The sequence below is a fragment of the Sturnira hondurensis genome, unplaced genomic scaffold (assembly GCF_014824575.4).
Source record: "Sturnira hondurensis isolate 20B ecotype Veracruz unplaced genomic scaffold, ASM1482457v3 Scaffold0018399, whole genome shotgun sequence".
In the NCBI taxonomy this organism is placed as follows: domain Eukaryota; kingdom Metazoa; phylum Chordata; class Mammalia; order Chiroptera; family Phyllostomidae; genus Sturnira; species Sturnira hondurensis.
The window spans coordinates 1,487,268-1,555,702 of record NW_028091030.1 but is presented as its reverse complement, the minus strand read 5'-3'; the positions used below and the strand labels follow the sequence as shown (position 1 = coordinate 1,555,702).

The 68,435-nt window shown below is 57.4% G+C and overlaps 2 protein-coding genes across 5 annotated transcripts; one reads left to right on the top strand and one right to left on the bottom strand.

Annotated features, from left to right (window-relative positions):
• Positions 1–21,088: 21,088 nt before the first annotated feature.
• On the top strand, positions 21,089–38,243 carry TP53I11 (tumor protein p53 inducible protein 11). Of its 4 annotated transcripts, XM_037069065.1 has the most exons (9): positions 21,089–21,280; positions 21,884–22,031; positions 31,528–31,607; positions 32,391–32,562; positions 33,144–33,202; positions 33,427–33,475; positions 33,835–33,931; positions 35,341–35,442; positions 35,872–38,243. In XM_037069065.1, the coding sequence occupies exons 4-9, from the start codon at positions 32,434–32,436 to the stop codon at positions 36,003–36,005; spliced, it is 570 nt and encodes a 189-aa protein (XP_036924960.1). In that variant the 5' UTR covers positions 21,089–21,280; positions 21,884–22,031; positions 31,528–31,607; positions 32,391–32,433; the 3' UTR covers positions 36,006–38,243. The 4 variants fall into 4 exon arrangements, with proteins under 4 accessions (XP_036924960.1, XP_036924958.1, XP_036924962.1 ...); XM_037069063.1 differs by lacking the exon at positions 21,884–22,031; XM_037069067.1 differs by lacking the exons at positions 21,089–21,280; positions 21,884–22,031 and adding an exon at positions 29,763–29,781.
• Positions 38,244–39,001: 758 nt separating this feature from the next.
• TSPAN18 (tetraspanin 18) lies at positions 39,002–62,615 on the bottom strand. The gene is made up of 8 exons (XM_037069062.1): positions 62,536–62,615; positions 58,346–58,418; positions 55,689–55,883; positions 48,807–48,881; positions 47,598–47,696; positions 46,853–47,035; positions 42,965–43,048; positions 39,002–41,114 (listed from the first exon to the last, which is right to left on the bottom strand). The coding sequence occupies exons 1-8, from the start codon at positions 62,553–62,555 to the stop codon at positions 41,067–41,069; spliced, it is 777 nt and encodes a 258-aa protein (XP_036924957.1). The 5' UTR covers positions 62,556–62,615; the 3' UTR covers positions 39,002–41,066.
• Positions 62,616–68,435: the final 5,820 nt, after the last annotated feature.

Below are 68,435 nucleotides of genomic sequence, written 5' to 3'. Positions count from 1 at the left end.
AGGAACAGGAGGAAAGGGGTCAGGACTGACAAGACAGGTGCATTCGCTGAGGCGGCAAAAGTAAAGTGTAGAAAAACCACCGCCTTGGGGGGCCCAGGTGAAGCAACAGGTGATGCAACAGGTGTGCTGAGCACAGGTAAGGGGCCTCCGAGACCAGAGGTGGCATACGGGGGCCCAGCAGGGGAAGAAGGGTGTGAATAATAGCGGGGCCATTTGATCCTCACAGCAACCCTGAGCAAACAAGAGTCTCAGGGAGAGGGCATGCCGGGACCATACTGCTGGAGAGGGGTGGCGGCGGCTCTGCCTCCACAACAGCTTGTGGCTTCTCTCCCCCCTTCCCAGACCACCCATCAGCCCAAGGAAGGGTCCCGGCTCTGCGGTCAAGGTGAAGAGTGTTTCCTTAGATGGTCTAGCAGAGAATGGCGAGAAGCCTGCCCAAAGAGTCTTCCCCTAATAATCAGATGCTCCAGCCAGCACCTGAACAAGAGAAGGGCCTGGCCGAGGGCGAGGCAGGCAGGCAGCTGGCGAACCAGCAGCAGGGGCTCAAGAGAGGGTCCCCTTGGGGCCCAGAGAAGTCCAGAGGGGCCCCCTGCCTCTGTCCGTCTCTCCAGAAGACATTCCCCATGCCCAGGGTCAGACCCTCGGGACCTATGCCCAGCAGGTGACAGAGCCAATCTGCTGTTTTCAGAGGCAAGAAAGCTACTTCCTGTGGCTCCAATTGTGCCCAGTGGAAAACCAAGCCTCGGGCCACGGCCCTCTCCTTTCAGCCAGAGGAGGCCTGGGAGGGACTCAGCCGGGGCCCTCACCCTAAGAGGGCAGATCTGCTTTTCTCCCGGAGAGATTCCTCACAGCTTTTCCATTCCTCCTGTTGGTGATGACAGCCCAGCCTGAAGCCAGTCGCCCCAGACTGAGGTCACCCAGTGAGGCCTGACCTCAGTGTTGCTATGGAGACGCTCAGAATGCCACTGCCACCTGTGAGCAGCACCGCCCTCCCGGAGGGAGTGGAAGGGCAGCATGGCTGATGTCAACTATGGCCACCCTGCTCCTGGCTGACCAGGTTGTTTGTCCCCAAACATGTGTTGCCGGATCTCAGCCCAGCAGGGTGGGCCAGGGGACTGTGTGGGATGTGCGTGTGTGGCTGGCAGCTCCATTGTGTGGGACCGTGTTTGGGGTCCAGGGAGAGGTGTTTATGAGACCTCCCAGGGTGCCTCATTTCCTCTCGCCCTGGGCCCAGCTGGGATGCTAATCACTGCGCTCCTCATGGACCCAGGCTGACAGTCACGGCAACCTGGTCTCCATAGCAACTAGTTGTGACATCATGAGGAAGCTCCGGACTCCTTAGCAGGAGCAAGAAAGCATGGACACATGTTCAGGGGAAGAAAGAGCTTCTGCTTCTCTTCCTGGGGCCCCTCGTGTGAGAGGGAAAGTGGGCGCAGAAACGTGGAGAGGGTGAGGGACTCAGGCTGGAAATACCAGCTCTTTCTGCTAGTTGCAAACCGATGTTTTCCTGGAGGTTTGAGCTGATTCTGAATGAAGCCACTCCCTCCCTCTTCCTCCTCCCTCTCTCTATCCCTTAGAAATTACATCTCAATTTCCTCAACCGTAAAATGGGGGTATTAGAAGTCACTCTTATGAAAGGTTTATATAGTTCCAGGCAATGTGGATTTTCTCATTTAGCTCCTAACAACCCAATCAAGTATTTTCCTCTTACTAATCTCCCTATTATAGGGGAGGAAAATGAAGCATAGCAGAGGATTTGAACCCAGACTGCCTGACTCGAGAGTCGGTATTCACAGCCTCCGGGGCGCTCAGGGGCCCCTCTGTTTCCAGCCATGCTGTGACAAGCAGTTCCACGCGGGCCCCATCTTGCTTCACACTGACAGCCTCTCGCTTCATGTGACCACGAGGCGTGTTTCCTTTTCTGCCTTGGGGCTTGTGCTCAGCACGAAGACGTGTGGGAGAAAGCTGGCTTCCCCCGAGCCAGCCTCAACCCGTGGGGCATGGGAGCTGATGGTGGAATGTGCCTGCCAGCCTGCCATCTGCTGACACGCCGGAGGGTCCTTCCATACACGGCTCAGAAGGTCCCAGCAGCACTGGGACTCAGTCACCCACAGCAGTGCCCTGATGATGCACTGTTAGATTTTCTGCTTTGTAAAATTCGTATTTGTCCCTTGTTTCTGCTCGCTAGAATCACCTCTGAAATAAACTCCCTGCACCCACGTTCTTGCAACGGGTTCCACTTTGAGGGGACCCTGGGCTAAGAGGGTCGGCATGAGAATGGCCAAGAGAGCAGCCTCGCAGGGTGGCAGGTGGGGCTGGGTCACGGGGTGAGATGCGGTGGAGACTCTGTTGTAGTGGCGGGAAGGGGGCAAATGGTGACCTCTGGCACACTGAGCATCAGTTATTGAGACTGTCACCTGTGGGGCACTGGGATGAGATGCGGGTAGAAGGTGGAGCCTGAGGTTATATGGCAGCTCTGGCAATTGAAGGGCAGGGGGCAAAGATCACGCTAAGAGCCATGGGGTTGGCTGGCCTCCATTGGCTGGCCTCCAGCCTCCGGTCTGGAGGCTTCAAAGAAAGAAAGTTTCAGGCTCAGGTTACTCAAGCATCAATTCTGGACATGCTGAGAAGCCCCAAATCCTCCCTGGTTCTCTTGCAGCCACAGGGTACCTGTGCTGAAAATCAGACTCAGGATGGAGGGGCAGTGGGGCTGCAAAGGAGCGTGAGTGCATGATGCCCTGAGCAAAGTCAGAGCCCTGCCGGGGACAGACTGGAACCCTGAGTTGGAGACACTTTGGTAGATGATTCTGAGAACCTGATATTTCGAGCATCGAACCCCTGGAACTCAGCCAGACATTCACTGACCAGTTAGGGAAGGGACTAAGTCTGGGCTCGTGGCCCCCACCCGTCCTCTGCTCAGGCTCAGGCTAGTGTGTGTCCCTGAGCAGAGCCCCAGGTCCCTCAGCTGGCTTTGTGTCAGATGAGCGTGGCATGACTAGAGTCTTAAGCAGAAACACAACATGGCAAAAGTGGGGACTCAGCCTGGGCTTGGGCTTAGCTGGACCTGGTTCTAATCAAAGTACCAGTAGCAAAGCTGCTCACTGAGATCTCACTAGATGCTGGGCTCTGTACTGAGCTCTTCGGGTCCACAGTATCACAAGACTACACGTGGAGATGCGCAGTCAGGAATACCGGCCTGGGATTTGAACCTACCTCCCCGCCCTCTGAAATACGTGCTCTGCCGTCGTCTGTGGCCTGATTGTTCTGAGAGCCGACAGCCTCAGCAGATGTCCCAGGTTCCGAGGAGACCAATTTGGCCTGGTGGGAAGATCCAGGTAAGCTAGCTTCCCAGAGGAGTGACCAGGGAATCTACACCATGTTAAAAGAGCCACATAAACGTGGAGCAGGGTTAGGTTAATATTAAGCATCTGTAGTGAGGGCTCTTCCTTGCATTGTAGTTTTCAGAAATGGCTCAGGACCACACAGATCAGAGCAAGTGTGAGCTCTGGGTGTCACTCCCTGCTCAGACAGAGGACAGCCCCTGACTTCAGCAGGTCCCCGACTACAGAATGCAGACACTGCTGTCTCCCCTGCTCTCCTCTGAGGTACAAACCCTGCAGGGGGTAGGGACAGGGCATGGGGGTGCCCAACACAGGTGTTTCTGGCCCGGCTGGAAGTGAGGCTGTATTGGCTGAGCTCCCAGGTTTTGAGTCACAGACGCCCACTCAAGCTGGGCTCAGTGAAAAGGGAGGACTTCATCAGGAGGCTCGGACGGTGTCTTCCATATTGTTCACCCCGAACTGACAGGAAGGGCCAGGCCCGAGGAGATTAGGGCAGCCAGAGAGCCGTCAGGTTTGTCTCTCTCTCTCTCTCTCCTCATCTTGGCTCCTCTCAGCCAGCTGGCTTCCTTCCTCTGTCTCTTTGCCAAACACAGCCTTCCATTCCTCAGAGGCCATGGCTACCCTGAGTGACTATGTCCTCTCTTCTGGCTTCAGCCCAGCCATGTGGAGAGACCAACTGGCTGTGTCCTTCCCCCGCCTTTCTTCAAATCCAAATATTGGGGGGAGAGAACTGATTGGCCCAGACTGGGTCACCTGTCCAGCCCGAGTCTGATCACCCACAGTTAGGGTGTGCTGTGCAGAACCGTCCTGCCCCTCCCTGCCTCCCATGGGGACGGGGAGGGAGGAGTTGCTGCAGACCGAAGGGTCTTTGGCTCCTAGGCTGTGCCAACCTCCCCAACAGCAGCCGTAGCCAGGGACCTACCACTGTGTCTGCCTCCATCTTCTCTTCTCAGCCCCACTGTAGCCAAATGCCCACGGGGAACATTTTTAAAAAATGTGTAACTGGCTCTAGGCCTCAAGCAATGGGCCAGTCATCAGCTAAAGCTTTCTCCCATCAGTGGAGTTTATAATATTCTCATCCTTATCGTTATCATTATCTATCTCTTATTGAGAGCTTCCTATAGTCTAGGTCCAGGGCACAGCCTTTACAACATATGCTTTTTCCTTTAATCTTTACAAAAACACTAGGAAGCAGATAGCATTATTATCCTTCTCATACAGAATGAGCAACTGAGGCACAGAAAAGTGAAGCCCCCTGCCAACACCAGCCTGGAGCGGCAAAGCTGGTACTGGGCGTGCTCAACTCTATGCAGGAGGCTGCTCTGGGGCTTCTGGTTGGTGAACTCAGGCCCCGCCCCCCATACCACATCCCAGGCAAGAAACTCAGGGCCAGGACCAGCTGAGCATGAGGGTCACCAGAGAAGGGGGGTCCTGAACAGGTCAGCTGAAAAGACAAAAGATGACATGCCCCGGTCCTGCTCCCAGTGCCTGGCTTAACACACACATTCCTTCCTTCCCCGCTGAAGTTCTCCCTCATGTCAAATGTGTTCTTCTGACATAAATGACGCCCTGGTCTAAGAAAAGCACCACTTGTGAACTTGAATGCACAGGCGTGAGCTGAGAGAGCATGAAGCATTTCCCCCCTCCCACTGGTGAGAGAGCTCCACCGGCTTCAGGGTGAAGCGGTCAGGGGCTGAGTGGGTGTGCCTGGGGGGATTGTGCTGGGTCCCGCTTCTGAGATTCTCCTCGGGGCCGGAGCAGGCCACGGGGCAGAGGCAGCCAGCTCTGGCTACAGTTCTGGACAGTGGGGCACTTCAGCAAGGAAATCCTTTGGTCGGGTGGGCCAGGGAGAGGGCGGAATGTTCTGGATGACAGGGCAGAGACAATATTCCCCTCCCGAAGACTGAGCCACAGACCTGAGCTCCACCCCCACCGTTTTTTTTTCTTTTAGACAAACCACCAATAAACGAGTAGTTATGCGCCAGGCACCGTGCCAAGCAGGTTATTACACGGATCCCGGCTGCTACCATTTGTACAGCCTTGGGGAAAACTTTTCAACACTCTGAGCTTCGGTCTCCTCATCTCTGAAATGGGTTTAATAACATGCCTATCTCACAGGGGTTTGTGAGGATTAAATGAGTTAACACAGCAACAGTCTTAGTGATTTTGGTGTTATTTATATATGTTCATCAATTTAATCTGCACAGTGACCCTGAATGGAAGGACCAGTTGTCCTCCTCCAGGATGGCCCAAGGAGGCGTTTGCAGTGAGTGCAGCAGCCTGGGTTATTTAGGACGGGGGAGCTGGGTTAGGTGATTTGGCAAAGGCCCCACAGCCAGTAGAGGGCAGAGGCAGGATCTGAATGTTGAGGTGGGAACCTAAACACCAGCACTATTAGCACAAAAGTTATGTCGGGTGTGTACTGACCCGCTCTCTCCAGGGGTTCTGGCCGGGCCCTCCGTCCAGGGCGCAGCACGGCAGGGCTCTCCCGAGAGAGGTGCTCCCAGCAGCTGTGTGCGAGCTACTCCACCTCCGTCACGTCTTCCTTTCCCAAAAGCCACCCTGAGCCGAGACAGCAGCCCCTGTGGATTCTGAATGGCCCCTGCCATGGGCAGGGACCTATTCCCACAGACTTCCTCTCCAGGGCACTTGTGTGCGTACGGAGAGCCTCTGGCAAACGTCAGGAGCTGCCAAAGCCTGTGGTTACTTTGCTCATTTTATTAATAAATAGGCAGTGATGTGAACTCATGGAAACTGCTGCCTGGGAACAGGAGTGGGAACATGCTCTGGGGAGTTTCGGGCAGGATCTTGGTGACAGGGGTCCTCGGGGAGAAGGGCGGCAGGCAGCCAGAGGGTTCAGTTTGGGGCATCTGGGGGCATTGAGGAAGCTGGGTTTGTAAAGATCTTTTCGGGAAAAGGAGAGTGGGGAGCGACTGGATGAGCAAAGCCTGTAGCTCTGTGCATCCAGCCGCAGGATTTGAGCGGCTTGGGGTTGAAGGCCTGGCCTAGCTTAGCGGCAGGCACCGACATGTCTCCCCCCCTGGGGTGGCTGGACCCTGGGTGTACATGTGCGGCATGGACAGTACGGCGCCTGCAGAGGCTCCATGGTGGGGAGCCATCGTCACACACGTGAAGCAGAGGTCCGGAGCCTGGCACGTAGCAGACCCTCAGCGCACACAGCTAGCATTACCGCACCTTTCCAGACTGCTGTGCAGAGAGACACCCAGAAATGCCGTGCCCAGTAAGCACAGGCCCGAGAAGTGGGTCTTTGTGCAGAAGCAGCCAGTGGGAAACCTGGCACGGGGCAGGCCCCAGGCCTCCAGGGCTTCGTGTGCAGGCACAGAAGTGCCCCCTCCAGCCAGGACGTGTATTCTCTTCTATTACTGGCCAGTGAATAAATAATCGGGAAGACTTGCCAGGATCTGCCGTTTACCCTTTAAGGGAATGAACTTCTGGTTCACTTGGGGAGTTAAAAAAAAAACCTGGCAGACCAGAGCCTGGGCTGGGGGAAGTGTTCCTGCTAGTCACTGTCATGGACGGAGCTAGGTAGGTGGTGTGGTGCTGATGGAACCTGAGGACACCCAGGAGAGGGTCCCTGCCCCACCCCAGTAGGCCTGGTGGAATGTTCTGGGGGCCTTGGCACCAGCTGGACAGCCGCCTCCTGCAGGAAGCCAGCACAGCTCAGCGGCCCAACCCTGGACTCCTCACATTGCGCAGCCCAGGGCACTCCATGAAGTTTGCTCGTGCCCTTTAACCCAGCAAAAAAATATGTGGTCACACATACTCAATGTATTTACTCATTTATAAGCAATAATCAGCCCTGGCTGGTGTGACTGAGTGGATTGAGGGCTGGCCTGTGAACCAGAGGGTCACTGGTTCAATTCCCAGTCAGGGCACATGCCTGGGCTGTGGGCCAGGTCCCCAGTTGGGGGCATGTGCAAGAGGCAACCTGTCGATGTCTCTCTTGCACATCAGTGTTTCTCTCCCTCTCTTCCTCCCTCCTTTCCCTTCTCTCTAGAAATAAGTAAAATCTTCAAGAAAACAACAATCATGCACCACTGCACTAATATATCACGAATGTCATTGAACATGCAGAGAAATAAATGAAAAATTAAGTTAGATTAAAATAAAAGTATTTTTAAATGTCTTAATAATTGTGAATGGTTTTATGCTATTGTTAGCTAAAATCTCAAAGCAAAAATCTATGCTTATGGTTAGGCTCGTTAGCATTAATCGTGGATATAAACTCTTACTGCAAATTGCTTTCACACATGTGTTTGACATTCAGGGGCCATGCTCTCATTCGACCCAGTTCCGGGGCCACTGTCTTTTCCTCGCCTGTGGCTGTCTCGGCGACACCAGGAGGAGGAGGGGCCCACACTACCCCCGGCTCTGGGCTCCAGGGTTTGTGTTAATGTTCACTGTTTTTCACTTTTTTTCTCGTTTCTTTTCAAGTCCTTTGTCCACTTGATGAAAAACCAGTTGAAGGGTTTATCTATAAATTTGTTGAACTATTCTCACATGAAAAGAAAAATTCTCCAAAATGCTTCAAAGAAGGCAAAGGACCCTGCCCAGCTCCCCCATGTGGTGGGAGGCCCGCTCTTCCCGGAGCAGAGGTGGACATAAAGTGTCCATCCAGAAATGCTCACATGAGTTCACTCTTTATCTTTATTGAAGAGGACCAAACAGACACAGAAATAAGCCCCCTTAGGAGACCCCCATGTCAGGCTCCTCACTGTCCCCTCACTTGCTAACCAATCACTACTTTGCCAACAGTAGCCAGAGAAGCTGGTGAAAATACGGAAGACATGGATTCCATCGGGTCATTGCCCCACCCTTGCGTCCCAAGGGTCTGGCTGGTTCTGGAACCCCCTCTGTGTGCTGCCACACGCCCCCACGCCTGCCCCACACTGCATCAGCCATGGAGGCCTCTTGGAGCCCCTTGGCCCCCGTCTCCCACCTCCACCCAATAGGACATGGGGCAGCTCCCTCTCATCCTTCAGGCTCTGCTTTCAATGTCACCTCGCAGAGGGGCCGGGTTCCGCCTCTCCACAGCCCCCACGCCCAACCACCCCCGCCTACCCGCCCATTATTCTCTCTGTCTCAGGGCTCCTGCGTGACCCTTAAGGCATCAATCACATTTGGTTGCTGCATAAATCTGCCACTGTCTCGGCCACTAGAAGATTAGCTTGGGGACCACCCGAGAGCAGGCCCGTCTGCTCCTTCCACTGCTGTGTGCCCAGAACTCAGGGTGTTCCCGGTTTAGTACAGGTTCTTGGTGCATAAATGAACAACGGGAGGAAGGAATCGGGTCTTAGAGTACCTACAAATGTTCTCCTGGACTGGGCTTGTCTCTGTCACTGCTGGAAGCTCCTGGGCATCGGGACCTGGCCTCCTCACTCCCTGGCCTTGGACCTCTCCGGCCCTCCTTACATGAGACAGGCCCTGGCCCACGTGTTCAGAGGAAGCCTGGAGTGGTGTCCCAGGGGCAGAAGAGGGTGCAAAGAACAGGTGTCCTTTGAGGGCTGGGAACCTGGACCGTAAGAGAGCGGTAGGGCTGTCCCTAAAGACCCACAGCCAGGCCAGGCCAGAGAGTCCAGCCAGGATCACAGGTGAAGGGGCAAAGCAGGGTTCCCTTGGCTGAGGGAGCTGAGGGGCCCGGGGAGTGTGTGGTTGTTGGGGACAGGAGTGCTGTTGCCTGGGCTGGGCCTCTGTGAGGGCCAAGGGCTGAGGCCTGACTTCACCCTCCCTGGATACCGAAGTTTGTGCTCACCCAGCCTTCCTGGGGACCCTCCTGGGATGTCCCCATGGGCTGGTCAAAGAGGCCCAGATGAGGCTCAGAGATTGCTCTAAGTTCACACTTGGTGCCTGGATTCATACTTGGTTGCTAAGGGACCACCTCCCCTGTCCCTCCCATTCCCCACACCTGTCCCTCAGGCCCGTTCTGATCAGGCCCAACAGCAGTGTCGAAGCCATTTGCAGACCTGGCTCACCCTGTGGCAAGCTGGCAGGCAGCAGAGGACACCAGCATCACCCAGTTGTCAACGGGTGTGGCTCCTCCCCTGGTATCACCGCCTCCTCCTGTTCCCCAGCCCTAGCCTTCTGCTCACTGCCTGCCTCTGAAAAGAAATGAAATCTGACCTCTAGGGCACCTTTGAGAGAAAGCGGGAGAAAATACTCCTTTTCAAGAAAGGGACCCAGGGGGACACAGAAGGACCCTCGTTTTACCAGATTCCTTGAAAGTCTCTTTTTCATGAAGCTCTTTAAAATATCATTTTAAAGAAAACTGAAGCACAGAAGAAAGGTGGGGTAGGAGGTGCTGGGGACCATTTCTAAATGCCCTTCCCTGTTTGGGTCTCAGCTGTAACGAAAGGATTGGCCGTGACAACCCAAAGCCAACAGCGGACGGACCTCCCATTCTGGCCAAGGGCTCCAAGGAGGAGCTGAAAGGTTCTTAATAGGTGGGGACTTGCTCTGGGCCTTGAAGGACTTGCAGGAGGTGGGGCAGGAGCAAAGTCACAGCAGAGTAGGCAGGGCCATCCCCAGAAGCCTGGGCCTCCTTGCAGGGGAGGGAGGAGGCTGTTAGAAGGAAGCAGGTGTAGGGGAAAGAGCCTCAAACCAGGAGTCAGGACGCCAGGGCTCCAGTCCCAGCTCCGTCAGTGACACGCAGTGAGACCTCTGCCCCTTCCCAGGCCACAGTTTCCCTGTCGGCAAAACTGGTGGGACAGGTGAACCAAGTGAATTCTGAGCTCCCCTGGGTCTCGTGGGGCCTGAGAGCCCCTCCCTGCCCCGCCGGGCCACCTCCTTCTTGCTCCAGCTGAGGTGGAAGCTGTCGGGCCACTTCTCAGGCCACTGGCAGCTTGCTGTTGGGCCTGCTAGCACCCCTTGAACCTGCTTCTTCCTGGCTGCTGTTGCAGAGTGGGCCTCCTCTCCAGGGAAGAGAGGACTCTGTGCCTTGGCAGGGGAAGGAGGCAGGCCTGGCCTCTGTCTGCCACAGCCCCCGCCAGCGGCCCCCAGGCCATCTGCTCTTCCTCCTAGGCTCCGACAAAGAGGCCATTCAGCACCGTGCCTGGTCTACCCCCCTTCCCAGGCCCAGGCCTGAGCAGATGGCCCACCCGCCAGCCCTCCACAGAGCTCAGGAGCCTTGAGGCCCAGCTGAGCTTGGGGGCGACGGGGTCTGCTCTTCTTTTATAGGAGTGGTCAGCACCAATTCCAGGCCCTGGGCCCCTACTTCCCTGGGCCTCTGCTGCCAGGCCTGAGGCCCTCTCTGCCTCCCACTGCCCAGCCAGCCCTGCCCCTGACAATCCAGGGAGGCACCTTGAGGGCCACAACCTCAGGTGCCACCAGGCCAGGCCCCTGGGTCCACACAGCTCCTCAGAGGATCAGCCAGACTGGACCCTGAGTCCCTGGCTTCTGAGGTGAGTTCGTGCCTCCCAGCTGTGATCCCAGACTGAATGGGACTGGCAGGTTGGGGCAGGGCGGGTTAGGAATGCAGATCCCTGAGTGCCGCCCCCCTCACAGATTCTGATCCTGGAGGTCTGGAGAGGGCCCTGTCAATCTGCACTCCGGGTGAACTTTGCAGATGATTTCCAGAAGGCCTCACGGGCACTGCCATCTGCTTGCAGTCTCTGTTTATTTCTAGCCTGAATGGCAGTTCAACATCTGTGACACAGGCAGGGCAGGACCAACCATCCCCATTTGAAGGGTGAAGGCACCGAAGCCCCCAAATGTACACAGTTGCACCAGGTAAATTTCACAGTGAAGTCTGGCCAAAGCCAGGCCTGGTACTGAATACTTCGGGCTTTGTCATTAATGGCTTTTGGGCAACAGCTCCCTGCTAGGTCCCCAGGGGGGAGCAGGGTGGCCTAAAGAAGGCCACCACTCTGCCACCCTCCCGGTTATTACACTCCAAGGCCCCGTGCCCTGGAGAGAAGATGGTCTCTGCACTCGCCCAGTGTCACCCTGCATCACAACAGCGTTAGAACAGCTTCACGGAAATCCCAGGATGACAATAGTGCTTCGATGAGGTCTTTTTGCACTAAACTCTTTAGAACCAACTTCCCTCATTTTTTTGGTGGCCCTTCTAATATGGTGCTTGAGCAATATCCCCACTTCTCAGAGTTCAGGCGCCCCAGCAAATGTGGGTTCCGGGTGAGGGACTGGCTGGCCCCCAGAGCCACCCTCTCCTCTCTGGGCCTGCTCCCTCCCCGTCTCCCTCATTTCCACCCAATTTCCCCCCCAGAAGCTGGAGTGCACTCACCAGGGGTGCCTGCATCTCAGAGGGCCCTGGTGAAGCTGGCTTCTTATTGATGGGGACTTGAAGCGGATGCTTCTTGTCTCCTTGACCCTCTGCTTCCCCTCCTGGGCCAGCTTGGAGGGAAGGAAAGGCCAGGCTCCCTCCCCCGTGCTCCCTGACTTCCTTAGAGAGGAGAGAGATGGCAGAGAGGGGCAGTAAAGCCCAGAACCACTTTTGGGACTACTGGTGTTAGATGGTGCTGGAGACGGAAGCCAGGAGGGACTTCAGGGGCTAAGAAAGCTGTGCTGTGTGCCCTTGAACCAGCCCTTTAACCTCCCTGACCCTCATCTAGGTAAAACAGGGCCAATATTCTAGTCCTGCCTAACAGGATTGTGTAGAGATGAAAAGAAATAGCATGTGTGCACGCGCACACACACACAGCATTTAACACGGGGCCTGGCTGCTGGTGAGCTTTCAACACACTGTCCTCATGTCGCTAGGAACTAGTGTGACATTGACGGAAAGGGCACTGGAACAGAAGTCAAGACACCTGCATCCCCATTTGGGCTCTGCCACTAACGGGCGGGTGGCTCTGGGCAGCTTGCCCCAGCCCTTCTAGTCTCCGCTTCCCCACCTGTGAGTCAGGAATGTGGGACCAGATGACGTTTCTAGCTCCAGCCACGGCTGACTTCCCACCACTCCATCACTTTCCACGACCCCCATTCATCCTCCCCTGCTGAGTTAAGGGCTCTAGGCAGCCTTTCCCAAGCCCCCCAAGCTGTGAGCCCCTCTGGAGAAGCCCACACTCCCATTCACTTCCATTCCTCTTACTGGCTCCCTTGCTGGAAAAGCAGGTCCTAGGCTGTGCGTGCTACCTAAACCTTCTATTGCAGCCCCAGGGGGAATCATGAGGTTTAGGTGACACTTTGTCAGCTCCCTTGGGCTGGTATTATTCCCCCACTTAAGAGATGGAGATGCCAAGGTCCTGGGCGTGCAACAACCCCCGCAACACAACTCGGGGAGCCTGGGAGCCCCAGAGCCTCAGCCTGATTTTCTGCAGTGACTCAGGGCTTCGACAATCCTTACAGCAGTGATTACTCCTTAAATTGATTAGTTTTTACTCTTGACTCTGCTGTGTGGGCCTTTTTCCCCCCTTTTCTTTTCAGTTTGCATTCACCAGGCTGGAGGAGGGGATGGAGTACGAAACAAAGCAGAAGGAAAAGAAAGACAGAGCGGTGGGAGGGCTGGGCAAGGAGAGAGGCCAAAATGGCTGGGGTTTCTCACTGTCTCCCAGGCTGCCCTGGAGCTTGGTGGAGGCTGGGAAAGTAGAAGTGAGGACAGAGGCCACAGCATATGAGTGGGGGGGGGGGGGCGTAGTTCAGAGCGTAGATGTACCCACAGGAGGCTCTTACCAGGCTTCTTGGGCCTCAGGGATTAATGCCTGGGCTGGGGAGCTGCGTGCATGTAGGAGGGGGCAGCTGAGGCCACTTCTGCTCTGAGTCTCCTCCCACCCCCACACTTTTCCCTCACTTTTCAGACACCTACCAGGTGCCAGCACTGTGCTGGGCACAAAGATACAGCAGGGAACCGGCCCAGTTCCACCTGGAAGTGGTTCTCAGCCGGCCTGGAGCACTCAGAACCCAGCTGTCAAATCCACTACTGAGCTGCTGGGGTCTGTGGGGTCCAACTCTGGTTTAGGGTCCGAGGGGTGCAGGTGGGGGGTTTGAAAAGTTTCCTAAAGTGAATGAGCTGAGATCAGAGAAGCATGAGCAAGCACTGATGGCTGAAGACTGTGGCATGGTGGTGGAAGGAAGTCTCAGCAGAGGAGGGCACAGCACGCAGGACAGGGCCGGACACGGGACAGAGGGGTGCACAAGGCGGATGTCTGCTCGGACGTTTTCTCCTCCACCGGATCGCAAGCTTCTCTGATGCAGCAATGGGTTCCACTTGTCACTCATTTCCTGTGTGTACACACATATGTATGTACGCAGGCTTCCCTCCTTCTCTCGGTGTGCAGTGGAGCAATGGAAAAGCCGCGCTGAATGATGGAGGAGCTGTGGTGGCCTTTCCCCCTGGGCTGCTGCCATTGCCGCACAGTCCAGGCCCTTCTGTGACTCAGTAAGGCCCGGGCTCTGCTCTCCACTTAGTTATTATTCTCGCTCTCATTCTCTCTCTCACACACACTGTTTATGTAATCTGAATAGAGTCAGGTGCTGGGGATACAAAGGAAGGTGAGTGAGAAAAACAAAGTTGTATCCTCAAGAAGGGTATATTCCAGAAGAAGCAGATAACATAAACAAGCTAAATTTAAAAGCTGAAACGAGGACCTGGCTGGCTAGCTCAGTTGCTTGGAGCATTGTCCCGATGCACCAAGGCTGTGGGTTCGAACCCCTGTCAATGCGCAGAGAAGAAACAATGAGTGCCTAAATAAGTGAGACAGCAAAGCGATGTTTCTTTCTCTCTCCCCCCCGCTCCCTTCCTTTCTTTCTAAAATCAATAAATGAAAAAATTTTTTTCATGTTGCTTTTTCTTTTAAATTTATTTAATTATTTTTCAAGTATAGTGTTCTGTCTATTACTCCCATTCCAACCCGTCCCCCCCCCCCGTGCTCCCCCCTCCCTCCCATTTCCACCCTTCTTAGTTGTTGTCCATGTATCCTTTATATTTGTTCCTCTAAATCCCTCCCCTATTTCACCTGAAATTCCCTCCCCTCTCCCCTCTGGTCGCTGTCCCCCTGTTCTCTATTTCAGTGTCTTTGGTTGTTTTAATTTAAAGGAAATCTTAGACACTGACCTGCTATAAGGGCGATGAGGCAGGCTAAAGCAGGTAAGTAACAGGGTCTAAGGTGATTTTGTGTGGTCTGGGAAGGCTCTCCAAGGTGACCTTTCAGCTGACACCAGTGCTGAGGAAGAGGCAGTGAAGGCCTGAGGGGAAGAGCATTCCAGGGAGAGGGAACAGACTGTGCTAAGGGCCCAAGGTGGGAACGAGTCCCGTGGACAGAATGAGGAAGGTAGATGTGATGTGGCTGAACAAAGGGGACTAAGGGGAGGGGACCAGGGAAGGCAGGCCCGTGCTGGCTGCGGCGGCTTTTCCTTCCGGATTTTATTCTAAGCAACAGGGAAACGCATGTTTCATAGCCTCTGATCAGCTTTCTCAAAGCTCCCTTGGCCTGCTGTGTGGAGAGGTACCTGGAGGAGGCAAAGGTAAGAGCCGGGGCCCAGTTAAGACGAAGGCAGCAGCCCCTCGGAGAGAGGAGAGTGGCTGGGTGGGGGGCGAGGCGTATGTGGGGTAGATGGAGGCCACTGAGTTGAAGAGGCACAGAAGGGACAAGACGGGAGTGGGCGCACTCACTGTTCTGCTGTTGATGACTACAGCCACAGCAGTCAGGAGCACAAAGCACTTTTCTCCCCAGTGACATTGACAGGGCACTGCTGATAGGCCCATTTTCAGCTGTGTGATCTGAGGCTGAGAGAGATGAAGGGTCCGTGGAAGTTCTCAGGGCCCAGGGGAGACGCACAGGAACCGGCTCCCTGCCTTGGCACTCCCGATGACCACTCCCGCTGACACTTACTCTTTCCATGGGCCTGGTTGGGATCAACGTCCTTCCCAGCGTCAGGACTGCGGGAGCAGCCGGGCAGAGTCCTGCTTTGGGCTGAAAACACACTTGAACAACTGGCAACATGCAGGGAGCTGCAGCTCCACATGGTTGGATTGGCAAATGCACGCTATGCCCCTGCCTTGGTATAAGAATATGAAACAATTCTTTATACTCAGGAACCAGAACACTTCCTGCAACCCCCTCCTTCAGCCCCCCCCTCCACAGAAGGGCTCCCAGAATGCCCTGGGGTCATGGGGCTGCGGGAAAGGCTGAAGGTAAAAGGAAAGCTGCCCTGGGAGCCTTACAGTGGGGGCGGGGCATTACTGAGCCTGCACTCTATGGTGGTCCTGAACTACTTCTCTTCTGGTTGTCAGATAACCCTGGGAAAGGGCGATTGGAGACCAGGGAGATCAGGGCTTGCATCCAGGCTCTGGCCCTTATCAGCTGGTGATTTAGGAATGTGACTAATCTACAAAATGGAGACAATAACAGTGGCTACCTCGCCAGGGCTGACCTGCAGAGTACAGCGTATAGTTAGTGCTCAATAAACACTGGCTGGCATCACTAGACAGGGTTTGCTAACCCCTGCTTAATAACGGGGAAACAGAGGCCCGGGAGGCTACAGAAATGGCCACAGCCACAGAGCTAGGAGTGGGCAGAGCCCCTGGCAGGTCTGTGGAATTCCGAAGCCACAATCTGAAGGCTATCACCAAGCCTTAAATCCATCCGAGGGCGTCAGCCTTCACCTCAATTTTTCCCAGTGCTGGAAGAGGCCCACTGTGTGCCAGACCCTGTGCTAAGGGGCAGGGCAGCTCTGCAGAGCAGAGTCAGATGCTGGCACAGGGCCTCACAGAGGCAGGTGGAGGACAATAGCTCCCCTAATGCGGTGTGTCAGGTGCTGTCACCAGGTGCTCCCAGAGCAGGAGAAGACAGACTTGAAGGCTTCCTGGTGCGTGTGCGGGGGTGGGAGGAGGGAACGCTGGGAAGATTTCTCAGAGATGAGAATGCCTGCTGGCTGGGAGAAGGGCATTTCCAACCCAGGGCCCACCTGGGCAAAGGCCAGGAGCCCCGGACACTGAAGCCTCGGAGTCTGGGCATCGGGCGGGGTGTGGGGGTGGGCCTGGTGTACTGACCTCCCCACCCCAACACAAACAGCCAGGGGTGTGTCTTTGACCCCATCTGCTCCGGTGACACCAGTGTCCCTAATGCAGAGATGCACACAGTGCTTTCCATCCTGCCACCCCGACCCCCACTGGGGGAACGACCCAACCAAGGGTCTATTAAGACCCTTGTGGAGTATGATGTAAAAAACATGGGCTGTGGAGGACTGAACTTCTTAGCGTCTGACCCCAGCCTTTTCTGGGCCTCAGATTCACAAGCCACTTTTGTCACCCCCCCATCCGGAAGTTGCCCAAAGTGTTGTTTTTATTCTCTCACTGCCCCCCAAATCAGAGTGAGGGTGGGGCAAGGAGGGAAGGTGGCGGAAACCCTCGCTGGGCCTCTGGTGGCCTCTTTGCTTCTGGGCGTTGGAGGAGAGCGCAGGGTTCTGAAGGTGAGGATTCCTGGGCAGGGGTTCCTTTCACCCGCTGCCGCCGCCGTCCCGCGCCCGGAGGCCCAGCGCCCAGAAAGGCAGCTTCCCAGCCTCCGGAGCCTGCCGGGAGCGCGCGGCCAAGTGCGCTCAGGACCTCTGGCGCCCGGGCCCTCCTATCCTCCTCGGAGCAATTACATAATGATGCCTCGGTGCGCGGCGGCGGAGCCGCCTTTGTTATTGCAATCCGCCTCGGCAGCAGCCCGCGAGTATTAATAAACCGATCACTCAAAGGTGCCGGGCTGGGCTTTACTTATGTAGATTCGGGCTGGGGCACATCTGAGGGAATAATAAACAAACACGCCAGCCCCTCTCCGCCTGCGGCCCCTCGGCTCAGAGCCCTCCCTTTCCCACCTGAGTCAGCAGTCTGGTCTCCCGCTCACAAACGAAATTACGCCAGGACCAGGGGCTGTGGGTCCTGGACCCACTGCTTCCACTTCCGTGATGCTGTTGGGCAAAGCGACCCTCATTACTCTTAACTGTAGAATGGGCTGAATACTACCTACGTGTCCGTTTACAACTAGGAATCAGATTTGCAAACTCTAAAGCAAGGGTTCTCAGACTTCAACTCCCATCACAGTCTCCTGGAGGGCTTGGGGGAATGCAAACGCTGCTCCAGCTCCCTGCTCCCTCCCTCCAGTTTCCCATCCCCCCGGCTGAAGTGGGACCGAGACTTGGCGTTTCTAACACGCGTCCTGTAAGCACACTTGGAGAACCACTGCTCCACGGTGGTTTTATGAATTAGAATCTGTTGGCACAGGCGACGCTCAGCACTTTGAATCTAGACCCAGTCCGAGGCGCTTGTTTGGCTCGCACAAGTGTCACCTGTGCCCACAGGAACCACCCATACTCCAGTCTGTCTGAGTTTTGGAAGCTGCGGGGCTCCCTTCACGCCAGCAGAGCCATGGGTGTCTTGGACCTAGGTGACAAAGTCCTCAGACAGGCCCCCCGCCCCCAGCTGGTGGGGGATGGTTGTCCTGCAGATAGCCACACGCACACCCTCGATCCCCACCCACTATGGTTTCCACAGGTTCATTCACTGAGTCAATCAATGAACAGTCATTGAGCCCTTACTGTGAGCCAGGCCCTGGGCTCAGGACTTCCATGCAGAGTCTCGCTTTATCTTCACAGTACCCAATTTCCTTCTTTCCACTTGACAGATGAAGAAACTGAGGCTCTGAGAGGCTAAGAAACTTACCTAAAGTCAGAGAGCTAGTTAGGGAGGACTAGTGTTTTGACCCTGAACCCTGGGTGGTCTAACTCCCAAGACCTGCTCTTACCTGCTCCCTTGACCTTGGCCCCGCTGGATGCAGAACAAGGCTCACTGTGGTCCTCTGGAGCCATCACATCCTTCCTCCCGGAGAGGCTGAACCTCACGGTCCTCCTCGCCCCCATCCACCCTGACTTCTCTGCCCTAGGTGAGGAGCTGGTCGATGTTCCCTGGCCCTGGAGTAGCAGCAGTAACTGTTCACAGAAGGGGGAGTGGCCTGGGGGGATGGAGTGGAGGGAAGGAGGCTGCCTCAGAGTTCCTGAACTCCCTGCTGCTTCTCCCAGTCCCCACGGCTTTGCTCAGCCTGGGACCACCAGGTGGAGAGGAAAGCCCCAGTGGTCTGACCACGCAGGCTCCAGGGAAGGAAGCTCTAGAGGACGTGAGGGGAGGCAGGAAGGGGAACCGGCAGGAGTGATGAAAGCCCAGCCCCTCTGCCTCACTCCCTGGGACAGTGGCCCCTTTGTCCTGGACCAAAATGCTGCTCCTGGTGGCCTCTTCAGCCACCCTGGCATGACAACCCACAGCTACCTTTCACAGTTTACAAAGCACGAATGCTTCCTGAGGCCCTCTCCCTCCCTCCTTCTGGCTGCCTGTTAATATCAGCAACAATAATTCACTTTGTGCCTGTGGCTTGATTTGCATGCACCCATTCGGTTAAACTCCCAAAGAGCTCTAGGAGTTAGGCCCTCCTAACATCCCCATTTTACACACCAGGGAACCGAGGCTCTGAGAAACAAAAGCACTGGCCCTGTGGTCCTATAACTAGGATATGAACCCAAGTCCATCAGCTCGGACCACAAGGGCCTCTGGCAACATCCTCTTCCTGTATGTGCCCCCCATCCCCATAGAGGGGACCACTGCTGAGACCTATCCCCAGGCCCTAGCCCTAAGACCAGACTCGGCCCCCTCCCCCAGCCTCTTTCCTCCATCTCCCAGGGGCCAAAACTAGGCCCGCTGCCAGCACCTTATAAGTCCTATGGCATTTGTATTTTTCTAGAGGGGGGGACTCACAATCCACAAGTAATTTCTGGCCCCAGACACTGGCATTCCTTGTGCTTGTGCCATGTTCCAGCACCCACCTGCACCGGCACACACACACAGTCAGGCACACTCAGGACCAGTGCAAGGGTGTGGCCACCCCTGCAGAACACCTGCTGCCTGCTCTTGTGGGGACTGGAGGGGAGTGACCCTCCCCCAGCTGGCCTTTCTGCTCCATCCCCCTTCCCTGCCCCTTTGAAGGAAACATTTCACAGTCATGAGACTCACAATAATAATGATCATAAAGGGAACCGGCCTTTCCAGTGCACAAACCTTTTTCATCTAATGGGCCTCACTTGACTCTCCCAAGATCTGAGAGGCAGGCGCTTCTATATGTTCTGTTGCAGGTGCAGGGGAGGGTCACATAGCTGGTTAGGAGCAGGGCCAGGGTCCTAACCCGCTTCTCACACCCTCTGGGTTCATGCCCCTGCTCCAGCATCATAAATAATGGCAACAGCTCATTGTCGCCGTGCACCGAGAACCTGTTCTTGCTTAGAGCTGGGGTGTACTTTATGACTGTCAGTTTTCATTCACACGATAGCCCAGCGAGGTGTACTTTTTAACACTCAATGTAAAGGTGAAATAACGCAGAAAAGTTAAGGGCAGAGTGGCCGGCAGTCTAAGTTATGTTCCTGAACTAGACACGCATCACTTTAGGAAAGTGTAGGAAGGAAGAGAACAAGAACTTCTAATGGGCACTTTTAGGGAAACCGGACGCTGGGGTGAGGGTGGGGTTGGTCGTGAATTTCCCTTCCTTCTACTCTGGCCCCCCAAGCCCTCTGCCTGTCATCGTGAGCTGTGTCGTCTGGTGCTATCTCTGTGTGTGCTTAAGGCCACACCATCACCAAGTGGCTGGGCCTGGATTTGAACCTAGCATTCTATTCCAGAGCCTGCCTGATTCATCTTTAAGAAACTAGTGCAGAGAGAACTCAGACCCGGAGTCAAAGTGTCCACCCAGCCAGATGCCTGGGACACCACTCACCTCTCTCCGACCCGTTTACTTGCCTTGTGACATGGAGTGGCTCAGCAACTCTGCCTTCCTCTTCCCTCCACCTCCCACCCCCATCAGTGACCCACAGACAAGAGGAAGGGATGCAGGGGTTTTCTGAGGAGGGTGCGGGGTGTTGGGAGTCAAAATGAGCCTGGTACTGGTCACAGGGGTCAGAGAGTCCGGAATCTGGGAGGAGGGGTATCGTTCATAGGAACCTGGTTCTTCGGGCTCAAAGGCTCCCAAGAGCCTTGAGGACACTCAGACCCCATTCTTACCCCTCCCCACCCCCACAGTTTGACAACTGTGCACCCCCCACCCCACAAATGAGGAGCCCCAGATAAGATCCTAGTCCACAACAGTGCTATTTACGGCAGCATCTCTGAGGCCAGGTGGGGGATGAAGGTGCACTCGTGGTGTCATATTATTTGGCAAAGTCACATCAAGCTGGGGGAGAGAAGGGTGGGCCTAGGCAGGAAGCCAGAAGGTTAAATGAAATCAAACATTAATGACAGCCATCTGTGCAATGGGATTGATCACCCTGACCTCATAGGGGAGTGTGGGAATCTAATGAGTTAATAATACTTGTAACTTCTTGAGCACGGGTGCCTGGCACTGATCTGCTCTCAGCAGACAGTGGCCGTTGTAACTGTGTTACTACACACTTGAGTATCTACCAGCCAAGCAGTCAGTCCCTTCTATTTTAGATGCTGGCCTAGGCTCCAGGGAATACCCCAAGGGTATTTAAGAGCCTGTGGTTTGCCAACTTACGGGGGCGTTGATAGTCTCACAAAAGAGGCACAGTCTTCAAAACTTGCCAAGAAAGTCATCCTGGGCATCAGGGGCCCTCGATTTTGATCCCCAAGCGCCTCCTCTCAGGGCGTGAGCGCGCCCCCCGCCGGCGGTTTTCAGGAAAGCCTCAGCTGGGGAGCCCAGAGCCCAGTCCCCACCAACCCCTCTCTCCCGCCCGCCCCGGCGGCCACCCTGGGGGCGAGGCAGCCCGGCGCGTGGGAGGGGACGGCGCGCCATTGGCTTCAGCTCGGCACCGAGAGGAGGGACCAGCGCGGGCCTCCAGACTCGGGCAAACCCCAGCCGCGCAGGGTGCCGCGCGCAGTCCAGCCCGGCCCTGCCCGGCGAGGTAGGCGTGATGTGAGCGCCCGAGGTCCCGAGGTCCCCGTGCACGCCAGCTCCGCGCAGCCGGCGCCAGCATGCGCTAGGAACGTAAGTTCTGCTCCCCACCACCGCTTCGGAGCCTCGCACTTTCCCTTCCTGCCGCCAGCGGGCCGGTGCCTGCGCAGCGCAGCGCAGCCCAGCCCAGCCGTGCTCCTACGGCCTCAGGGAGCGCTGGGGATAATGAGGACCCCTTGCACTCGAGCCGGGGGGCCCCAGGACCTTTTGGCACCAACGGATTCAGCGGGGGTCCCGGGGATCCCCTCCTGGACTCTCCAAGACGCCATTCCGCAGCCCTTCTGTTCCTCTTCTCCTTTGCGCTCTCGGCTCGCTGCTCTCCCCTCTGACTCTGTTTCCCTCTCCCCGGCTTTGTCTCTCCGCCGTCTTCTCCCTCTTGGGCCATCTTCTCCCTCGGGCTGTTTATTTCGCCCTCGGCCTCCCCCTCCTGGGCTCGCGCTCTCTGCTTCCGAGCAAAAGAGAAAGGGAATGAAAAGCAGTTTTTCTCTCTCTGGGGTCTGACTCTGACCCGGCGCTCAGTTCTCGGTCCCCTCCCCCTCCATTTGTGCCCCCGATCCCTACCCCGCCATTGTTCGAGTCCTGGGAGTGCGCGGCAAAAACTTGCGAGTCCCAGTCCTTTCCTCTTCACCCCCGCAGGGCTGCGGAAGGAGGTGGCAGAGTTCCCGCTGCCCACAAGTCTGGCGCAACCTTCGGGTTCAGGGGTCCTGGGGGCGGGAGCACTGGGCCAGAGGACCTGGGGGCGCCCTACAGCGCGGAGCTCCCCGCTTGGAGTCTTAGAAAGTGGGTGAGTGGCTCGAGCTGGGAAATAAAGGACACGTTGGAGGGGAGGAGGAGCAAGCCTGGAAAGACCTCTGTCTCGAGGCTGGGGGTAGCGGTGAGCTGGCAGAAACGGAACCCGCGTTAAGCCCCAGCTATTGGGGGCGGGGTAGAACACAGGTGGAGACCGACGCCCCCACTCTCCCCTGAGTCGCGCGCTCTGCAGGAAGGGGGCAGTGTGGGACTATTGGCTTGGCGCAGGGTGGGCTGGGTCTCTGGCCGTTGGCAAAATACTTGAACCCACGCTGGGATTCTGTAGCGGAACCGCCAGAACACCGCGCCCATCCCCGGCGCGCCCAGCAGGGTCTGGAGCTCGCTTGGCGTCCCCTCACTCCACTCTCCACACCCCCAACCAGAGCCCAGCTCCCTCCGCCTCCTTGCGGTTCCTGGCGGGCGGATTTCTCAGCGGGAGCCCTTGGGGCGGCAGCGGAGCGGGGCGGAGGCCGAAAATCCAGGTTTCTCCAAAGCCAAGGCCGCCTCGCCGCTCCACACTTCCTGGTTGATTTCCTTCAAACTTTTCCTGGTGGGGCTGTCCAGCAGGATGAAGGCATCAGGGCTGCAGGGGTGCGCGCCCCAACCTTGCGGCCCCTTGGACCTCCGCCCCTGGTGGCCTGTGGAGAGAGGGCCCGAACCCTACCCTCTCATCCTGCAGTCTTCAATCCCAGGGACTCTGGGGGTGGAGCCGCTGTTGGAAAGACCGGAGGGGGCACTGTTGGCACCTTATCCGAAGCTCCATGCTCAGACCGGGAGGGGGAAAGCTTTTTCTTGTGTAGTTGTTAGAAAATAAGGTACTGCGTAGTCTCCAGGCCTCCGCGATCCCATCTGAAAGATGGGCAGTCTGGTCCCTGAGGTACCCTCCACCCCCAATATCCTGGAAGCTGGCTGCCCTGGCTTCTGTTCAGACTACATGCTGCCAGCTGATCAGTCCTTCCAAATTTGGAGTAGAGAGCTGAGGCCCAAAGCCCTTCGCCCATATCTGGCTGTCAGCACCTGCTGGGGGCCATTGCTCGAGGGTGTTCTCTGCTGGGCTCTGCTCTCAGACCCCACCCAGCTTCTCCAAGCTTATGCTCTGCTGCCTCCCCTCCCCCTAGATCTTATGACAGCTACCCCCACATCCTCTGCAGGAGAACCGGTCTGCCCCTCTGGGGGGTGTGGACGTAGGAGAGGGAGTGCGGTTGTATTCCACACATAGCTCTCCTTTCACTCATTGAACAAAATGGGAGTTGTACACCAAAAACGGCTTAATGAGTGCAGTGCCACCCACTGGGAGACAGCTGGGGACAGTATAAAGATTTTTGTCCCCATGGCACTGACACTTAAGGGAGAGGGGCAAATACCTAGTGAAATCAGTAAGCACATTGTATAGTGTATTGGGAGGAGAGAGGGCAGAGATGAGTGTTAAGGCCAGAAGTGGGGTTGCCATTTTAAACAGGTCAAGGAGGCCTCCCTGAGGAGGTGACTTTGAGATAAGGCTTTGAGGGAATGAGCTGTGGGGATCTCTTTGGGAAGTGAGGGTCCTGCTGAGAACAGCCTGTGCCAAGCCCCCAAAGCTGGCATGTGTCTGATGTGCTGGAGGGTTGGTTTGGAGCCAGGGGGGCAGTGGGGCAGTAGGGCAGTGGGACAGCGGGGAGGAGATGGGAGAGAAGGCTGGAACCTCCCCATTTCACAGATGAGGGAAGTGACATCCAGAAACCACATACAAGTCACTCCCCATGTAGTCCGAGGGCGGGGCGGGGTGCCTGATGTTCTGACTCTGGGCCCACAATACTTCCCTTTTGCCCTGCATCTCAACCATTCATTCATAGCACTGGTGCTGCCCCTGCCAGGGCAGGCCTGCCCAAGGGCCGAGACACAGAGGGGAGCCAGCCAGGCTTAGCACCCCACGGCTCCACTTCTGTGCGGCCCTCAGTCCCTGCCACCTGAGGTCAGTGCCCCCAGGGCAGCATCTTCCTGCTGACCCAGAGAGACCCCCATTCTCTCTTGCAGTTTCTTTCTCATGGCCACCCCCTTTTAAATACCACACCTCTGGGGGAGTACCTGTTATGAGGCTGGTAGGGCCATGGGGGAAACTGGAGCAGAGAACTGAGCCTTCTAGTCTGAAAATAACAACAGAGACATTGTTACTGAGCGTTCACCGTGAAACAGGTACTTTTCTAGGTGGTTTTGGGGCATGTTTCCATTGGGGGGAGGTAGGTGTCATTATTACGCCCATTTGACAGATGAAAAAATAGAGGCTCAGAGAGGTGGCTTCACTGGCCCAAGGCCACGCAACTCATAAGTGGTAAGCGGAGGTGTTCCGTTGTGACCTCTTCCTGTAACCACTAGGCCAGACCCCCAAACCCCAGGGCCAATGGTCAGTCCTGGACTGTGGTCCTGGCCCATCAGCGTCCTAAGAAAAGTACAGGAACCCTCCTCCTGCCTCCCCCAACCCACCAGAAGGCGTTTGCCTCTGAAAAAGTTGACTCAAAATGGTGCCTTGTCCCTCCAAGGAAACTTCCCCCTTCCCCTCCTGAGTTCCTGAGTAGCTCCCGGGGTGGGGGGAGGGGGAGGAGAGGAGGATGCTGTCCGATGCCTTCTCACAAGAGCTCTGGTGGCATGGAATCCGGAAGCCAGACTGTACCGATGACCGTGGTCCCATGGGACCCGGAAGCACCAGCTGCCTCTGAGGGCCCTGACCCGGTCACTGGGCCGAGGGGGAGACTGGCCCATTCCTGGCCTGAAAAGGACCGGACTTGCCCATGCGCTCCGCCCTTTGCGAGTGACAGCAGGGTCAGGGAGAACCCTCCCAGACTTCTGCGTGGTGCCGGGTGGCTGGACGCCCCCTTGTCCACAGCAGCAGCCTCAGACCCCTGGTCGAGGCCCCCAGGGATGTCCCCTTGGGCCCTCTGCCCTGCCCTGCCCTCCCCCATCGCCAGCACAGCAGGCAGTGTTTATTTTTTGTCTCTGGGGCTTTGGAGATATTTGTTTGTGATGGAAGTTTGGGTTTTCCTCCACTTTTCTGGAAGTTAGGCACCCTCAAAACAAAGAGAACTAATAGAGAGATGGAGACAACGAGAGAGGTGTTGGGACCTGGGGGCGGGGCAGCTGGAGTGTGGCTAGTGGACAGCAGGGTTTGGAAGCCACACCATGAATGTGACAGCCAGGAGGGACCACACTCCTACTTTTCTGGGTGAGGAAACTGAGTCCCAGAGGCCGGCCTTGTGGCAGAACCTGTGGGTGGCCTCGGCTGACTTGTCTCTCTGAACCTGGTGACTCAGGGCTCCCCCACCGGCCTTCCAACTTCAGTTGGAACACACGTCAGCCGCCTGCTCCCGTGTTCCTGGAGGTCCCTGCAAATCGGGCGTGGAGTCTCTTTCCCACGACTACAGAGCTTTGTCGGGGAACTGGGCTCGTGGTTGCTGCAGGACCCGCATCGCCCCACCCCCCTGCCAGTTTCACGCTACCGTCCTTGCCCTTTGCATCAGCGTGGACACCGAGTCAGCAGTGAGGGTGGGACTGATGGGGATGGACTGTGCAGCCCCTCCCGACACTGGCTCCCTGGAGCCTTGAGAGACCAGGCTGACTAAGGCCGGCCCAGCCTCTGGAATGATTACACTCCCATGTCCCGGGGGGGGGGGGGNGGGGGGGGGGGGCGGGGGGGGGGGACACGCCGCAAGGAAGCCCTGCCACAAGGAAGCCCTGCCACAAGGCAGCCTGGCCTCGGCTGCCACCCTTAGGCAGTGGCCCTGAGGCCTCCCCGCCAGAACCTGCACCCAGAGGCCACTGTGATGATGTCAGTCATGTGGCTGTGTCCATCCAGCCTCCCTTGTGTCCTGGAACTTCCTGGTTTAGCTCTAACCCACCCAGAACCTCCCCTCTGCCTCGTCACCCCCATTTGTAATACAGGGACGGAGAGGGTCATCTGCCCAAAGCACTGGGCTAGTAACGCACAGCCAAGATGTGAAACACAGGTCCTCTCCCCTCCCCCCAAGATTCACTGCCTGTGGGGCCAGGCAGTGGGTTCTGGGCTGGGGGGGGGAGGGGTGGTCTTTAAACCTCGTCTTGTCCAAGGAGGTGGTGGGCTGCCCTAGGAAGGGACCCCAGGGGGGTTGTGTGGGCTCTGGCCCCTGCCACCCTGCTCTCTGGACACTGCCTCCCACCCCTGGCTCTGCCCTGCCCCAGACCGTTTCCAGCTATTTTGTAGGAATGTGATAACAGAACAATGGGTCTCCCTGCGGCCCTTCCCAGGACCTGCTGGGTCACAGGGCTCGAACCCGAGAGAGGCTGGACCCCAGGGAGAGGTGTGGAGGCTGGCAGCCCGCCAGGGACTTTCAGGGGAGGTGGGGAAGAGAACTCAGAACTTAGCTCTTTTTGGAAGCCAGGCTCCCCGACCAGTACCTCCACACACGCACAGGTACACCCCAGCTCCGCTCAGGATGTCCAGTCACAGTCCAGTTAATGTGGCTTGGATTTCAGCCCTGCCACTTGCCTCAAGAGACATTTTGGCCTTAGTTTCTCCATCTGTAAAATAGGGGGCATCCCAGAGGGTTGTGGTGGGAATTTCAGGGAATTCCTGGTCTGGACGTGCTTGTCCCCTGCCTGCAGTCTCAGGGCATGCTTGTCCCCTGCTTGCAGCCCCAGGGCGGATGCCCCTGGGGGTGGCTGTCCTTGCCAGATGGGGAGGGACAGGTGTGCTGCTCCTCCAGCAGAGGGTCTTGTTTGGAAAGGAAGTGGTTCCTGGCTGTGACACTCAGCAGCAGTGAGTCCCCCTTGAATCATGGGGTGGCTCAGAAGCTGGTGGGTGTTCTGGGCCCCAGGCCCCTTCCCCCTCCCCCTGCCAGGTTCCATGATAGGGACAGCACTTCGGTCCACCTGTTTCTATGGAAACCAGGCTTCCTGGAGAGGCTCCAGGGGTTGGGAGAGGTCCTCCAGGACCCACAGAAGGATGCACCAGCCAGGCTGCTCTGCTGCAGGGGCAGGGCCAGGGCCTGGGCAGCCGCCCTGCGATCGCACAGATGGCTGCCCTTCACCCAGCTCAGGTGGGGTGCCAGGCTCTCGCTGCCTTTTCTGGGTGCCTCGTCACAACCCAGGAAGCTAAGTAGTGTGTGGTTTCGTAGGGGAGGAAATAGAGGCTTGGTGAGGTTAAGAAACTTTCCTAAGGTCACAGCATAATTAAGATAAAGCACCAAGGTTCCCAGCCCACGTTTGCCAATCGTTAGGCACCCGCAGCCCCCACTCTGTCATCTGCTGAGCCCTCTCTTCCTGCCTAGTTCAGTCTGGTGTGGGGAGGGCTTTGCTTGGCCTCTGCCCTATCCTTGCCCCTCTATCTTGCTGCCACTGAGAGCTCTTTGGGCACGTCCTTTCCTGGCCTCAGATGTCAGAGACCGTGAGGAAGGGATGGGGCAGAGTGGGGGCCGTGGGCTGCAAGGAGTGAGACCTTAGGCACAAGGGCCTCTCGGCCCTTCCCCTACTCATTAATGTGTCACAGATATTTGTTGAGCTCATGTCCCAGGAACTGGCCAGGCCCCGTTGACACCCCACCCTTTGGCACTCCCCTCTAGTGCTGCTGGGGCTTTCTGAGGCAGTGGGGGGTGAGTTTTCACCCCAAATTCTTACCCAGTCCTCTAACCGCACCATGTCCCGGGCACCCCGTATACCAGGCCCTCTGCCGAGAGTGCACCCTCTCCTGGAGTCTTTAGCGCCCCGTGAACCCCTTGCCCAAGGCCACCTGCCCATCCGCCCAGGAGCCAGAGTCCAAATTCCAACCCAGCCTGGCTGACTGCAAAGCCCCTTCCGTGCCCTCTTCTGCCACCAGCTCATGTGTGGCCTGGGGCAGTTCCTGTCCTCTCGGCCTCAGCGTTCGCCCTGTGTGTTTGGAGCAGAGCCTGCCCTTGGGCCCTGCCACAGGGAACTGAGTGTGTTCCTGAACGTTCTGGGTGGGTAGTGAGACCTGCTTCCCTTAGCCTGTCTCATTCGTCTGTGCTGACAAAGTGCCTACTGTGTGCCAGGGCCCAGCAGGGAAACTCTCAGACGAGCACAGTGCCAGCCCTGCCTTCAGGTCACTAAGTCTCTGGGAGGCCAGCTGCCGGGATGGGACTGGGAGTGTGGACAGGAAGTGGCAGCGACCACCTGCCGGAAACCCGCGAGTCGCAGGAGCAGGTGATGCCCTGGGAAGACCCCTGGACGAGGGCCATGGAGAGACTTGAAGCACAAGGAACATGGGAGTGGGGTAGGGGGCCAGAGGGCAGGGAGGGTGTCCTGGCTGGGTGGTTGTTTGGAAGTGGAGACAACGATTAAAAGGACAGTGACTTGCCAGCTTTATCAAGAATCCGGGTCAAAGGAGCTGGCCAAGGGCAGCATGCATGAACTGGGTATGAACTGGAGTTGGGGGGCGCTGCATGCTGTATTCTCCCCTCTTGCTTAGCAGGTCCCCCCAAGGGAGCGTGTAGGTGGACGGGCAGCCCTCCTCTCCTTTGCTCCTAGCCAGGCTGGGGGAGGAGGCACCTGGGGAAGCCCTGGAGCCCTTCACACAGCATCTAGATTTGGGAGAGGAAGTGTGACAGCCCTGGGGGGCAGGCTTTTTCCACTCCACACGGCTGAATGAAGGAGGAAAGGGAGGTAGAGGGAGCATGGGCAGGCCTGCCGTGGGCAGGGCCCTCCCTCCTCACCCTCCATACCTCTGCGGGGGTGGGCGTTCTCCGTGCCCCCATTCCTCAGGAGCAGAAACTAAGGCTGGGGAACTTGCCCAAAGCCCTGCAGCTGGTAAAAGAGCAGAACCACATTCAAACCCAGGTCTGGCTGCCCCCAAGCCAGTGTCCAGCCAGAGTGCAGGGAGAGGAATGGAGGGAGGTAAGCTCTGTCCTCTCTCAGGTTAAAATGGGGCCGAGCCTGAAGGAAGCACATAGAGTGGCCTTGAAGGGGAGGGAAGTTCAAGGGCAGATCTGAGGCATGGGTGGAGCATTTGGTTTGCTTTCAGAGGGGGGCATGTTTACAGGCTGATGGGCGTGGAGGAGTGTTTGCAGCCGCCCACCTGTGCTCTGGGGCGGGCCGGTCCCGGGGTGAGGAAGGGACCGAACTCAGTACTCCAGCAGTCAACTGCAGAGGCAGGTGCAAGGGATCCACTTCCTGGAGATCAAGTTCAAGATTTCATTCTCCCTGGGAGGCTTCAGGGCCCTTTCTTTGTTGGTGGGGAGCTTGGTGCTGGGGCTGGGCTGCGGGGGGGCGGTACCGGTGGGTCCCATCAGCCCAGGACCTGATGGCAGTGCCTATGGATAAAGCTGGTCCCTCCTGTGAATGATGCCAACGCCAGGTGGAGCCCCTTTCTGTCCCCAGCCCCAGCAGGCTGGCACCGCCACACCGCACAGCCTTCAATTTTTGGTTCAGGTTCATGCTGCAGAGGGGAGCTGGGTGTTGAGAGGTCGCTGGGCAGAGCAGGGCAGCTGACCCCCTGAGCGGGGGTCACTAACAGCCCAGGCTTTGTGGGCTCTGGCTTGAGGGGCAGCTTCTGCCATGGGACTGAGGGCTGGGGCCTCTGCCAATGGGGTGGAGATAGTAGGAAATTCTAGGTAGATCCTTCTCCTGGTTTGTCTTGGCTTCCTTCCCAGAGCCGCTGCTGCATGGGGGGACGCGGGGGAGGGGGCATGTCTAAGTACCATCTCTACAGACCGGTTTCCAGCGACCCGCACACTGACCTGTGTGCTTCACAGCTGTGTCTCCTATTCTCTCAGCACCCCTTTAAGGTAGGACCTTTTATTTTCCCCGGCTACGGATGGGGAGACTGAGGCACAGAGAGACTGAGGGGCTTGCTCTCGGGCACGCAGCTAAGAAGTGGTGGGTCCAGAGTCTCAACTCCAGGTGTGACTTCAGCAGTCCAGCTCTTAGCCACCGGGTCTCCAGCAGCTCGAGGGAGCAGTTCCCGGGCACTGGACAGTGAACTTCCTGTCTGCTACTTTGTTTCTCCTTCACCCAGACTTAGGGGAAGAGTTGAGGGTTTCCATTTCACAGATGAAAACTCGGGCTCAGAGGGGAAGCGACTTGCTCTGCTGGATGGCTGACAGATCAGCACCCCTGCCTCCATCCTCCCACTTAGGCTGTGAGCTACTTCAGGGCAGGGCCCCCTCCTGCCCCTAAGCCCAGCTCACAGTTTCTTCATTCAAAGGAGCAGGCATTGCACTGTGCACCCCGCCCAAGCGTCTCTTCGACCCTAAATCTCTAGGAGGTGGGAAGTGCAGCTCCATTTCACAGGTGGGGAAAACTGAGGCTCTTGGAGGGAGGGCTAAACGGCCCCGGGGCTGTTGGAGGACTGGCCTCGCCTGGTGCTGACGAGGATGCAGAGCCGTGGGATGCCCGTGCACTGTGGGGGAGTGCGCTGGGCCGCCGCTGTGGGACAGTTGGGCACTTTGTCCTAGAGTGCAGCGTGGAGTCACCACATGACTCGGTATCACCCACTTACTCCTGGGTATTTGCCTCAGAGAAAGGAAACCTTGGGGCTGCACAAAACCCTGTATGTGGACATTTGTAGCATCTTTGTTCACAGCCATCAAAGTCTGGAATCAAACCAGTGTTCCTCCTCCGGTGACTGCATGATGACGCTGATGACGCTGGTGTGTCTGTCCCCTGCAACACTGCCGTGCAGTGGCTCTTGGGCCCACCTGGCCACCGAGGGGGGGGGCGGTGCCAGTCTGATTACAGCTTCTAACTGGATGCATAGGAAAGGGGCAGCAAGTGGCTGAGGTGTCGTGACAGCCCCTAGGTCCCCGAGGAGCAGTCAGATGAAACTGGTTGTCACAGTGGGGCTGGCTGCCTCCCCGCCCACTAGTGTTGGGCACTGAGCTGCCTTCTGGTCACCACCAGCCACTCCCATGCCCCCAGGTGAGTGGGGGAGGGGAAAGCAAAGGCGTCTTCATTTGAGTGACTGGGCTCCGGGGCTCAGGACGTCCAGTGGGCCTGGACTCGAATGCACTGAAGACCTCCAGTCCTGATTTTGCATTTTGGTGTGCTTCCTGCCCTGTCTGGTGTCTGTGAGTCTGGAGCCTCATTATCCGAACACCCCACAGTGAGACTCTGTTCTGAGGTTTATTTGATGGGTGCTTCATTTCGCTTTATGGCCCCAGGGGGTGTTGGGAGGGGGCCTAGGGAGGTTTATTTCTGTGCTTTGACTTGGGCAGCCCTGGAGAGGGAGACTCGCCACACGGCACTGAGACCTGGGTTGGAGACCTGGGCAGGGAGGTCTGCCCAGTCCCCTCAGGGTCCTGTCCGAGGGCAGGTGACCTCTGAGCCTTGTCTACAAATTCAAGGGGGCTCTCCTGCCTTCCTAGAGGGCGGCCACGGTGGGAACTCGATGGTGGAATACGGGGCACCCACCACTGCCGCTGGTGTTACTGACCCGTCTCCACTGAGCCTCATTGGACTTGGCTTCCTCATCTGAGAAATGGGTGTGAACAGCACCCCTCATCGTGGCTTACGCCCCTGTCTCTTCTGCACAGGTTTTGTGCTGACTGAAGGCAAGACCTGACATTCAGCTCCTCTCTGCGTCCCCATTGCCCATCACCGTGCCTGACACACAGTAGGTGCTTGAGACCTGGCTCGAGGTGGAGCTGGGGGATGGCCAGGGCTGGGGGCTGTGGAGAGTCATGGGCAGACATGGGGTGGGGGGAGAGGCTGGTGGTGGGTGCTGAGGGCAGAAAGGGGACAGATAGGGACTGTCCGAAGCCCTGCCCACACCCCTGACCATCCTTCCTCCGGCTCAGCAGGCCCCCGTGGCCAACCCCTTCCCCTTCCTTCAGTCCTGGTGGGTTTGAAGGGGGCTGCCTGGGCATATGAGGAGGGAGGGGAGCAGGGCTGTTAGGGCCTCAGGGATTGTCTGGGCAGAAGTTGAGGGGAGAGCCTGGCACCCCGGCTCCAGAACCCTGGCTTGGACTCGCCCTTCCTTCTTCAAAACCTCATTTGCCTGCTGACCTCGAGCCCCCACTTACCCCCCCCCCGCCCCCGGGAACCCCTGGGTGTGGTCTCAGTCCAGTGCTTCCTGGGCCCTGTCCTCCAGGCTGTCTGCAAGGCTCCACCGGTCCAGCCCGGTCACCTGGGGGGCTCCAAGTCCACTCAGGCCAGATGGGCTGACTGAGCTGAAGGGGCCTCAGGAGTCCCCGCCCCCGAGTGTGTTACAAATGAGGAAGCTGAGGTCAGCAAAGGGCAGTGACGCGCCCTATTTTCATTGCTGCTGGTGGCTAGGAGCTGGGCCTCTGACTCCTTGTCCCGTGACCCGCCTGCTGCCCCAGGCGGAGGGGCTGGCCACCCTCAGAGGTCTGGAAGCTGAGTATGACCTGTGGCCTGACACCCTGTCTCCCGACAGCCCTTCCGAGGAGGAGGAGGAGGAGGCCGGGCGCCAGAACAAGATGGCAGCCAAACAGCCCCCGCCTCTCATGAAGAAGCACAGCCAGACGGACCTCGTGAGCCGCCTGAAGACCCGAAAGATCCTCGGCGTGGGTGGGGAGGATGACGATGGGGAGGTGCACCGCTCCAAGGTGCGCTGGTCTCGGGAGCAGGCATGGCCCCCCGTTTGGGGGATGAGGAGTTGAGACACACATAGCTGCAAGGGCTCCCAGAGTTAGCTCAGGTTTCTGGAAACTGAAGGGAGGTGTCAGGGGAATAAAAACAAAAGTGAAACAGATCATTAGAAGGAACTGAGTGCTTATGAAGTGCCTGTTATCATAACTCTGTTTTATAAGCGTTATTTAGTCTTGCTAGCCTTGGAAGATGCAGATACAGTTATCAACCCATTCCACAGATGAGGAAAGTCGTCTGAGCCTAGATGAGGCTCAGAGAGGTTAGGTGACTTTCCAAAGGCCACACCAGGAAGTCGCAGGGCCAGGCTGCCAGCCCACATCTGGCAGACTCTTGGGCTTCTGTCCTTGGCCACTGTATTGTCAACTTTTCTTAAGCCCTGGTGTCAGGGAGGCAGTGAGGGGTGGCCTTCGTGTGACCCATCCAGGCTGGGTGGCTGTTTGGCTAAGTGGAGTTACCCAGGGTCTGGGGCTTCGGTGTGCTGGGTGTGCCGAGTGCTGCTGCACCGGGGTCATTGCCTGTGACCCTTTTGTGTCCACAGATCAGCCAGGTCTTGGGCAATGAAATCAAGTTTGCTGTTCGGGAGCCTCTGGGACTGAGGTGAGCATTATGCGTGAGTGCTGGTGGGGAGCGGGGTCCGGGGAGGGGGTGTGTCAGGTCCTGCTTCTGGTCTTGCCTTTGATTCCAACCCATCTCATTCCCCATGCCCCGTCCCCCGCAAACCAACTCTCCCTGGGCATCTTGGCTGGAGAGGGAAGGATCCCCTGGGGACTGGGGTGGCAGCGAAGGGCCTGGCTGTGACCTTCCCACTTCCGCCTCCCCAGGGTCTGGCAGTTTGTTTCAGCTGTGCTCTTCTCCAGCATTGCCATCATGGTGAGCCCCTGCCCTGCCCCCGGGAACCCCAGGCCTGCCTCTTCTAGGAGCTTCTCTCCTGCCCTGGGGTCCCTGCTGCCTCTCCCAACTGGCATGGCCATTATGCTGAGGCCCCATCAGTCAAGGCTCGATGGCCACCTCCACGTCCTCATCCTGACCCTCATCCCACCTGTGTCCTGGCCCATCTTGGACCTCCTGGCCATGGGCCTGATTCCTTGCCCCTGGTAACCCCAGCACCTTCTGTCCTGCCATGGAGGGTGGGGGTCAGTTGAGGGACCCTGGCCTTGTTCCTGGGGGAAGAAAGATGTCTAGGGGTTTTCACAGTGACCCCCCCACCCTAAGCCTCCTGCTGTCCCCAGGCCCTTGCCTTCCCTGACCAGCTCTATGACGCAGTCTTTGATGGAGCCCAGGTGACCAGCAAGACCCCCATCCGCCTCTACGGGGGTGCCCTCCTCAGTGAGTATTGCTGGGGAGGACTCTGGGGGACCAACTGGGGTTGAGGAGAACATGGGGCCCCTGCCTCTGTGCCTGGGCTCCCGGCCCCAGATAACCCCCTTCAGCTGTCTGTCTTTGCTGGGTGCATGCTGCCATCTTGTGGCCACTGGTAGAATGCACCCAGTGGATTAGAGCTGTGTCTGGGCCGCCCTCTGGGGCAAGCACTTAACTGAGCGTTTGCTGGGCAAAGTGCACCACTGGGCACTGGTGTGCAGGGATGAATGACGCCAAGGCCCTGCTCCCAGAGCCTCACAGAGCAGCAGGCAGAATCAACACCGTGCCTGCAAAACCCCTCTCACACTTGGGACTCTCGTTTGAACATCTGTTTCCTCTTCCGTCTGAGTCACACACATGCCTGTTAGGAAGCTGAGTGACAGCTGTAAAAACCTAGTATAGATGGCGTTCCTCTCCTTCTCCAGAACATTCTATGGCTCCCTATTGCCTTCAGATTAAAGTCCCAGCTCTGCCACCTGGCATTCAGGGTCATTGTGGGGGTGGACCCAGGCGGCCTTCCCAAACCTACCTCCCCCACAGGCAGCCACACCTCGTGATGCCCCACCCTCATTCCAGAAGGCCCCCGTGCCTTCACACAAGCAGTTTCCCCAGTCTTGTGCTGCGTGCACGTCCACTCATCCTTCACGGGCCAGCTCCAATACCAGTTTCCCCAGTCTTGTGCTGCGTGCACGTCCACTCATCCTTCACGGGCCAGCTCCAATACCTCTGGGGAGGGGGTGGTAGAGGCTGGCGCGAGAGGCCAAGCATTTCACCCACACAGCTGGGGAGGTAAGGTGATGGGTTAGGTTTGTTGAAACAGAGTGAGTATGTATCTGGTATTCAGGGCCAGCAGAGCCCGGGTGAGCTTGGCCTGGTAGAGGGGAGGTATGGTCCGCCCACCTCCCCCTGGGGAATTCCTACGAGCTTCCTCTGTAGGCTCAGGTGTGCACTTGAAAAGAAAGTGTGATCGAGGACCAGGTGAGCCATGAACTCATTCGTTCCCATCCGCCCAGAATCCGAACAGCCTGATAGGGGCAGAGTACCTGGGACTCAGGTCTTCTGTTTTACAGGTGAAAAGACAGAGTCCCAATGAGGGGCTGTGACTTGCCCAGTGCCCCACCATGTGGGGGACATTGCATGAATGGGAACGAACTTACTGGCCGACACAGCAGAGCTGAGCCCGGAGGGAAGGGGATGAGGAGGGACAGGGGAGTTTTAGGTTGAGGAAATATGTGGGGGCAGATGTCAATACATAGGGTCCTGGCTCCCTTACCATGTAGGGCCAAGGGGACAAGGACCAGACCTCTCGCCCCTATCCCAAAGGGGCGGGTGGGTCAGGCTGTCCTGTCCCCAACTCCCTCTCCGTCCCCACTCAGGCATCTCCCTGATCATGTGGAATGCCCTCTACACGGCTGAGAAGGTCATCATCCGGTGGACTCTGCTCACCGAAGCCTGTTACTTCGGGATCCAGTTCTTGGGTGAGTCCTGAGGTGGGCAGTGAGGGGCGGCTGAAGGCGGGCTGCGGGCAGGGCATCTACGCCCTCGCCTTCTGGCTCCTGCCACTTGGGTTTCTAGGAGGTGATGGGAACTTGTCTGAAGGGGAGGGACCCATGTGGCTGTATTAACCTGTGTCTGCACACCTGTGCTCACACACCTGACACCTGTGTCTTCTGAACACACACATGGGCATTTCCACAGCCTCCCCCACCACACCCCAGCCCAGGTGTGACAGCACGTGCTGATGTTGCCCACCTGCTCACCCCATGTGGGGACGTCAGCATAGAGGCATTTGTGGGGTCAGGGGGCTGGCAGGACCGTAGGGGTCCTGGGTCAGCAGGCTGTCCTGGGGCGGGGCAAGGGCGCCTCCCTGGGCTGACCCCTGTCCCTTCCTGGCCTTTCCCCCACAGTGGTCACTGCCACGCTGGCTGAGACGGGCCTCGTGTCCCTGGGGATTCTGCTGCTCCTGGCCAGCCGCCTCCTTTTCGTTGCCATCAGCGTTTACTACTATTACCAAGTTGGCCGAAAACCCAAGAAAGTCTAGCTGACTGCTGGGCCGGGCTCCGGGGCCAGGCAGCCCTGGGCCTCAGTTTCCCTTTGGGTCATGGAAGGCAGGACAGACCCTGCCCTGCCCAGGCAGACAGGAGTGGCGGCTGTCCCTTCTTCCTGGGCCCTCCCTGAGTGCCGTGATCTGGGTCTTCAGGTTCGGGGAGGCACAGGGCCTCTGCACCCTTGCTCTTTGTCCCACATGGTGATGCCTTCTTTTCTGGGGCCTCTTGGCCTGTGGGTCCCCTGGCTAGACACCAACGGAAAGAGCCTGCATCAGGGCTGAGGCGAGGCCTGGAGGCCCTTCTTTCTTTTGAAAGAGGCTATGGGCTGCCTCCTTATCCTTCCCTTTCACCTCCAGCCAATCTAGTGCCCAAGCAGCTGAACTTGGCTTCTATCCATGCCTGGAAAACCCAAGAACTTGACCTTGTGTCCCTATCCTTGTTGCGGGCCCTTCACACAGGTGGGGGCCCCTCTCCACCTCCAGACGCCCACACGTGCGCTCCCCGCAGCCCAGCCGCAGGCCGACGGGCAGAGGTGGCCGGCTGTCTCTGAGCTGGCACTGCCCTTCAGCCTTCCTGTGAGGTGGGCCACATGCAGCAGAGCCCTGTCCTGGTCACCATGAGCTCTCCTGGGACTTCACGCAGGGCTGCTCTGCCTTCACCCCAGCTCCTGGAGGCCCCTAGCAGTCCCCTTCCCCCAACTGGCCTGGGTTCAGAGGCTGCCAGTGGCCTCCCCAACAAGCTGGCCCTGCCATGGACACAGGGAACCCCGGATGGAGGCAGCCTGTAAGGGACAGGGTTTGGAGATGAGGAAGGAAGGAAAGCAGTGGCATTTCTCTGTCCCTTGGGTCTGATGTTCACCTGGCTTAGCCCCTCACCTGCCCTCGCCTCCTCCCTAGGGTGCTGCTCCCAGGGTCTGGCGGGATAGGACTGGGTGCCCTTCAAACTCAGCAGGGGAAATAAATATTTCAGGGGGCCACCTCCTCTCAGGCCCCCTCCCCACAACCCTGACGCCCTGGAGAAGGCTGACACCTGGCTCTCTTGGAGCCGAAGAGCCCTGCACACCCAGCAATCTGTGTGCGCCCAGTACCCCCTCCCTCTCCACGCTCGCCTTCCCTCCAGGAGACAAGTGTGGTCACCTTGGATGGCAGCCCCGTGTCCTGGAGACAGGCATGGAGGAAGCCCAGGCCCCAGGCTCCCTCTCTTGGAACAGAGTGTGTTTGGGGTCGAGGTGGATGGTCCTCCAGTGCAGCCCAGCTCTGGCCACTGCCAGCTGGGCCCGGAACCTCGCCCTGCCCTCCCCGTGCCTGGCTGTCCCCACAGCCGAATGCCCAGTGTCCAGCACAGCTGTGGAGAGAGGCCCAGTGGGTCAGGAGCCCAACTAAGGCTGTGCTGCTGGTGGCCATGGCCCAGCAGAGGGACCATGACACTGGGGACAGGCCTGCTCTTTTCTGGCACCCCTCTCTTGCCACTGAAGTTTGTGCCTGTCCCCAGGAAGAGCGCTGGGCAGGTCGGACGCCCCCTGCTGACTTGGGGAAGTATTGGTGGCTGTTGGGCAGTGCCTCCACAACCAAGGCCACATCCTCTGTCTGACCTGCGACCCTTAAAGCCTGGCTGGTCCCCCCATGGGTGACGGATGATCTGTCCTGATAGCAGCTGGGCTTGGCCAGTAGACCCCTCCTCAGGTGGGCAGGGAAGGACAGGCACGGGCTGTGTGGGGCACCTGCTGGGCCGAGCTGGGTGGGCCGCTTCACTCAGCTGGGGCGCAGGGAGGGCCCGTGGGGATGGCGCTGCCTGGGCTGTGGCACTGGGCAGTGTTCACGGGGCTCCGTGATGCCTGGTTAAACATCCCGGGGAGGTGCGGGGCGGCGGCGGGGTGGGTGTCAAGGAGGACTCTTGAGGGGGAGACTGTGACGAAGGCCCAGCTGCAATCCTAAAGGTTTGGGAAGACCCAGAACGCCCCTTCCCTGTTTCCCCAGGCCCCCCTGGTCACCAGAGCCCAGTACCCTCTTGACCGAGCTCCTGCCCCTGCCCACCCCACCCCCAAATCAAGACCACTTTTTGTCATGGCCACTATTTATTCTTCGTTCCTTTTTCTTTTTGTAAGAAATGGTCACAAAAAGCCAGTGCAAAAACATCAGTGTGGGTGTCCTGTTTTATATTACAAAAACTCTCGATATATAATATCAAAAGGGGGGCTCACAGGAAATAAACATGATAAATTACCTCTGCTATCTACTGCAAGGAACATTTACAATTTTCAAAATAGACTTTCAATGTAGGGCCCATGGGGTAGGGGGAAGAGGGCTTCTTAGGGTTCTGGGGCCTCAGCTAGTTTGGGGGATCCTGCCTGGGCCCCTTAGGCATGGGTAGGAGAGGGGCAAGGGGGCCTGGGGGTGGGCCCTAGCCCCCAAAGGGTTCCCCTCTTCCCAGAGGCACTGGTTTCTGGAGCAGGGAGGAACAGTGTGAGGCCTTGCCTGGCCCTTGCCCTGTTGTCGGGTCATAAGCCTGCAGAGGTGTTCCTACCCACCCCATCTTAGCCGACAACCACCCCTGGCACCTGTCCTGCATGGGTTCCACCTGGACCAGCCTGGCCAGGCTTGAGCCTGACAGGCTCCTTAGATCGGGGCAGGGCTCTCTTCCTCCATGTCCCTGCGCCTCAGAATGGCCACCCACCAGTGGCATTGCAAATGCTGTCTGCTGGGCAGGTGCCCTGCTCCCCCTTTCCAGCCTGAGAGGGGGACTGGCGGGGCCTAGCAGGGCCAGCCTCTGCCTTCCTTGGCACCTTCTGGAAAGCTCTGAAAGGAGAGTCTCACATCTACCCTGTGAGCCCCTCTTCTCCGTGACCTTGAGCTCCTATGGGGCCCAGGGCAGGTGGAGGGGAAGAGGCCGGAGGAGCAGTGGGGCCACGCTGGCACTTCTTACCTCCAAGGTCCCACATGTCCCTGGGCCACCTCTGGACTCCCGCCACACAGCTGCCTAGTTTGATCTCTTTTTGTTAAACTCAAACCAGCCACTTGGCTTTTCCAGGAAGCTGGTGGATCTTGAACGGCAGGCCCCAGGCCCTTCTCAGGCTAGGCTGGGGTACTAGCTGTGGGGCCCTGTGACCCGGGGTGCCTAGTTTCTAGGGAGCTTGTGGCATCACCGAATTGCTAGGGCAGGCCGTCTCAGGGACAGTTTGGAAAGACCCAGTTGGTGGGAACAGAGGGAGTGGGGAAGGGGGAAGGGAGAGGTGGGAGGTCTAACCCAATCTTTACAGCAGACACAGAACTCAGGCTGCATCTCAGAAGTGGGCCAGTGGCTGAGCAGTGGCATACTGGGCTCTAGGCCACAGCTCTCTCCCCCAGTGGCTGGAAGGCAGGAGTGGGGACTGGAAGCTGGCACAGGGCCTAGCCCCAGACCCTGAAGAGAGACGGTGAAGAGGAGGACAGGCGCCATAGCGCCCCTCCCATGTCCATGGCAGACAGCCCTGGTCAAGCTTCAGGTGCCTGGTGGACATCACGAGCTGGGATTACACTGCCTCTCCCTCCGGGCCCTGCGCAAACCTCGGATCCTCTGCACAGCCCCCGCCAGCCGCTCCCTGCTGGTCGGGTGGAGACCTCTTGTGACCCAGGTGCTGACACTGGTCTAGAGTTCGAGTCCTGTGTGACGAGGGCTGATCTGTGGGCACTGTGCGGGTGTCAGTCTGTGGGGAAACCTCCTGCCTGAGCCTGCAGGAGCCTCAGAAACATGCGGTGGACAGTGACGGGATGGGGAGCCATGTCACGGCAGGAATGATGAGATGCCCTGGAGTTCTTTAGCCTGGAGACAATGGGAACCAGGGGACACAATGTGTGGCCCCTAACACTTAGGGAGCAAGGGCTCTGCCTTGGACGGCACTACAGAAAAACAGAAGTCTCTTCTGTGTATTGAGCTGATGCTCAAGGCAGCAACCCAAAGGCAGAATGCTGTCCTGGGAGGTAGTAAACTCCCCGTCTCTGGAGGTGCGCAAGAAGAGGGTACAGATGTCTTGGAAGGGATCTTACAGAAGATACCCAGGCCGAGGTTCTGGGTGAGGAGAGAACCAGGTGATCTCAGGGGACTCCTTCCAGCCCTGGGTGCTGGGAGTTGGTGGAGAACAGGGGAGGGGAGGGGCTTACAAGGAGAGATGGGCAGCTTGGAAAAGGGGCTCTGGTGTGTGTACATGTGTGTTCCTCCTGGTGGCTGAGAAGTGTGGGAAGGTGGGAAGGGGGGGCCAGTCCGGGGTTTTCTTAGCTGTGGAACTGGGACGAGACCGGCCCTGGCCAGTCTGCCCTGTCTCTCCTGGGGAGACCACGGAGCCGAGGCCAGCGAACGGTGTGAGCAGCAAGCCTGCCGGACAGATAGCCCCAGGTGGAGTGACAGGCAGCCTGGAGATGGCCCAGTGCTGGTTCGGAACGTCGTGCACGTGCTGCGTGAATGTGGATGAGACTCTGGGCCTTCCCGATTATTTGGTCCGATGGCAGGGAAAGCAAAGACCTTGCTGGCTGGGCCATTCTTGGGTCCAGTGTCCGCAGCCCACCCTCCGCCTGAGCAGGAGCAGGGACGCTCCATCGGCCAGAGGCCCGGGGATTGCGAGTAGGTTCTGAGTTCAAGGACGTGGTGACCGAGCCTCCTTGGGGCCCCTGGACTGTGGGGACCTTGCTCTGAGATTTGCTTCTGCCTCCTTGTTGCCTAAATCCTCAGCTTCTTGGCACCAGGTTCTGAAGCTGTGAGGAGACGACCCAGGCCGAGAGCTGCCAGAGTCCCGCTGGGCCGAGGAGAGGCTGGTGCCGCTTTGGTCTCCAGTGCAGACCGCATCCTGGGCACGCAGAGCCCGTGGCTCCCACCCCAAATCCAGGCGGGGTCCGTCAGTTCTTATTTTTGTCATTTTGTTTTGTTAAAAAAATAGCTATTTCCCCCCTGCCCCTTCTCCTGGCCACTCATGGTGGCCTCACCTCCTCCCTGAGGACCAAGGGGGAGGGGTGCGAGGGGGGGAGGGCATTGGGTGCAGGGCAGTTGGTGGGCAGGGTGAGTCTTCAGGCTTCAGGCCACGCCCTCTACTGGATGCCTCGGAAGAGGCACATGGCGAAGATCATGGCGAAGAGCTGCACAGAAAGTAGGAGTTGGCTAGTTAGGCTGGACGCACAGCCCCCGGGGGGCCGCTCACCCTGCAGCAGGCTGGGGCGGGGGGGGGGGNGCCGCTCACCCTGCAGCAGGGGGGGGGGGGGGGGGGGGGGCTGGCCCATCACTCTCAGCACACTCCTGCCGCAGGGATTCCTGACTCTCCCCAGCCATGGGTCTCCTTCATGCCTTGCAGCCAGGGAGAGAAGGAGACTTTGGAAACCCAGACAGGAGCTTAAATCCAGGTTCCTTACTCGCCAGCAGCAACCTTGTGCTGAACACTTCCCTTCTCTGGGCCAGAGTGTGTCTCCAGAGCTCACTGCAGGCCAAGCACAGTTCTAAGTGCTTGCTCAGAAGCCTCACAGACCAGGGGGTGAGGCACAGAGAGGTCGTGTAACCTGCCTAAGGTCACACAGCTGCAAGTGGGAGAGCTAGGGTTGGAGCTCAGGCATCCTGACCCCAGGGCCCACGCTCCTCACCTGCACTCTCCCACTTCGGGAAAGTCGTGAGATTGAGGTGTAAGGCGATCATCTAGCCATGTGCCTGTTCTGTAGCAGAAGCTCCGTGACAAGTCACCAGGATTGTTACTGATGGGCAGGCAGGGAAGACACAGCCCTTCGCAGAGCAGGCTGTGAGGGCTGGGGGCGGGCACAGAAGACTGGGCCACGCCCCTCTGCCCAGGCTGGCCGACATCCCCATGGCCAGAGGGGGGATGCAGGCAGCCCAAGGAGCAGTCCCCAGACCAGAGGCTTATGGACAAACCTCTAGGAGGGACAGTGGCTGGGGACCATGGTAGAGGTCCCCGTCAGGGCCCGGACATTCTTCCTGCACCGGACATTCTTCCTGCACCGGACATGCGCCTGCAGCCTCCCTGAGCCTGGTGCAGGTTTATCCATTTCTCGTTCACTGTCACCTCCCCTGAGAGGACAGGGTCACCTTGAACAGTGCTGGCACTAAGTAGATGCTCAATCTGTGCTTGTGGAGTAGCTGAAGGAGTGAATTAAATGACCCTTCCCCCTCCCCCCTCCCCAACGGTCTCCACAGACTGCCCGAAGCAGGGCTGCAGGGCTCGGCGAGAAGCTGAGCGAGGCCGCACTAGTTAGGGTGTCAGGTGGGAGGCATCTCTGCAAGGTGGGAGGGGAGGCCGCCGCGTCATTTCCCTGAGGGCTGGAGGTGGTTGGGTGTGGGCAACGCTGCCTGGCTAACCCCTGGGCAGCAGGGTTGAGATGGGGGTAGATAAAGGGGTGCAGCTCCACCCTGTGGCTGAAGCCCCCCATGCTGGTTTCTGCAAGGGTCTGCAGCCGCCTTCCTGGTGAGCCAGGGGGACCAGGTTTTGTAGTCTGGGTAAAAGGGGCTACAAAACCCTTGTGAGGCTGCACAGACTCTCGGACACATCAAAGGGGAAGGGCCTGGCCCAGAAGCACAGGCAGCCGCCCTCCTTCAAGGCAGCTGTTCTGATCCTTTGTTCAAGAGTTCGCTGTAGACCTTGGGTGGGAGTGGGGCACAGGGGAAATGGGGGATGGGGTGCGAGAGGGATGGAGGTGGCCGTGGGAGGAAGACAGGGGAGTGGCTGTCACGACCCGCCTGTCCCCTCCCCAGTGCCCGGAGACTTGCTCACACAAATCCAGAGCCCAGTGACCCAAGCAGACAGACTCAGCCTGGCTTGCCACCCCAGAGTGTCCGCAGTGGGGGACCCACGGGTCCTGAGTTAAGGACGTGGAGATGGAGGTGGGCCAGGGATCGCAGGCCATGGGGAAGCTACCCTAGACCCTGTGTGTGTGTCCCCCTGTGTGTGGCTCCGTGAAGGAGCCACGGAAGTGGGGCCTCCACTCACCTCGACAGCCAGCACCCCTATGGCGAGCGCTCCAGCCAGGTAGACGTGGGTTTCAAAGGCGTTGAGGATCACCGTGTAACAGCCCTGTGGGGGAGGACAAGGTGAAGCCACAGACCAAGGGAGAGTCTGGGGTCAGGGGGTCGGGGTGTGAAGCCGGGGAACTGGCACGAGGCTCCGAGTGCAGGCGGCATGGTTGGCACGGAGCAGGGCTCCGACCCCGTAGGACTGGCCACCCCCCCTGAGCCCATCCTGGCTGCTGGAAAGTATCTGAGCAGAGTCGCCTGGGGGGGGGTTGGCCCCTGTGTTTCCGGGTCTCTCTCCCCACACACAACCACCCACAGGGACTGGAGAAGCTGTAAATTCTTCCTGAGCATGAAGTTGACTTAGATATGCCTCCCCCAGGGCACCTTGTCCAGCAGAGAGAAGACATGCCCATGCCCCCCTCTGCTGAGGGCGGTGTGCCAGGGGCCTTAACTACTCGCCTTCCCTCTATCTGGCTCTGGCACCCAAGACCCTTTGGGTCCCTGGATTGGACCAAGCTGACTGAGCTGGCCATGGAGGCCCGAGATACTGAGAACCCTCAGGGGGAGCAGGGAGGGCAGGGGGAATGGGTGGGACGATGCCACCAGTGCTTCGGGGTACCCACCCTGTCGGGAACTTTGCTGGAGCCTAGTGTAAAGCTCCCTCCTGCCCACTCAGGCCCACCTCTGATCCCTGGCTACTGAGCAGCCAGAACGCCATCATGGCCAGCCCCTTCCCCCACCCCCGCCGCCAGGCAGAACTGGGTATGGGGTTCCACTGCTCTCCCAGCACCCTCACCGTGAGCCTGCCGGCCCTGCATAGTGGGGCCCTGCAGATGCCCTCGCCTTGAGCTCGCCTTGCCCTACTCACCATGCTCCAGCCCTACTGGCCTTCTCTTGGTTCCTGGGACACACCAGGCTCCCTCCTACCCCAGGGCCTTTGCACATGCTGTCCTTGCTCTGGCTGCACTGCTCCCCCTTCCTAGGAGGATGAGGGTGTCTCACTTTGCTTCACGAAGGGTCACAGCAGCACCCACACTCACAACCCGCAGTGACACAGACGGGGAGCAGTGGGGATAAAGCAGAGAAATGACTCGAGACCACCGGCACAAATGGAGAGTCTGGACAGTATCCTGTTGGTGGTCACCACTGTTGGTGGTCTCCATCAGTGGCCCGGAGTCAAGGTCTAGCAAGGTCACCATCTATTAGGAGAGCCCCCCGATGTGTTTCCAGAAGAAAAACACACTCCTGACTCTCTTGGGTGACTGCCTTGACCCAGGGAAGGCTGAGGAATGTGCTGGAGAAGCTGCCACGTGGGTTTGAATCATATCTGTGGGGGAGTCCAAGTATTCAGCATGGATTATCTTTTTTTGAGATTTCCTGATTTCTCTTCATTGAAGTTCAATGGCAAACAGGGCTGGTGGACTAACTCAGCACCCATAGATAAGTGCCCTTTGCCTTGGCTCCTGGTGGCCATATGACCAAGTCCTAGCTAGTGAAATCTAGGCAGAAGTCACCTGGAGGTTTCCGGGAAAGAAGCTGGTATCACCCTTTCCCCTGTTCCCACCTTGAACATGGGTGAGATGTCTGGAGCCATAGCAGCCATTTTACCATCAAGAAGTGATAAACAAGGAAAGACCACAAAGATCACAGACACTAGGTCTGGACTGACATGACAAAGCCTTGGCTGGCATGACAGAGCCTTGACTGACATGACAGAGCCACTGATACAATGAGAGAAGCCACCATCTTCTAGAATCCTTGCCATGTGTGAAGCACAAAGGTATTTGCTTAGGCCCCTTTAGTTGGGATTTCAGTTACTTCCAATCAAACACGTTGCTGGCCTATGATGAGACTATAATAAGACTATGATGGGATATCAGGCCAAGTCAGAAATGCATCCTGGGCTTTGGGGAAGTGGTTTTTGGAGAAAAAACAAACAGCTAATCCCTTGGCAGAGGCTTTTAAAAGGGCAGATGCTCAGAGGGGTGCGAGTGTCTCAGAAACGGAGCCCAGAAGTCATCTCGGGAACCCTCCCAAGAAACAGGGAAAGAGTCATCCCAAAGAACTAAATGGCTGTGCAGAGGCCTCTCTGGTGAGCTTCCAACAGAACAGCCACGCCCCGGAGATGGAAGGAGGCATCGTTACAGAGTTTGAATCAGAGATGGGAAGCATGTCGAGATGAAGCCCTGAAGGCCCAGGGCCCAGGAAAGGCCTCCCAGAACAATCCAAAGGGGCCTGGGGATGCAGGCCTGGCTGTGCGCACCAGACATCCATAATAGCAGCTCCTTGAACAACGTAGAAGTTTGTCTTTCACATGGAATCCTGAGCTGTGGCAGCAGCTCTGGTCTGGGGAGTTGTCAGTGGCCTTGTCTCCTCTCTTGATACTCTGATATCTTAGGGGGCCACTCTTCTCTGCAAGGTCAGAGGTGGCTGTCACCAAAGCTGCATTCCAGCCAGGAAGAAAGGGAGAGAGGTGGGCACAGTGCTTCCTCTTAAGGATGTGACTCGGTTGCACAAATTACATCTGCTTACCTCCCTTTGGCCAGGAGTTGGTCACATGGCCTAGCTGCAAGGGAGTCTGGGAAGGGCAGCCTTTGCCTGGTGGTCACGGGCCCTATAAAGCCCCTCTTTCCAAGGAAAAAGGGGTGAATGGAATATGGGGACAACCAGCAGTCTCTGCCACTGTACGGGGGATCTGTGCTCCAGAGTGTGTCCTGGCCAGGCTGAAATCACAGCCTGGAACCGCCTCCATGTCCTGCCGCCTCTCCTCACAGCAGATGCCCAACCCGAGGGGGCCTCCCCTCCCCGATTCTTCAGTGACTGATCCCTGGGCCCTGGTCTCTCTTTGCTGTCTCTCCCCTTCTGTGCAGGGGGCAGGTCTGTGTGGGGCAGAGGAACTTGGCTCTGGGGGCCTTTGTACCCTTGATACGGGCAGGTGCAGGGGACGGTGGTACTGAGTTTGAGGGGCAAAGCTGAGGCTGGAAAGAGACTCACCAGGTGGCTGGTGTCAGGCCACAGCTCACTGTCCCCTCCCGTGGGACTCTAAGCGGCCTGCCTGGAGCCTTCTATCCCTGTCCCTCCTAGGCCGTCTGGTTTTAATTCCTTCATGGTGATTGTTGCCATGTGAAATGATTGCTTTTGGCTTGTTTGCTGCTTGTTTATCACCTGCATTCTCTAACTAAACCAGGAGCCTTGCAGGGACGGGGCCTGTCTCCTGCCTACGGCAGGGTCCCTTGCATCTGGAACTCTCCACGAGTCCTCATTAATGGCCTAACCCAGTGAGAGGCATGGGAAATGGGCTCAGTCCGCCCTCATTCTGCCCACTCCCCCGGTCTCCCACACACACTGAGGGGGAGGGGCTGGCCGCTGGGGGACCTTGTGTCACGGGAAGGGAAAGGGATTCTTCTGGAACTGAAATGAAGTCCTGTGGTTGCAAGAGAAGCAGAAAGTCTAGGAGCTTCCCTGACTTTGTTCCCTTGGGGCCAGGAGGTGTCTCCACATGCCAAATGTGAGCTGCCCCCCAAATAGAGGAGGGGCCCCCAATGTATGGTTCTAGTTCTGGCTCCGAAACTATGTTTTGCTTGGACCACTGGAAAACTCCTACTCACCCTTCAACCCCAGCCAAGACGCCCATTCCTCGGGCCTGTGCCATCTCTGAGCCATCTGCCACCTTCGACCTTTCCCCCTTTGGTTGGCTCTCAGGAGCCTGGGTGGCACTTCATTGGCCTCTATTCAGTCCCACATCATGGCCAACAGTTCCATGGGATCTCGGAGGGCCTTCAGCCCCTCTGGGACCAGGCTGCCATCCCTCCCCACCCCACTCTAGCCACCCACGTGCCCCTGCCTGGGGCAGCAGGGCCTGTACCTGCTTGTTCAGGAACAGGTCCCTTCCCAGGAGGCATTCGTCCCTGCTCAGCAGGACCCCGTCCCGAGTCTGGGGCTCTCTCCGGCAGCAAGCCTCGGGCACCTCCTCACTGTCCAGAGTCAGGAGTCGGAAGACTGATGCAAACTTGAAGTCCTCAGGCCCGTTGACCCCACAGCAACCAAACTGGGAGGAGAGCAAAGGGGAGAGTCTGGTGTGTGGGAGCCGGCCCTGTGGGACAGAGGCGGGCAGACAGCCTCTCTCAAGGCCACAGTGAGGAAGCATGGTGGCACGGAGTTTGGACCCAGGTGTGAGCTAGGTACCTACCCCGCCCCCGCATCCTGCTCCACCTAGGTCACCCTGGGCAAGTCACCCAGCTTCTCTGAGCTTCCAGCATCCTCATCTGTCAAATGGGGGTGGTGGTAACAACTCCTGCCTTACCAGGCCCTTAGTTCTCAATGAACAGTTGCTAGGATCCTATCACTGGTGATGACGGCTGCTCCAGGATTCAAGGCAGGGGTGGCAAACAAGTTTCATCCGAGGGTGGACTGTGACTGAGGGGCAGTGGCTTCTGGGATGCTGTGTGCGTGTGTGAGATTCCCAGGCGGGTCTGGGCTTGGGGGTCAGCGCCCTGGTGGATCCCAAGCACGTGAGCAGTCGGGGCTCTGGGGGCTAGACATCTGCAACCCTGGGCATCATGGCTGTGAAAGCCCATAGCATCCTGGGTGTACAGGGGGCTGTCACTCACTGTGATCATGACCGAGTTCCAGGTGGCAGAGAAGACGTCTGTGTCGTTGTTGCCCTGATAATGCTTGGTGAGCTCCTTGGTGAAGAATTCACGGGTGAGCTGGGGGCAGAGGGAGAAGGGGGCTGAGACCCCCACCCGGCAGCTCGGTGCTGCCCCCGCCCCTCCCTGGCCTCTCCACTTGTCAGCTTTGGGGGACGGGAGGGGAGGCCTCAGGGCCCGGTTCCAGGCTCCAGGCATTCTCCTAACTTTGGGGCGGGTCCCTTAACCCCACCTCAGAGGCTGTGGCCTGCCCCCATTGTGGGATCACTCATGTCAAAACTCTACACACACCCCCAGGCAACCCCAAGGCCAGAGCATGCTGGGAACCTTGCTTTGCCTGGCAACTTTTCTCAGGCAGAGGACTAACACAAGGTGGGGGCTTGCCCTCAAGGCACCCCCTGCACCCCGAGCTGTGCCTCAGACAGAGCGAAGCGGTTGCCTGGAGAAACCTCGGTATGGAGCAGGTGGTCCCTGCACATCTAGTTTCCAGAGATGTCCCTGGAAGCCGCCCCTACCCTCAAAACTTTCTCCAGAGGTCTCACCACCTCCTCTGGCTGCAGTGAGAAGGTGGGGCCCTGGGGGGTGCCTCGCAGAGGGGGACCCCCTGGGCACCCTTCTCTGCTGCCTCCTCTTCCCCTCTGGGCAACAACAGCTCATCTGCTCCCCACCCAGGGCCAGCTTGTGTCTCCTGGCCCCTCCCCCTTGGCCCTCTTTGTGTCCAGGCCACCTTTGGCTGGTGCTTGGCCCTCCTAATCTCAGGAGAGAGCTTGGTAGCCCAGGTGGCTGGAGCCCCTGAAATGAGATGGTTTGTGGGGACAAGTGGCCCACCCTGGACATGGGCCATGGCCTTAGCTGCTTGTCACACACTCCAGGGCCTAGGGGACAGCCTCCCTGACCACCCTTGGACTGTACACCTCGGGCTGTGCCCTTGCCTGGCAAGATGTGGAACAGAAGACCCCAGAACCAGGTGTGTGACGGCACTAGATGTCGGGGGAGTGAGACCCCGACGCTAACCTTCTGGAAAAGCCCTCATGAGGAAGAGGCTCGCTGGGTCAGGATTTGGGCTGAAAGTGCTGGATGAGACCCTTTGAGGGTGGGACTGACGGGCACGGTGGCCACCGATCCCTCACAGGTGGCAGGGAGCCAGTGTGCGTGGGGCCCGGTACGTACATTTTCCCTGAAGATGAAGGCCAGGATGGCCGCTGAGAGCTCTGCCAAGAAGATGATCAGGATGAACAGGAAGAACTGCAAAGAGAGGGGGTGGGCTCTGAGTCCCGGGGGGTGGAGGGGGGGGCAGGGGAGGCACCGCCCACTGAAGCCCCCTTCTGTCTGTTACACAATTGACACGACCTGTCATTTTGTAAAACCAAGAAACTTTGCTGCCATAAACCAGGCACTTTTCATAATGAGCATGCCAGCCATCCGTCTTGGAGGCCAAATGAGGTTGTAATGCAAACATGGACAAAGTAAACAGACAAAACAAGCCTTCGGTGCACACGGCACCCTGCAGCCACCGAGGCCTCATCTGGACAACGCGGCCTGGCAGGCCTGGAGGGGATGGCTGTGATGGTCAGAGCTGTGGGGATCCTGGCTCCGCCCCACCCCCTCTCCCTGCTGCAGCCTCTGCTCCCCACGGGAGGTGGAAGGGTGACATTGATCTTCAGCCACAGGAAGTCATGGAGCAAGATTGGAGGGAAGGGGGTGTGTCCATCAAAATGTGGAAACCCAGGGACCTGGAGTTTGAACCTAACAAAGCCCCTCTGCTCCCCGACTGCATTTCCTGCTCCCCAAATCCCCCACAGTGACCCTGGTCTCGGGGCCGCCTCTGCAGGGAAGGCCACTCTACCTCACCCACTGGCAGGTTTAGTCCCAGATGTTCTTCCCTTGAGAAGCCTTTCCCGGCTCCTCGCGCCCCACACCCCATCACTGTGCCCCACAGAGATGTCCTCATCACAGCTGCTGGGTCCCCACAAGGTCCCTAACGTAAGCACAGAGGCTGTAATTCAGCAAGCCTCTCCCCATGCCCGACGGCACAGACATTGATCAGCTTGTGGCTATGAGACGAGGGAATGAAGCCAGCAGCGACCGACTCGCTGTCATGACCTTGCTGTCCACTCCATCTCAGGCCGGCTTTGTCATGGGCATTGATTTGCATGAGAGCTGGTGGCAGAAGAAAGAGGAAATGGCCATGCCTTTGTTACTGAGCATGGCTGGTGCCTTTGGCTTGGACAGCCTGAGACAGTCTCAGAGTTGTCACCCGACTGGAGACCACCAGCAGAGGACTCAATCCCCAGCGCACTCAGATGGGTTCTAACACACCCGCCCTCCCAGCCGCCTCGGCCAGCTATCCAAGACCTGCTCCCTTGGGTCACGGTCCCCAGAGTCACCAGGCCACACTGGATGTGCCCAGCATGGAAGGGAGCAAAGGGTCCTGGGCTTAGTGCCCTGGCACCCCTGCCCACCTTGCCTTGCTTTGTGTGACTCGGGACAGTCGCTGAAACCCTGTCTCGCCTCCGCTTCCTTGTCAGTAAAACCAGGGTGTAACAGCCACTTCTGGGGCCACATGGGGAATAGTGAAATAATGGGCATGACAGTGTCCTGCATGTCACAAGAGAGGCTGAGCTAAGCTGGCCGTCGAGGCTCTAACAAGACTAGACAGAGCACAGAAGCCAGCTCAGGTGCCGGGGGACCCAGTGATCCCCAGCGCCCCGCTCCAGTGACACTCGGCTGACGACCCCCTCGGTGATCTCCTGCACCCTGTTTCTTCTGGTCAGAAGAAAGTTTCTGTCACTTTTTCCTCACCTCGGGAACAGCCCCGTCACACTCCTTCCTGAGTTTTCAGCATGAACGGCACTGCCCCATAGAGGTCTGTCTTGGGGTCCCTCCAGATCGCTCAGGCTACAGACCACCTTTGGGGAGACCATCGGAATGGGTTTCGAAATGACCCACTGTGGACGTGGACATGGAAACATCTCCTAGACCTGCTAAAGGGTTTGGTTTTGTTTCTTTTAAACGCCCAAACTCAAGAACCACCCCTGGCCTAAACAGGTCAGCCAGCCCAAGGCACGGATCTGTCATTCCTGGTCCCAGGCCGTCGTCTTTGGCCACAGGAGTCCCGCCAGGTTTAAGCTGCTCCAGCATGGGCTCTGGCCTCAAAGAGGCTTCTTCAGCCACGGGGCCCAACACTGGTCTCTGGCCTGGGGGAGGAAAGGACTGCTCCGAAGGTGGGCAGCTCCGAGACTCCAGGGCCATGCCTTCTGTCTGCCCCTTGCTGAGTGCCGCGCTGCCTCATCTCAGAGTGCATGCTTCAGGACTAACACTTCAGCAACTCTGCTGAACTTCCGCAAGGGGTCTGCTTCCAACAGGTCAGCCTTGCTGGGTCAGGGTGACCAGCCGTGCAGGGTGACCTTGGGCTGAGCCCGAGGTTGGGCAGAGTTCCCCAACCAGAGGGGACTGTGACAGAGTGCCTCCTGGGCCCCTGGCCATACACCTGCAGTCCATTCCAACACCCCTGCGGTCCCTCCCCCTCACACGGGTTGGCCTTGGGGCTGAGTGATGTGCTCGCCACTTCTGCGGCCTCTCTTCCCCGACAGTGATGGAGGCCCCTGGCAGGGCTCCTGGCACTTCCATTTGGCTGGTGATGGATGGTCATCGGGCTGTTTCCACAGGGGCCTCCCTGCCCTGCGCCTTCTTGGTGGCATTGTTGGCAGTCCTCGGGCTGGCAGAGAGCGGCCTCAGAAACCGTCTCCACCCTCAGTGACGTGATTTAGCTGGCTCTCACTGTTGATCCACGTGGCTTGGACAGTTATAACTATGGATGAGCCCGAGCTCCAGCCTCGTGCACTCTGCACGCTCATCACTCTGGGAGCGTGTGTGCCCCCTAGGATGGACCCAGCGCAGCTGCAGTGAGCTGACGCAGACCCAGCCCTCGTGCACGGCTGGTGTGAGGCGGGAGCTGCGCAGAAGGTGGCTCCGAACCAGAAGGAAGTGTGGCTTCGTGAAGCCAAGTGCTGCCGTCTGCGGACTGCTTACCACCCAGGCACCATGCTCTCACATGGGTCACTTCATCGAACTCTCTTGGCCACCTGGAGACGCCGCTACTGTTATCAACAACCCAGTTTACTGATGGAAAAATCGGGACCCTGAGAGAGGTAGCAGGGCACAGCTGGTAGGCGGTACACCTGGGAGAAACATGAGAACCCCAATCCCAGAACACGGCCTTTTAACACCAAGTTATCCTGAAACCCATGAGAGCCTCCGGTCTCATGACTTTCCAATGGCCTGCAGGGTCTCTCCTGGATCAACCCCAGTCCCTTTAGCTTGTCATTTATCAAGTGTTAGCATGTGCCAAGAACAGAGCAAAGCAAAGTGTGGAAAGGAGGTGTTATTACCTTCCTTTTATGTAGAAGGAATCTCAGGTTCCGAGAGGTTAAGTAACCAGCCCCAGGTCACACAGCCAGGAAGTGGCAGTGCGGGGATCAGAGCCGGGCTTTCCTACTCTGGAGACAACGCTGTCACCCACATCTCCGACACAGCCTTCTCTCTGTCCCTTCATTCCAGGGCTGGTTGCTGAGCCCCTGCCCTGTGCCAGGCACTGGCCAACAAACACACACAGGCAGATCTAATCCCCATCCTTAGGAAGTATACGTTGAGCCCGGTGCCGTGATTCAAGAAATGAAATTCTCGAGATGAAACTAAAGAATGAACCTGGTGACTTGTCGGCAGGGAAAGTGGGGCTCCCCAGACAAAGGGAGTCTGCCTCCCATTCCTCCCGCCCGGAGCAGGGTTTTCCCAAGCATGGGGACCAAGGGGGGACGTGAGCGTGTGTGTGAGTCGTCTGCAGGAAGTGCCCGGCCGTGGTTCCCACATCACAGCAATGCCACCTCTGCCTGCTCGCCTTCGCCAGCCTGGAAGTACTTCCTCCTGCTCAGCAGGGTTACCCCTGATCGTTTGGAGGGGCTGCCCCTGGCCCAGCACAGGGCTTGTTTGGAGACTCCTGGGACTTCCCCTAATCTGGGCCTTTCCCAGGGTTTGTTTGCCTTGGGGTCATCCAACTTCAGCCCCTCTGCCCACGGGCACATTGGCCAGTAATTCCTGAGCATCGCATTTACAACACTTCCCTTGGACGGGAAAATGAACGGAGCGGCAGCAACTGCTGTTTTGCCTGTTACAGGGGAACATTTCCAGGCTCTTCTAACCCATCTGCCTACAGGCACATCTGCTTTCAGCCCTCATTTCTAATAAATATTTACCCAATTTACATATTTCATGTACCGTTCAGCTCATTGATCTCTTTTAAATACACTCATCTCTTTTTGCTGTCCTCATTTCCAATTTTGCATGCCTTTTGTTACAAAATGTTTTCTAAAAACTGGAGTCAAATAACTGGGCCAAAAGAATTCTTTGAACTACTCAGAGGTGAGCAACCAGGAACCAGGGCTGCCAGAGAGTGTCGGCAACAGGCTGGAATTGTCCTGTTGTGTGTGAAAATGCTATAAAATCGACCAACAGGAGTGTTTGAACAATGTATCTTCAAAAAAATCAGTCCTTAGGTGATGTGGTCATTCGGCTCATTGTCCCCGGGCTAAGTGTCGGCGGGACCCTGGGGGTGTCAGCCTCGGAGTCGGGGGAGGGGGGCTCAGGTAACTTCCACCCCAGAGCCCCTTCTCCTGCAGGCCTTCAAGCCGGGGCTCCTGAGGACGCTAGGGTGCTCCTTCTTGGCCCCTCTCAGGACAAGTCTTCCCTCCTTCCTGATGTGCTGAGGAAGGGGTCTCAGGCTTCCCTGAGGACCCCAGCATCTACGGGGGGGGGGGACATGGTGCCCCTCTGCCACTGGAACCCCACACGGCCAGGTCCAGGTTGGAAGAGGAAGTACTTCTTCTGATTTTTTAGGACATGAGTCTCTTTGAAAGCCTTCTGGAAGCTGTGGTGTCTCTCCCCAGAAACATGCATATGCATACAATATACACACATACCCACACAGCCCGCATGTGTAGCCACACACATGCAGGCCCTGACGTAATATCTCACACATAATTTCATGTGAGTTTTGAACCACTGGGGCCCATGCCAGGGTGGCAGTCCCTGGCCCAGCCCTGGTCTGGGGGAGAGCAGACCTGTGCCCAGGGGTCGCCTGGCTTTGACCTGCACTGTGACCTCAAGCTTGTCTGTGCTGGGTATGAGAAAGGGGTGGTGAGGGAGGGATGGGGGAGAGGGAGTGAGGAGGGGAAGGAAGGAAACATGGGAGAAATAAACAGAAAGAGGCAGGAAGACTGCACAGAGAGGCAAGGAGCCTTCAGCAGGAATAGAAGCTAAGAGGCCAGGAGAAGGGCAAAGACAGCGAGACAGAGAGACAGAGGCGGAGAAAAAGCAAACAAAGAAAGGGAACAATGGAGAGACGAGACTGAAGAGAGAAAAAAAGGCAGCGAAGGATGGCAAGGGGCTACTTGAAGGTTTGGTGGCCTGGCCACAGCCATGGCCGGGACTTGACTCTCTCTCCGGGGACTTGGGGCGAACCTCACCCTGGCCCTCTGTCTCCTCCTCAGCACTGAGAGTGATGTCCTCACCCAGCTGGCGGTCTCGGAGGGGGCCACTTAGCTCGCAGCCTTCCCAGCCCGGAGCCCCAGCCTGGCTTCCTGTCTTGGCTTTAGAAATGAGCCCATTAACAATGGATGAGCCCTGGGGGTTGGTGTGTGTGGGGCTCCGGGTGGAGAAAGAGGTTCTGTGTCCTGAGAACCCATACCCCTCCCCTTTTAAAGTCCCCTGGGGCTCCCCAAGCCCGGGTTTCTTCCCTTGCACCATCTGACAGGGCAGAGAGTTTTCCACCAGGGGGCGCCCACACGTTTCTTTGTTTCCCAATGAAAAGTTTGCAGCGTACATGCTGCCGAGAGCCAGAGACCAAGGCTGGGCACTGCACATTTCACAGCCAACTTCGTTTCTCTCTGTGGTGTGGGGCACCTCACTGTGACACGAATCGGGGCCGTCCAGTGTGCTCTAATTTTGGGAGGAGGCACTGTGACACTCTCTGCCCCTCAAAGCGCTGGGGGCTGGCTCGTGGCCCCGAGCAGACGGAGAAGCCTTGCAGGCAAGTCCTCCGGATACCAGCCCAGACCTTCCTGTTGCTTAACTCCCCACCCACCCACTCACCAGTCCACACACACTCTTCTCTGCACAGGGCTGTTTTTACCTTATCCCATAGCAGCTCTGGGCTCAACTTACAAGTTCTCCTAGCCCTGGGGGCCTACAGAACCCCTCAGGGGAAGAAGACCCATCCACCCAGGCCAGGAGGGTCAGCAGAAGCCCAAAGGGCCACTGCTCCTGGGAAATACAAAAGACCAGAGGAATGGGACATATACCCTTGTCTCGTTTGTTCCCACCTCCTGCTACGCTCGTGGGCTCCCTGCTTATGGATCAAAGACAGGAAGGCTCAGAGAAGTTGAGACACTAGATGGAAGGCACAGCCTTCGGGGACAGACGAGCTGCACGCTCACTCCAGGCCTGCTTGTCCCCTGCCCGGTGGCGGGGGGTGGGGGGGGGGTGGGGACAGCCGCTCCTGGCCTCTGATGCATCTTCAGCACCCAGTGAACTGTGGGGCTCGAAGTACCTGTTCAAGGGCCACTGGTTTAATGGATAAAGGACCTTTAGAGTCGTATGGGTTCTGTTTTAGAACTGGAAAAGCAAAAGGTGAATGATTTACCCAATAGCTATCTTAGCTCTTTCACCAGGAATTATAGATCTGAGTTCTTAAAAGCAAGCAAGGAGAACAGCATCAGGGTCACCGTTCTCGGCTGACTGTGCCCTGGAGAAGCCTGGCTGTTCAGACCCACAGGTCAGGCCACTCCCCACCTGGGGGCAGCTTCCCCGTGAGGCAGGCTTGGGCCCAGCCCAAAGAGAATGCTCCGGAAGCTGGGGCTGCAAGTACAAATGGGAAAGGTTGGTGGCCCTCCCCACCTGGGCTCAGACCTCAGTGTGACTCTCCTACAGTGTAGGCCCTGGGGCTCTACCTCCCACCATGGGGCGCCCACAGGTGGGGTAGGGGACGGCAGTACTCACAAACAGCAGCAGACACTTGTTCTCCCGGATGGCCCCGCAGCAGCCCAGGAAGCCGAGCAGAAAAAGCAGGCCCCCCATGGCCAGGACGATGTAGGCGCCCGTGATGAGCAAGGGGTTGGCGGCCACGATCTCTCGGAAGCCCGTGGGGTCCACCATGACCCAGATGCCAAGGCCCAGCAGACAGGCCCCACCCAGCTGCTCGCCAGCCCAGGCAGCAGGGAGGAGAAGAAATGGGCAGACACAAAGGTGAGACATTAGACCCTCCATACACACACACCCCTGCGAGAGGCCCCGGCAGAGGCGGTGAGCCTGGTGACCCTGGTGAGCCAGGCGGGGGACTCTGTGTGCTGCAGGAGCCCGTGTCCCCGCACCGCCTGTCATTGCTGTGAGTCTTCCCACTCACTGACTGTAAGAGCAGCTCACCTCCTCTGACCCAGGCCTCTGACCCAGGCCTCTGACCCAGGCAGGCCCCGCTCCGCTCACGGGGAACCATATCACATGGAGCTTATGGCCATGTTTAGATTCTCCTTGCATGTCAGAGCTACAGGATCACGAGGTCACCTAGTTCAACCCTCGGATGCTGCACTGAGCCCCAGAGGGGGCCAAAGACCTGCTGAAGGCCACACGGCAATTTTGGGGCGGAACCCGCCAGGGCTGAATCCCTGGCCTCCCTGACTCCAGCTCCAAGGACACACTCCCAGAGCTCCGTGACAGGCACTGACACCTACACTGTGCTGGTGCCCTGTCAGGGACAGGAAGGCAGACAAGCCATCCCCTTGGTCCCCAACAGGAGCTCTCATTCAGGTTGTGCACCCAACTCTCAAATCTGCACCTCAAAAGTCTCCGTGTTTATGTCCCCACCTGCAAGGCCCACCTCCCCGGCCTTACTCATCTTGGAGAGAGGCAGTGCAGGTCCGAGGAGGGGCTGTGCTACTTATCAGCTGTGTGACCTTGGGTAAGTGGCTTAACCTCTCTGAACTTTTTAGCTTCCTTGTGGTTAAAAAAAAGATCCAAATCCCCACCTCCCAAGGTGGCCCGAGGAAGAAAGGACAGGATGGGTGTGAATGTACTGAGCAGGTTTTAATAAATCGCTCTTCCATTTGTCCGGGACACAGACAAGCACTGGAAGCAGACTGGATGCAGGTGAGCCAGTTTGGCATCGCAGGGTTTTGAAGGCTGTGACGTGTTTGGGATCGCAGTGTAGGGAGATGAATGGCAGATGGTGGCTGAGAGCACACTGCCGAGCTCTGGCTTGGCTGAGAAGGGACTGGAAGCTGCGGGAAAGAGCTGCTCAGTTTGGGGTTAAAAAATCGTATTTTAGGTACAGCTGGGGCAGCGGTGGGGTAGAGAGGCCTGAGGGACGCAGCAGTGGGGGAGAAAGGGAAAACCAACAGAGACAGCCAATGACAGAGGCTATAATTTTGCCCCCTGTCACTGGCGTCCGTAACAACCTCCCTAGGAGCCTGTGCCCCTCCCCATGGCTGTTGGAGGTTTTGGGGTTCACAACTATGTGCTGAGGGCTGCTGCAGGGAGGGCTCGAGCTAGGACTGAGCTGCCCAGGTGGCCCTGCCCCATTTCAGGTGGGGACCCTGGGGTTTGCCTGCGGCCACTAGCTTGGAAGTCGGGTCTAGAATTCAAATCTGTGGGGCTCCCTGCTCTTCACACTGATGGGCCCAGAGAGGGGATCCAGGACAGCTGCTGAGAGTATAGAAAACAGATGGAGGCAGAGTCAGTCTTAACCAGAAAGGGGCCTCTTCTTCACAGTGACCCTACCCTGGAGGACATTAGTGGACATTTATTCATCCAAGTCTTGGCTGCACCAAGGTCAAAAGTTCAGGTGGGGTCAGGAAAGCCTTTAGGGACTCAAGACGCCAGGAGCCTGACGCTCTCCTATGAAAGGCCACGACTCTGGCCCTCAGCGGGCTGCCAGCAGGTGGGCTGTGTGGCGGCACACTGGGCGGGGGCCACCTGAGCACTCAGGGCTCTGTGCCTCACGGAGGGGACCTATAGGTTGGGTGGGGACGGAGCTCAGCTACGGAGTGCAGACAGGTCGCAAGCACTTCCTAATTGTGCCGAATTAAAAAACAAACAAACCAAAAACATCTGTTGAGGCGTGTGATGAAGGGATGAAGACACTGAGGTTCAGAGAGGTAAAGTGTGTTTCAGAACACATACCTGGTAAGACGCAAAGCTTGGCCTTGAACCCAGGTCTCCTAGTCCCCGAGAGGGTTCTCATTCCCTCAGGCACCCACCCCCGGAGCTCTGCCATCTGTAACACTCTGGGGGTCGGGGCTAGGCGGGGCGTCTGCTGCTGCCCTCTGGTCACCCTGTGCCCTCCCTTCCCCCAGTCCCTACCAGGGGTCAGATCCTAAGACAGTGGCCGGAACTGAGGCTCTTACCCTTTGTCAAGGTACTGGAACAACCTGGATCCGTATGAAATGTCTCTCTTAGGACGGTGGGCTACTTGGAGCGGGGTGGGCACTGCTGGGGGCCCCCCACCCAGAAAACCCTGGCTGGGCGGGTACATCTGCTTCTTGCACTGGTCCCTGTTCCCACCCTGGGGGTGCAGCTCCTTGTGACTATTTCCAAGCAGCAGCCAGCTCCGCCCCCTCGGCAGAGGCCTGGAGAGCCTCCGGGTGTGTTCCGGGGATACTCACAAATATGAAGAAATTGAAAACAAACATCAGGTACTTCATGCAGCTCAGACAGTCGCCTTCCATGGTGCTCCACCTGCAAAGCAGCAAGGCTCCTCAGTCCTCGCACTGGGGCACCCCACCCAGAAAGAGCCCCTCTCCCCTGTCTCCTCCATGGTGGGGGCAGGTCCCAGCCTGCCCTCCTAGTGGGAGGGGAAGAGGGAAGCCGACAACAACTCCTCTCCCAGAGAAGACGCTTTGCCCCTCGGAGCCAGAGTTAGGAGTGACAACTCGGCATGCCTGAGTTTGAGCTCATGGCTACCATTCATTTGCTGCGTGGCTTTGGGCAAATCACTCTACCTCTCTGAGTCTCATTCTAACTTGAAAATGGAAATTAAAATGAGAACCTTCCTCCCACGCAGCGCTGTGAGGACGAATTGAAATGAAGAAGTAAGATGCTTAGCATGACACCCGGCAGGTGGCAAGGCCTCAACGATGCTACTTGATATTACTTGACGGCTGAGGTGAGCCTTCCGTTTGGCGGATGAGAGACTGAGACTCGGAGCCTTGAGAGATTCGCCAAGGTCACGAATCAGGATAGGACCCAGGCCCGACGGGCTTCTCACCGCCGCCTCTCACAGCCCTGCACTGCCTCCAGCCCGCAGGAATGCCCAGTGAGGAGGGGTGTTGCAGGGAAAAGAGGTGAGGGCTCCCAGCGGGGGGCCCAAGTCCTGCTCCTGGGGCCAGTCCCTCCCACGCCCTGACTACCTCCAGCACGACGCCTCCAGCACACCACCCCCCTCCAGAGCCCAGCGAGTCATGGAATGCGATTCCATTCAGCTGACATTTATTGTACATCAACTGGAAGCCAGGCGCTGGGGCTTGACGTCTATGAGATACAGCCCCTCCCCAGCCCTGGGAGAAGCATCTGCTGTAATGAGTCAGACCTCAAGGTGCGTAAGACATGCTCATATTCAATATTCAGTGTTTTCACACTTTCTTCCTGACAGCCTGGAGAGATGGGTGGGGCCAGGAGGACCTACCCTTGCCCTCATTCCAGGCCCCATCCTCCTGGCAGCCAGTGGGAGGGCGGAGATTCAGTGGGGACTCAGGGGAACGGCTGGCCGGCCGTCTGGCTAGCATCTCCTCCGCGTGGCCCGTGCCCATCAGGTGTTAAACAACTTGACCACCATCCCCAAGTCCAGGCTCTTCCTCCCTCAGGCTCAGCCATGGAGGCAGCCTCAGCCCCAGTGAGATGCTGAGCAGACTGCAAGGGCCAGCCTCTGGAGTCCCCCCACCCCACTCCAGGCAAAGCTGCTCTCCAAAGTAGGGTCCAGTTTCCAGTGGGCTCTAGCAATCCAGCAGTGAAGAGACATGATGAATGTGCCGGCTCATGAACGGGCTCCCTGTATTTACTATATCCCACACTCATTAGAGACTACATCGAAGGGGAGGCTTATGGAGTGCGGGACGCCCAGACACGTGCAATAAAAGGACGCGCGTCTCCTGGGAAGAGCCCCCACAACCTCAAAAGTGAGGCAGGTAGGAAACAGATGATGTGAGCCGGAAGGTGGATGGAGATGGGGACCTGGGTCCCAGCTCCAGGGCCCAGTGGGCGATAGAAAGGGCACCTTGTGCCTGACAACGGGTCACACCCCCGATCTGGCAGGCTCAGCTGCCGGCCTGGGGCAACTGCATGCACCTGAGTTTCCTTGTCTTTAAAATTAGTGTCAAAATAACATTTTCCAGACAATGCATGGAAGATATTGAGCACAGGGCTTGGCACATGGAAGCTAATAAGAGCAACAGGGAGTGACGGCTGGCATACCCTGAGTTCCTACTGTGTGCCAAGAAACATGCACTATCTCCTTCCTCGTTATGCTCTAAGATACAGGTGATATCATTTTTCAGGTGAGAGAAATGAGGCTCAGAGTGGTGGAATCACTTATCTGGGGCCACACAGCATGGAAGTGCCTAGGGCAGCATTTGAACCCAGGTCTGTCTTATTCTGGAGCCATAATTCTAACTCACCATTTTCAGTGAATGCTAATTCCTTGCCCCATTCACCCACTGCCCAAAATTCAAGCCTGTCTTCCTACCTCCTATACCAATTCATTTCCCACTGTCCAGGGTAAAGGGCCTCCTGGGCCATTATCCACTGCCAGGTTGGTTAAAAGACCAATGTCTGCCTGCTCTACTCCCCACCAGGAGCTTCGGTCATGGGGACACATCTACAGCCAAATGGCCAGATAAGATTGACAGACACATGGACTCTCCAATCCCTACTTGGATCTGGCTCTTAGCCCCACCCACCCACAGAGCCTTTTGGAAGTTAGCATCGCCACAGTTTCCTCATTTACCTCTTAAGAGAGTGGGGACACGGACAACCTCTGGAAGGTGGGCTGAGAAGACATCTGAGACCATGAGGTTCAAGGGCTTAGTTTTTTCTCAAAAAAGATGTTCAAAAGGCACTTATGAAGGAGACTGGGGGCCTCTCTGCTACATGGGAATGGCACACCCTCCCTGGGACCAGGGGCGAAAGGCCCACTGAGACCCTCCCATTCCTGGAGCCCACAGGGACAGTGAAGGGAAAGTATCAATGCGGGGGGGGGGAGGGGGCACTGCAGAGTCAGGCCGGACCTGGCGCCCCCACCTCCCAGGACAAACCACATGACCTCTCTGGGCCTTTGCTTTCATGTCTGAGAGATGGGGCCAGGAACGCGGCCTCCTCGGCAGACTGTATGGACTGGGGATTAAATAACGGCTCCTCATGCTAGGCCTGACGGGAGGGGCTCTGCTCCCTCTTTCCTCCCCACTGCCTCCCCAGAGCGGCTCTTCCACCTGCCCTTCCAGACACCCACCGATACCTCAGCTGCAGCTCTGTGTCTGGAGAGGTGAGGACTCAGGTGCCAAGGATTTCTGACTGTGAGCGCAATGGTTCTCAAACCGGGTTCCTGGAGACTACACGTATCCTAAAGCTATTTTCAGGATATCAGATATCTCAGAAACTCCCCCCTTGCCACTGGCCAGGTAAGTGTCTTGGGTTTTAGGGCAATTAAGCCACCCCAGGGTGGGGGCCCTGTTTCTCGAGTTATTCAGATGCTCTGGCCACCAGGTATGGATGACTTTGTAGTACCAAAACTAAGGAGAAACTTGGACACATGCTTAATAAGTGACTTGGTAAAGGCAGGGTTGTTTAGTAACAAAATCCTCTAAATCTTGGGGTTCAGAGGGATGTCAGCTTCATAGGCAACCTTGACTTTGTGTGAATTCAACTCCCCACATGCAACGGGAACGCGTGCAGGAGGGCAGTTTAGTGCTGGGTCCCAGCTACCCTTCCATGTGTGCATTGGCCCCAGGGTGGGCAGGGGTGGGGGCCCTGCACCTGTGCTGTGCATCTCATAGTCTCAAGGCTCCTGTGCCTGTCACAGTGTCCCTGCACCTGGGCACTCGAGGCTTCTGGGCTTGCAGATGGATGTTTCCCCCTGAGACACAACTGACTGTTTCTTGTATCACAAAACTGGTATTTAAGAGCTTTAGGGGCATTTATGGGAGGACTTGGTTTGACACGCATTAGTGTGGGTGCTGATTGAGAGCCCAGCCCTTATGTAACCTGTGTCATCTGCACTCCAGTGACCAAAGTCCTTGGTCAGCAAGAGTCAGGGCAGCACTGATCCAGCCCAACACCCTCACTTTGGAAAGGAGGCAACGGAGGCTGAGGAAGGGCAAGCGGGTTTGGCCGTTACAAACCCAGCTAGTGAGGGATCTGAATGAGACTGGAGCCTTGTTTCTGGAAGCCAGACCAGCGCCCCAGAAACACTGCAAACTCGAGGTTTCCCTTACTTAATCTGGTAGCGCACATCTTCCTCTGTGAGGACGCACGCTTTGTAACGGCGTGGGCCTGCTGGTTTACGGATGTGTTCCCAGTGTCTAGAGCAGGGCCCCGTACACGGTGGGGCCTCAGTTAATATGTCTGAACGTATGAATGCATGGATGAATGGTCAGAAAAGAACAAACAGAAGACAAAAGAGGGCCAGCAAATCAGAGAAGTAGACAAAGGCAAGTCAGAGAGCGAAACAGATGGAAAAAAGACAGGGAAGGAGAGACAGCAAGCAGTGACACAGGAAGAGACAGAGAGACAGACAGACAGCTTTGGGGGAGCAAGGCAGGCCAGAGGGCACACAGTGAGGGGGAAGCAACTGCTGACTTGTCACCTGGGAGGTTCTTTGGGCATAAGTAGGACGGAGTCTCCTGGTCAGAAGGGCTGCTGTATATTTCTTTTATTGGCCCAGCTTGTCCTATAAGAGAAAATATTCAATTACTATAGGAAGTCATTAAAGAACAGCCATGTTCATGAAGCTGCTTATGAAAACCCGCCCTGTGGACACAAACTCAGGACAAGTGCCCTGCTATCTGGGTCCATTAGGGAGAACAAAATCTCCTCCACACCTGGGCATCCCTGTCAGGGAGGCCTGCTTGGGGTGCCTGCCTCTGCCTGGATGGCAGTTCCTGGTGCCCTTGCTGGGAGCCGCACCCTCCAAAGAGCTGCAGTCTCTGGTACGGCTTCCTGGCTGCATGTGGCTGACCAACTGGGAGGCCACAGTGGACGTGGGTGGCCCGCACACCTGGATGTCACCTGATGCCAGCAGGGCCCTTACATCAAACCCCCTCCCCGGGAACCCTGCTTCCACATAAGGAGAGAGAAATTTGGTGTTGGAAACAGCTCCTTAGCTTTGTGTGAGGATTTGACAGAAGGGCCCTTTGGAGAGTCAGCTCTCAGCAGTGGGAAATGAAGGTTTGGTTTCAGCAGCCAAACGGGCCCAGGCGGCGAGTCCTGTTCTACCACACTTCTGGGGAGTTCCACAGTGGGGTCCTGCTCACACAGTAGGCAGGAGGACAAGTTCCAGAAAAAGTTGGAGGCCGGGGGGAGCTTGGGCTGCCGTGTGGAGGAAGGGGAGGGTTGCTCAGTCTCAGGCGCCGGTTCAGATTCCTTTCCCCATGCACGTCATTCCACGCTCACCCCATCACCACACTTCCACACGGCCTGCGCAGCACCTGCCTTGGCCCCGCCCCTTGAGTCCCTTGGAAAGTTGCCATCGTCCCTGAGATGTAGGTTCTCCTCTGAAAACTGTGAAGCTCAGTTTTGAAGCCAAAGGTAGTTATAGGAATTCATGATGTGAAACACATAAAATAAAGTGATATTATATGAAAACACTTGGAAGCCTGCAAAGGACAGTTGCCATGGACAGCTATTACTACCAGTACCATCACATACTGGAAATAAGTGGATGCTCAAACCACATTCACCAGGTGTCAATGGAGATGAGCGTGGGAGAGAAGGATGGACATATGGCTTACCCGGGGTGGGAAGAAACATCTTTCCATTAAATGGCCCCAAATTCAAGTTAATTCTTACGGCCTTGTGATAAGAAACTAATAATAATATTTACCATGTACCAGACTAGGCTAAGAATGTCTCCTGTATTCTCTTACATAATCCGCACCTAGGAGGTGGGTATATTACCTCATTTTACAGATGAGGAAACTGAGGCTCAGGGACTTTGAGGAGCTGGCTTGACTTTATTCCCATGGTTAGTGAGACCTGGCCATGATTCAGGCCCAAGTTTGCTGGTCTCCAAAGCAGAGCTCCTGGTAAAACACCAGTCTGTGGACATGGTGCCAGGGACAGGACACCAGAAAAAGTGAGTGTAATGCGTCAGTCCCTAAGGTCTCCAACTGAGTGCTGCTCTGTCCTGAATCGGGGAGGAAGGCAGAGTCCCAGGGAGCCAGCTAGCCTCCTCCCTGGTGCCAGCCAGAGGCCTCTGTGGGGTGACCCGATCCTGCCATCCCTCACCAGATGGGAGCCCTGAGGCCCAGAAAGGGGCAGAGATGGGCAAGGTCATGCAGTGCCTCAGGGTTCTCCTCTCCAGGCCCCTGCGAGGGCCAGACAGCTTTATTAGTCTTGCCCCTCCCACTGCCCCAGATGGCACCTCAATCCCATCTGCACAGAGCGGGCCTCAGGGGGGTTTTCTGATTAAGGAGAACAGCTCAGTTCATAAATCACTCCTTTTACTTTCACTGCCCCCAGCCCCTGGGCATGCTTTCTGGAGAGAGAGAAAAGAAGTCAGGTGGGCATGAGCCATGGGAGAAGCCCTCCATCAGAGGAAGTAAGTTTATGTCTGGGCTGCTGTAGAGTGAGAAATGTGCTGTGCACGCCCCTGCCAGGTGAGGTCGCTGTGGTGCAGGACCTGCCTGACCTTCGAAAACCAGGGCTCCAACCCCAGGGGCTCTGCCCTGACAAGCTAGGGGACCCGGGCCACTCTCTCCAGCTCCTGAGCCTGTTTCCTCATCTCCGCCGTGGGGATTCTCAGTCCAACTCCCGGGGTCACTGAGAGACGGAAGATGATGAAGGTGAAAGCACTTTAGCAGCTGCACATCCAGTTCCTTCCTTCTTGTGTGTGCCAGACACCTACTAGGGCCAGCCCTGGGCTTGGTCCAAGGCACGGAGACCAAGGACTCACCCGGGTCTGGTGAGAATCAATAACCTGGTACTTGGAGAGCAGTGTTAACAACCACACCAACCAAGTGCTCTGGCCATGTCCAGCGACAGAGAAACAAGCGCCGGTGGGTGGGGCAGACTGGAGGCTGGGTAGGCCTCCGTGTGGGGAGGACAGGGCAGGGCCCACATCCACTCATTGGGCCCCAGCAAGGATGCATCGTGCCAAAGGCAGTTACCTGTAACTATCTTACTCGATCTTCCAAAAAGCTCTGCAAAATAGATATTAGCATTGTTCCCTTTTACAGGTAAGGAAACTACTGTATTTTGCTGTGTATAATGCACACCCACATTTCAGTGCTAATTCCCATGTATAACATGCATTCTTATTTTTTCTTCAAAAATTTGGGCAAAAAAGTGTGCATTATACACGGCAAAAACGGGGTAAGTCCCCAACAGGCTAGAAAGGCCTTGGAGCCAGAATGGATGCCCCAGTGAGCCTGATCCCGAAACACTTGTTTTCCTTCACCAGGGATGGTGCGGGGGAGGCTGGTCAGAACAGCAGTGATTCTCACCATCAGGTTCAAAGACGAGGAGGGAGGACTTAGTTGATCTCTGGCTGTGCCTGCATCTAGTCTCCCCTCCCTCCTGCACTGGGCCTCATCCCAGAGACAGACGGTCTGGTAAACAAGAAATTGGCCCTAAATCCTGGCATGCCTGGCAATGGCACAAACAAGGGGGCCATGGACACGGCTGAGTGGGGGATAGATCTAATTAGGCTCCTGGGAGCGGAACCTTGAGGGGTAATGGTACGAGGAGGCAACCTGCAATGGGTGCAGTGGGACCCTAAAGGACAGCCTCCTCTGTCCCCAGACACGCTGAGTCAGGCATGTGCAGCAGGCAGACAACACGGCAGAGTCTGGGAAGAATAGTCTGGTCTGTGGATTGAGCCAGTACTTGGGCGCCCAGCCCCTGCCACAAGCCCTTTCCTCTGCCCCACCCAGAATTCCCTCGGGCTATTTCTATCAGAGAATCTCAGAGAAGAAGGTGCCTTAGTGAGGGATCACTCCAATGCCCTCTGTCCACATTGGAGATGCCGAGGCCCAGAGAGTGGCAGGGTCTTGCCCAAAGTCACACAGCAGAGCCAAAGCCAAGAGCTCCTGTTGTTTGCTGCTTTTCCCACCACTGGAGAAAAGCCCCTAAGACTACCACCTTAATCTACTGTGACTTCCAAAAGCAGTTTACATACATTACCTCACCGAATCTGCCCAACCCCCCTGGGGCGGGCACTGCTGCTTCAGAAGTAAGGAAACTGAGGCTCAGAGGTACGAAATTGCTGGCCTGATGTAACACACTGGGTCAGAGGAATCGCTGGGACAAAGCAAGATTCCTCATCCTTCAGCCCTAGCTGCACCTCAGAGGTGTGGCTTCGGGGCCTTTGGGCCTGCTGATGCCAAAGTGACCGTAGTCCATGGCTCCCATGTGGAGAGACCTGGGCTGGACTCGAGCCGCGGAAAGTGCTCACCCCAGACACTGGCAATGAGTCTGTGCTCCTGCCTCTGAACGAAGACGGCCCCATTGCTGAGGCCTCTGGGCACCAAGGTTCTGCATCCTCTCACAGAGCCTCTCTTGGCACGACCTACGTGCCGAAGGCCAGGCAGCCTGGGCACTTTGAACTTGAGTGTGAGCAAGAAGAGTAGAGATCACTGTGTGTGTCAGGAACAGGGTTTGGTCTCAGCACAGGAGTCGGAGACTGGCGTGGCCCAACAGCGAAGCGCAGCTGAAGCAGGGAGAGGGGCTGGGTTCCAGGGCTGGGAGGGGCAGGGAGGGTGAGGGAGGACCCCCTCCTGCCTCCTGAGACTGACCCTGTGCTGTCCTCTGCCCCTGCCGAGCCCTCCTGGGAAGCTTTGCTGACTGCCAGCCCGGGGGTCTGGAGAAAGGCAAGCGTAAGAAGGACAGGAGCAGACACCCCCCAGTACGACAGTGGGGCTCCCAGAGCCCGGGGAGGGCAGGTGCAGGCGGGCCCACCTGGGAAATCCTCCTGGACTGTGGTGGGGATGCGTGGGTTCCAGGAGATGGCATGGGCATCAGGGCTACGGGAAAGGAGGCCAACTCAGCCTCCCGGAATCGGGGTGGGGAGGGATGTGTCCTCCGAATGTGTCATTGCTGCCAGACCCTCCCTACCTGGTATAAGCCTTTGGTGGCCAGGGCTGTGCCTCCCACATCCTCCGAGTCCCCTCAGGGCACAAGGGGGTACTGGACAGATTATTGTCAATACAGTACCTGCTCCTACTCCACACGGGCCAGGAACCATGATGAACATAGTTCCAGGGTCATCTGCAGAGGGCGAATAATCCCCGAGTCACTGAGGCTCAGAGCCCGTGAGTAAGCAACCCACGGTGGCCCAGCTGGGAAGGGGCAGCCCCAGGGGGTCAGACCCCAGAAGCCACATTGCTGCTAAGTACCAGGGAACCTGCTGGCTGACAGCCTGTTAGACAATGTGCCCACAAGGCACAAGCAAATGCTGAAGAGAAGGAACTGGCAGGTGTGAGTCCTGGGGTCAAGTCCAGATTCTGAAACTTGGAGAAGCCTGCCCTTCTCTGCGCCTCGAGCCCCGTGCCTGTCTCCCTCGGACGACTGCGTCTCCAGGCCTCGGTGTGGGACAGGAGCCCAGCCCACCCTCCCAGCAAGCAAGCAAGCTCTCCAGGCCCCGAGCTGCAAGAGGCCCTTTGAAAAACTTAGTGATCCATCCCAAAATATTCAGGTTGTTGCTGGGGCAACTTGGCTGATACACAGCCTGGATTTAAATATTTAATGGCTTCACGGGTACTACGGGGCCTGGGAACTGGGTGGGAGAGGTCACAGGTCTGAGCGGCAGCAAGGAGGAGGGGGAGCCTGCCAGAGCAGCCCCCATCCCATGTCCCCACCGTGCAGGAAAGGGTGCCCAGGGCTCCTGGCTTCTGTTGCTGTACTTGTCCCGCAAGATCACACCGTGCGGAATGGCAGGCCTACTACTATTGCCATTTTACAGCTGGAAAAACTGGGATCAGAGGGATGAAGTGACCTGCCCAAGGCCATGCAGCCACTGACCGGCAAAGCTGAACTCAAGGTGCCGTGGCTCCCAAGTCAGTGCTTCTTCTGCTACATGCACCGGAGTCGGGGCCCGAAACGATGCTCGTAGCTGAGAACAGTGGCCGGCAGGCAGGGATCCCTCCCTACAGGCCCGACACTGGGCTAAGGGTTCATCCGCTGAGCCCTCACAACGACCTGGTGAGGTAGGCTGTGTTCCCCCCGCGCTACAGGTGTGGAAACTGAGGCCCAGAGAGGGGAAGCAGCACCCGAGGTCAGCAGGGGCACCGGGGTCCAGCCTCAGCAGTCCACTCCAGAACTGTCCACTCCGGAGCTGGCGTGCTCCTTCTACCTCTTCTTAGCCCAAATCTGGAAAGGTGTTAATAATAACAAACCCATCAGTCAGTCCATTTTAAAGTCCTTGTTTACCCTGGTGCTTTGTCCTCCCAAGTTGGATGGGACGGCAAGAGGAAATTCTTCCAACAAGAGGCAATAAAGATGAGTCAACTCAAGGTCTGGCTTCAGTGACTCGCGCTCCACACAAGGCCC

Coding starts and splice junctions, on each gene's coding strand:
- TP53I11 (XM_037069063.1), top strand. CDS start 32,434: ATGGCAGCCAAACAGCCCCCGCCTCTCATGAAGAAGCACAGCCAGACG. Junction 32,563..33,143: donor GGGAGGTGCACCGCTCCAAG/GTGCGCTGGTCT, acceptor TTGTGTCCACAG/ATCAGCCAGGTCTTGGGCAA. Junction 33,203..33,426: donor CGGGAGCCTCTGGGACTGAG/GTGAGCATTATG, acceptor CCGCCTCCCCAG/GGTCTGGCAGTTTGTTTCAG.
- TSPAN18 (XM_037069062.1), bottom strand. CDS start 62,555: ATGCCCAAAGAACCTCCCAG. Junction 55,884..58,345: donor TTTTCAATTTCTTCATATTT/GTGAGTATCCCC, acceptor GCTGGCGAGCAG/CTGGGTGGGGCCTGTCTGCT. Junction 47,036..47,597: donor GGAACTCGGTCATGATCACA/GTGAGTGACAGC, acceptor CTCTCCTCCCAG/TTTGGTTGCTGTGGGGTCAA.